Consider the following 65,031-nt stretch of genomic DNA (forward strand, 5'->3'; position numbering starts at 1 on the left):
CACGTTCTTTGTTGCTTTTGGAGGTCACGCTTATTTGTTTTAACTATTAGGTTCTTTTAGGGTTCATTCATGTTCATTTGTTTTAGTCTCTTATGTTATTTGAATTTAGCTTCTATGTTGTTCGGGGTAGTACACAGTGATGACCACTGTGCACCCAAGAGCACAAACCTTCAATACGTAGTATATGCCTCTAAATGAATATTAGTTATGTTTTTTTTTTTTTTTTCAAAGTGAGAACAATATTTTTTTGGATGCACTGTGAATATGTGCGAAACATGGGTGAACCTTTTTTAACTTTGACATTGTTGCCACATTATTCACAAGTAATATTGCATAAATGTCCAATTTTTTGATACATAATTTCTGAAAATTATATTTGCACACAAACTACTTAGCATGTACACTCTCCACCTCATGATCTTTTCAAACTCAAATTATAACTTTCCCATTTTGATCGATTTATTCGAGTATGATGATAGTAATAATGATGTGAATACTGCTCAAAATAAAGTTTGGTTACACCCCAAGTAGAGATTAGTAACTAAGCATGCATGTTGAATTCTGTCAAACGATTTGTTGTTATACGTATGACAAGCCTTCTAGATTCCCTTCATAATAGAATTTAGTTCTCATTGTTCATCAATAAATTAACCATGTGATGATGAACAATGCCAAAAATAGCAATTATCTAATCATAGTCAACTTTCTGTATATGTTGCTCACACATGACTTCATTATTATTCCAATAATAGGAAGTTTGATGAGATAATGAGATGCGTGGCACACATTCGATCAGATAGAAATAAAAACAATATTTGGCAAATTAATTCTCATTCTAACACCAAATGAAACAGTATGAGGTGGGAGGTTCAATCCCAAAAAGACATTCGGGGATTTCCTTACCTATTCCCCATTCTCTGAAATTGTCTAGCCCGATAATCCTAAACGGATTAATTCTTACCCACTAATGTTACTTAAATTGCATATTACGAGTATAAGAAATTGTGTTCTCGGTGGCATTGTAGCAAGTAAATAGTCCACTTTGCAATCTTTGAAAGTGATTAAAAACAAAAGTGTAATATATGATCTAGAGATAGTCCAGCCACTTAATACAATTCATCTTAACTATAAACAATTTTTTTGAAATAGTAAGTTAATACAAATTCATATATATGGCTGGCCACACGGTGTGGTCAGTCATATACTCCATTAATGTTATAGGGGTAATTCGATCAGTGTTATAAGAGTTAATTTATTCTTTTACAACCGCCTACATAGTAATATAGTATGACCAACCTCATATATACAAGGCGGGTTGGTGAGTTAAGCATGACCTAATGGTACGGTACAAACTATCACTTTTAACTTTTAAGTTGTTTGTTTCTATATATTCTCCCTTGCTTTCTCCGTATCTAGAAGCAACATACGTATACGGTACAACCATTCCCAATCCGATAAGTATAAGCGAACTCATCACAAAATCCATACAACATCACAAACATGACCTTAACGTTTTTAGATCACATTCCAAAATACATGAAACATGCATAGAGATGAGCATTTTATTAGCTTAGCTAACTACTACGTACGAGTAATTAATAGTATCTATCGCAAAATTTAGTGCCAAAATTTGGAAATTTACGGCCACGTAATTTGAGGGAAGCGGTTGATCAATGACATAGTAATTGAAAGAGGATTTTGGAGTCAAGCATATAACCATCACAATTTCTTACAACTGTTTGTTTATACTATACTATATACACTTATATTTCCAATAATATGATGTGCAAAGTTTAATATTTATTCACGGAGGAAAGAGGTCGGTGTAACGCTTACATATATTGTTATAATTCTCATAATAATACGAAGTATTATAAGTTATATTTAGTGTTTGTTCTGATTTACTGAATTGAACTGAACTGATTGGAGTTGTATGTACTGAATTGAGCTGAACTGATTAGAGCTGAAATGAATTGTCTATAAGATAAGAAAATTCAGATATGAGATGAACTGAACTGAACTAAACTAAACTAAATTAAACTAAACTAAACTAAACTAAACTAAACTAAAATGAACTGAAATTAAGCTGAAGAAAACAAACTCTTAATTCATTTTAATTTAGATGTTTCACTTTTAAAAGCACATACTTCAATATAGTTTTAGAAGATGATAGAGATAATTTAAAAAAAAAAAAAAAAAAAAAAAGGAAAAAAGAGAATCCATGTGATTTGAGATACTTAGAGAAAATTAATTAGTTAAATGAAAAATTATGCATCTAATTTATAACTTTAAAATTAATGTATCTAAAACGACACGAGGAAGTATTAAGATTGTATCTAAAATATGGATGCACCACGTTTCATGTTGTAGCTCTCGACAAACCACAAAAAATGGAGTTTACAGTTTTCCACCGTTTTTATTTTGACCGGTCAATCCTTGTTGTCCATTTACATCTCTCAACCGCCTTCATACTTCTTGTCCAATTAAAATAAAAATACATTATAATATATAGTTTTTGATGTACTATATCTATATTACACTACTATATACTAAAGTTTTGATTTATACTCAGAAGTCACTTGGACTCATTTTGAAAGGTTGAACTTGATCATATGCATGTCAATAATAGGGAAATTAAATGATTAAGCACTTCATTATTAGTTGATAAGCATATTGTGTAATAAGCTAGTTTGATATAATTAGGTTGTCCATAACCACATTTGTATCATTACCCTACTTTCCTAAAATGAATTGATTTTTATCCTAATACTTTATAATTGAGCTAAGTTAAGTACAAGTGCTTGTTTGATTAATTAGGCTGCGCTGTTTTATGATGGAATCTTGTTAATCAAAATGTTTAGATGATATATGACCAAAAAAAAAATCATAAAGTAAAATTGCTAAATTTGTCTCAGTGTATAATTTTCAAATTATTAATTTCAATAGTGCATCACTTAACGCTTTACCGTCTAATTTGATATATGCGAATCAATTGTCTACTTGATTGTAACAAATACATATATTAAGTTTTTGAAATAAGGTCATTTGAGGAGAATAATAAAAGTTTTACTCTTATTGACTTAATAATTAACTTACATGCGAGCACATAAGACTTTTACTATTATTAGTTTTTATCCATTTATTATTTGCGTATTAGCTAATAAATTGATTTGAAATTCTATTATTTGATAGACTTTTCCCTAGTCAAAGATTTTCATCAACTTGTTTATTAATTGAGTTATTATGTTAAAGTCTAAAGGGTAGTGTATTATCAACCTTCTTATTATTATATAAATAGTTGGCTTGAATCGATTTCGATTAGATCTAATATATTTTCCATATATATAAATTATGATATGATTAAAAAAAGATAAAGGACAAACTAGAATATTCAATAACTAATTTAATCTCTTGAAACTACACTATATATGAACCATACAAAGAATAATAGTATATGATTGTAGAATATATAATTTAAATAATTAAAATTGAGCTAAGATCAATCATATTTATGTGATAGTACCAAGTTAAGCTATACTTTAGTTGTAAAAGTTGTCACTTAATTGACCATTTAATTTGAGGTTTCAAGTTCAACTTGTCACTAATACATCATGTGAGGGATGACCCCTTTCCCTTAACCCTTTCCTTCTCCTCACATGTTATTATTGAACCCAAACAAACCTATTTGGCACATTGATAGGCTAATAAGAAGGGGGACCCACCAAATAATTACCTCTTTTAATAAAATTATTGTACTATTAGGATTCTTTCAAAGACAAAAACTAGAATAATAGTCATCATGCATGTAATAATATTTTGGATCATCAATTGAAACATGTGGTGGGTTTGTTGAGGTCTTTGAGGAGTTAAAGTTGATGTTCTTTTTACCAAACAATCATAGAATAATGGGTCTAAAAGTACATAATTTATTAGATCATACTTGTATATATATATAAAATATTTATCTAAACATAACAATTCCTAGCTAGGCTAGTTTTACAATTCGGAATTTAACTACGTACAACACCTACTTAAATTACATAATTAATTATAAATTACAAAATCTTGATTTGAAATTGATTGAAAAAACTAGGCAAATCTTATACTTCCTCAGTTTCTTTATAGTTGCAACACTTTTTCAACACTTCCCTAAAATGAAAATGTCATAATAGATGCAACACATCATAAAAGGAGGGTTTTTAATTTATGGAGAAATTTGTATTATTATTGGCCTACTTGATTATTCTCTTAATAATCTTTTAACTCCAGTTTAAGTGTATAATATTATGTGAGGTCTCACTAATCTTAAACAGCGTGATAAAGTGTGTGTTGCAACTATAAAAAAATGAAGGAAGTACAAAACCCAGTTCATTTAACAACCGATCCCCATGAAGTAACAAATGAGTCAAATCAAAATCCAATCTCACAAATATAAATTTTCCCTATATGATGCACATAGTTCATTAAACTACGATTGATATTTTTGTATTTGAAGTGTACTACAGTCTACAGATTGCACTTAAAAATTATGATAATATATTTTTCAGACTAGGAAGTGAATCATATATGGTTGTCTAACAGCCAAGCTTACTATAAATGGTTTAGTTATAATTAACTTCCATTTATAGGTTAATTCAAAAAAAAAAAAAAAAAAAAAAAAAAAAACTTCCATTTATAGGTAGCTAAAATGTAACACAATTTGCAACGTAACGTGTGAAGGGAATCTCAGGTACTTTTCACAGATACTAATCATAATTATTAAAGCAAAGTGAATTATAATTCGTACGAAGATGATTAATATAAAGAAAGATGCATTATTTTCTAATCAATAGTTATGCTATTAATCGGAGTACCATAATACCATGTACGTGATCAACCAATCGAGGGAACGTTGTGTTTTCTTTTTCCTTACATGCATGATGCGAGGCAAGTATATATAGCGTAGTGCTTGATATAGCGATAAGTGTTAGAGGACCAATATATAAAATTTAACCGAAAGTTTAAGCTGATGGGTAAATCTTAGATTGCTTTATATACTTTATCCCATCCCTTGGGCTTTATATGTAAATGCAACCTGGGTCTTTCTAGAATGGTAAATGCGATTGAATCTGTGACTTTCTGTCACACTAGCTAGTCAGATTGACCGGTTAGAGATTGTGGTTCAATAAGGCATCTTTTCCTTACCTACCAAAAAAAATCTTAAAATTTTTTAAAGCGTTTATATTTTTTGTTTATTTTTAACATTATTCTAGTGAGATTTATATAAATAATACAAGTAGAAATTGATACGTCAACTTGAAATTATTAATGCCACATTGAAAAGAATAGATACAATAGATATCAATTCAAAAAAGAAACTTGTATATTTGACATCACTATGACATACTACCTTTTATTGTTTCGTTGTCTTTCTCCTTTTGTAAATGCAATCTTCGTTCCATTTTAATATATTTGTTTTGAAAAGGGATATAATATTGTCATAATCACTATGTGATTGAGAGTTTGAGACACATCTGGAATTTTTATACAATTGCTTTATAAATGCAAATTTCGTTCCATTTTTATAAAATTGAAAGTGGTTGTAGATAAAAAAGAACAATTAACATTGATGCATTGATATGCAACCTTTTTTTTTTGAACGAATTGATATGCAACCTGAACAATGAAAAAGTGATGAAGCTTTGGAGTGCTAAACTGCTAATCGTGTATTTGTTTATAAAAGATGATCACAAAAAATAATAATGACATTAAAGTGATTTAGTTTCAATTCAAAAGACTTGACTAATTTTAATCTTAGCTAGCACACTCTAGCTAACAGCCTAGCATGGTATTGAGTGAGAAGTAGGGACTAAGCTAACAAACACACTTCAGATAATGAAAATCTGTCTCCCTACCCCCTCCCCACAAAAAGGATCAACTTTTTTTAATTAAACAATTTCCTACGTTACAGTTACGTCATATAACTATACAACACTCTCACAACCTCGACAAAAGTAAAAAAAATCGAAAACCTTTATAAATAAAAAATAACATTATATATTATTGACTAGTCAATTACTAGAGTACCACTCAATATGTACTCAGTATGATATACAACAATTGCATAAGATATTTTGTGTAAAACTAACGCGTAATATAATAAATCTCTCCTCTCCATAGAAGGAAGAAAGCTAGCCCCCAAGTTTGGGAATTGGGAACACAGCGAGAAGGGTTGCCATGCCAGTTTGGCGTATCTTTGATACTCTCTCTCCACGATCAGTCTAACCCTAATAACCCTATTTAAATACCCCAAACTCCCACCCACTTATTTCTCCCATGCAATTGTCTTCTTCACACTCACTTCAATTCTCCCCACTACTTAGTTTTTTTTTTCCCTACTTATATATATAATACCTTACCTTACTATAATCTTCTTTAAACTCTTCTCTTCATATTTTTCCACCATCACTTATCTCTTCATCCCTCCCATACCTTGTCTCCTAGGAATTGTCCCTCGACTCGTGTTTTCCTCGCTTTATATAATAGAGATATATATACATATATATATATACACACACTTCGTATTCGCCTTGTTCTATTTAGTAACACACCACATTATATTTCTGACATATCAGTATAGTTCAAGCTTGGAATCCAAGTGATCATCATATCATAGTGAATATATTCTATAAATAGAAATTTATATTTATATTTATAATAACATTATGTCTAGCAGAAGGTCACGGTCTAGGCAAACTGGAGGTTCCAGAATAACTGATGATCAAATTCAAGATCTTGTCTCTAAGTTGCAGCAACTTCTCCCTGAGCTCCATAACACTCGACGCCCCGATAAGGTATGTAAATCTGATACTGCATGTATCATTACATTACATTTTTTCGAGTATGTCAACTAACTTAGTTGATTAAAGTATATAAGCCTTGAAAAGAGATTGAATTCTATTTACATTATTCGTCATTCGGTTCTTTCTCCCTAGGCCTCACAAATAAAATATGATAAAAAAATGATTTCATCTTCATTGTAGATCTACCCATGAGGCCTTGAGAAATTATTGATGTAATTATTTTTTATATATATATTTTATGATCACTTATATATTTAATTAAAGTGAATTTACCTTTATAATAAATAAATAATACTGATACAATATTACTCCGTACTTGTTACAAAAATTACGACCACCATTTTATATTTGGACTGATTATTCTCTTTCTGCCTTTTATTTTTAAATTAAAGTCTTGATTACGAGAAATTCCAAATTTTGAAAATTCACAAAGCATCTAGTAAATTGACTTTTTGACTTTTTTTTTCCTACTAGTCCGGAATAATTCATGTAAGAAAATGACTTGATACCTTGAGTTGATAGTTGGTGTCGGCATTATCAACGATTTACACTCTATGAATGTGAACAAGTTCAATTTTTGCTTAGTCGTCATGACAAATTTTAAAAAGGTTTTAAAGTCATATTCGTTATCCCGTCTGCATGTATTCATAAAAGTAAAATAAAAGTTTTTCCGCTTATATACAGAGAGATTTACAAATGGTAGTGATCGATAAATATAGTATTTTATTCTAAACCTCGGGTTTCATTTCCAAGATTGAATTCTCATTTAAGGTAATCGACACCCATCAAAAAGATATTCCGAGTAATAATAATTAATTTGTTGGTTAATAATTTTGCAGGTATCGGCATCAAGAGTATTGCAAGAGACTTGCAATTACATCAAAACATTGCATAGAGAAGTAGATGGATTGAGTGAGAGATTGTCTCAACTATTAGAAACAACAGATACTACTCAAGCAGCACTAATTAGAAGTTTATTAATGCAATAGTTGATTAATTAAGGTTGTTACTACTTAGTGATTTGTGTGTATTTCTCTCTACTTTTTTGTTTTTTTTTTTTGTTTAATTTTTGGGTAGTCAAGTCATGCACTTTAATTTAATTTCAAATAATTATAATAAATTTTGTTTTTATTGAGTTTAATTTTTGCCCCCCTAGGGTTGTGTCACTAGCTAGATGCTGGATTAAGCTGTAGTAGGGCAGTTGATTAGATTTTCTTTCTTTTTTATTTCAAGCTCCTTTAAGCAAAAAATCATACGAGTACTATAATAAAATGGACCTCCTTCATTGTGTGTAATACAAAATATAATTGTTGTTTTCGATCATTCTTATAATGTTATTGTACTCTATGAATTTGATCTAGCAAGCTAATTGATGGGCTGCATACCCTAAATTAGTTGCTAATTTAATTAAGTCTATCAAAATTTATTTTAGATTATCCGTAAAAAAAAACAATTAATAAATATATAAATAAATTTGGTTACCAATGTTAATTAACTATAGATGTGAGCAATAAGTTTTGGGAGGTTCTAGTTAGCCACTATTCTTGTTTGGAATTCATCAACATGTCTCTTTGTCGCCGAGTAAAACTAGATTTGTTGATTAAAACTACGAGTAATTTGTTGTGATCAAAACATACATTTATTCTTGAAACTTGTATATGATCTAAAATGATTTTTACAATATTGCATGTAAAATGATGATAGTTAAAGATCAAAAATGAAATTTTACCGATTTATCAAATTTGATTAGATTGATTCACCTTTTTCATCATTTGTAATTACTAACTTTAAAATCCAAAATATTACGAGTAACATTAAAACTGATCAAACCTGACTCTTAAGTTACAGAAAACAAGGGCTCAATTTCACAACTCTTATAAATCTTTTTTTTTTTTTCATTTTATTTGAAGGAACAAATAAATCATTTTTAAATGAATATGCATGGTATGACTTCGATTGATTAATTAATTAATCATTTTTTCAATTATTTCTTGTATATATATATTTAGTACAATTACATGCTAGCTAAATCAAGTTCAAGGTGTTATACTAATAAGCAATAAAACAGAAATAACTTATCTCTTGATGCGTGAACCAAACTGACAATAGCCGCGTCGTGGAGAACCACTGACCTAAAAGACGATTCCGCGCTACCTCCCGGTGCAGTAGACAATTGCGGTCGCCCTCCAGGATAAGCACGGCGCCGGAGTTTATGTGCACTCACAAACCCGACTGGAACTCAGAATACTTGCCCAGAAAACAGAACAGAAAGAACATGTATTTAGATAAGTTTAGAGAAAAGAGAAGACTGATTGTGTTGTGTATTTTGGCTAAGAAAACCACCGAATATTTATAGGGTGAAGAGGAAAAACGGAAAGCATGAAAGGTGGGAAGAATCTGGCCAAGAAAACGACCAGATTAATCTGGTCAGTCAACAACTGAGGCAAGAAACAAGGAATTAATCAGTCAGCTACAATCAAGGAATTAATGGCTGATTAATTCTCACAACAGTCAGAAAAGAATAAACCCAACAGACAAAAAAGGAATATTCTGTTTGACAAAGAAAAGGGAAATAAAATTTCTCCAAAAAGATAACAAGGACCCACGCCCGCGCATCGCATTCCCCAAGACCCCAAGTCCCGAGGCCCGAGCCCGACCCGACCCGGCTCGGCTCGGCGCGCGCGCGCGCGTGTGTGTGTGTGGAGTAACACACACCTCCAACTCACTCAACTAAGTAGTGCTAAAGCAATACATTATAAAAACAAGGAAAAACCTTCCTCCCCAATCAATGTGGGACTTTTCCCCTTCCATTTATTTCTCTCTCTCTTTCTCTCTTATTTTTCCCAACACTCTTGTTTTATATCAAGAACTTCCAACAATCCCCCACAGGTTCGAAGATATGAAAAAGAAAGAAAGGAAAAATGAATTCTGGGCAAAACAAAACAATTGCATAAGTGTCAATGTCTCGCGACTTGAATTAACACATAGTGGACATCAAGCTATGATCCCTCACCTAACAAGTGACCTTCGTCTTGAACTCAATAGGGAGTTAGGGACCCGTCACTTTGAGCCACACAATTGAACATGTATAATATTCTGAAATTCCGCGAATAAAGATGACGCATTATACTGGCCATACGTCCAGCCTGGATGCTCATAGGTGCTCTAGAGTATAAGCCCACGAAATACTCATAGGAAGCGGCCACACTTCCACACCTAAGTAGGTGAACTCCATCAAGTGTGAGCTACAACACACCTCCAAAAATATGGATATGGGTTCATTAAGAGCCGTATGCTCAACCTCCTTCTCATATGTAGCTAAGCACAAAACAAACATCTAGAGATGGACAAATAAAATGAAAATGTGCTTCCGAATTATTACATAACGTTCCCCTTTGAACTCATAGTGAGTAGGAGTTCATTATTTCACAATTCATACAACGGGCTTTAGCCCCATCTCTTCCGATGTTTCCAAAACTAGTTTTTTACATAGGCCTTTAGTTAACGGATCCGCAATGTTCTTTTCGGACTTAACATAGTCCAGTGATATCACCCCTTCAGACAACAAATTTCTGACGGCTTTATGCCTCAGACGGATGTGTCTTTTCTTCCCATTATAGGCATGGTTGTGTGCAACAGCAATAGCAGCTTGCGAATCACAATGAAGTGCAACTGAAGGAGCTGGCTTCCCCCACAGTGGAATATCTGCAAGCATGTTCCTCAACCATTCTGCCTCATGACCTGCTAATTCAAGAGCAATAAACTCAGATTCCATAGTAGACATAGCAGTACAAGATTGCTTACAAGATTTCCAGGATACGGCTCCACCCCCAAGGGTGAAGACATAGCCACTAGTGGAGTTAACTTCATCATTATCGGATACCCAGTTGGCATCACAAAAACCCTCCAAAACTCCAGGAAATTTGGAGTAGTGCAAACCCCAATCCATAGTACCCTTAAGGTACCTAAGCAACCTCCTTAGAGCAATCCAATGATCACTGCTTGGATTATGAGTGTACCTGCTCAACCTACTAACAGAATAAGCAATGTCAGGTCTAGTGTAGTTCATAAGAAACATAACACTACCAATAATTCTAGCATATTCAGACTGATTAACTGGATTACCATTATTTTTCCTTAAGTGGAAACTTGGGTCATAGGGAGTCTTAACTGGATCGACATTAAATGAGTCAAACTTTTTAAGAAGTTTTTCAACATAGTGTGACTGATTAAGACAGATGCCATTTGGAGTCCTCTTGATTTTTACTCCCAAAATCACATCTGCCTCACCCATGTCTTTCATTTCAAAATTCGAACTCAAAAACTGTTTTGTCTCATTTACACGATCCAAGTTAGTCCCAAAAATCAACATATCATCCACATAAAGACAAATAATTACACACCCATGACTATCATGCTTAAAATAAACACAAGAGTCACCTTCATTAACATGAAAACCATTACCAGTCATAGTCTTATCGAATTTGTCATGCCATTGCTTTGGAGCTTGTTTAAGCCCATACAATGACTTGACTAACTTACAAACCTTCTCCTCTTGTCCTGGAACAACGAACCCTTCAGGTTGGACCATGTAAATCTCCTCATCCAAGTCACCATTCAAAAATGCAGTTTTGACATCCATTTGATGAACAACAAGACCAAAAATGCAAGCAAGAGCAATTAAAGTCCTAATGGTTGCAATTTTAGTAACAGGGGAGTAAGTATCAAAATAATCAATGCCAAACTTTTGAGTAAAACCCCTTACCACTATCCTTGCCTTATACTTGTCTATGGATCCATCGGCCTTTAATTTTTTCCGAAAGATCCATTTACAAGTAATGGGCTTACAACCTCTAGGAAGTTCAACCAATTCCCAAGTGTTATTATTGAGAATTGATTGTAATTCACTATCAATTGCTTCTTTCCAAAATACAGCATCAACTGACCTCATTGCCTCATCATAGGTTCTTGGATCATCTTCCAAAACAAAAATATGCACAAAATCATCATCAATTAAGGAAGATTCAGATAAATAAGAAGTAATAAAATCAGGACCAAAACTATTTTCCTTTCTTGCCCTTTTGCTTCTCCTTGGCTCCAAAACAGAATCATCGTTAGTAATAGGAGCATTAGCAATAGGTAAACTAACAGAACTACTAGCATGCAATTCACTATCATTAGAAGGAGACATTTTCAAAGGAAAAATGTTCTCAAAGAACTCAGCATCTCTTGCTTCAATGATATGACCACCTGCATAAGAATTGTTAGCACCTTTAACAAAGAAACGATAAGCTGCACTTTGATAAGCATAGCCAATAAAAATAGCATCAACAGTTTTGGGACCAATCTTATCCCTCTTGAAGCTAGGTATGCCTACTTTTGCTAGGCACCCCCACACTTTCAAGTATTTCAGGTTTGGCGCTCGACCTTTCCATATTTCGTATGGAGTCTTGTCAAGCTTCTTGTGAGGAACCCTGTTCAAAACATGACAAGCAGAAAGAATAGCCTCCCCCCACATGTTATTAGGAAGCCCAGAACTAATAAGCATAGAATTCATCATATTCTTTAAAGTTCTATTTTTCCTTTCAGCTATACCGTTTTGTTCGGGTGAATAGGGAGCCGTCGTCTCATGAACAATGCCAAGTTGCTCACAAAATGCCTTAAGAGTGTCAGGGCTGTACTCCCCACCCCTGTCACTCCTAACCCTCTTGATCTTTTTGTCCAACTGGTTTTCTACCTCAGCTTTATATTTGAGGAACATTTCCTCAGCTTCGTCCTTAGACCTGAGAAGATAAACCATACAAAAACGTGAACAATCATCAACAAAAGTAATATAATACTTTTTACCCCCTCTACTTTCGTGATTATTAAAATCACCTAAGTCACTATGAACAAGTTCTAGTACTTCAGTCTGTCTATCTACTGATTTAAATGGCTTCTTAGTAAATTTGGCTTCAACACAAACTTGACATTTCGAAAAATCAGTTTTAGAAAAACTTGGAATCAAATTTAAGTGTTTAAGCCTTTTAACAGAATCAAAATTAACGTGACCTAATCTAGCATGCCATAAATCAATAGACTCAGCAATATAAGCAGAAGAAGTACTAGCATTCTTATTCATAGTGTCAATTTTAACATCAAGAGTAAAAAGCCCCCCATTACAAAAGCCCTTCCCCACAAATTCCCCATTGCGAGTAAGAACTAATCTATCAGAATCAAAGGAGAGCTTCAGTCCAGCTTTCATGAGCAAACTGCCAGAAATTAAATTCCTGCGCATTTCTGGAACATGCAAAACATTAGTGAGAGTAAGCAATTTTCCAGAAGTGAGAGCGAGAACGATCTTCCCTTTGCCTTGGATAGAAGCAGAAGCTGAGTTGCCCATGAAGACATTTTCACCTTCAACCTTGTCATAGGTAGTGAACATGTCCTTGTTGGCGCAGATGTGCCTGGTAGCTCCAGTGTCAACAATCCACTCAGCAGCATTACCTGTAAAGTTAGCTTCTAAAACAACAGCAACAATAACGTCAGAATCCTCAATAAGATTTGCTTGACTTTGCCCATTCTTCTTCTTGACCCTGCAATCTCTAGCCCTGTGACCAGTCAAACCACACTCATAACAGATTCCCTTAAACTTGTACTTCTGAATTTTCCCATTAGGCTTAAGGTTACTGTTTTTGGCTTTGGACTGGTTGTTTGATTTGGGTTCAACAAGGTTGGCTTTGGCAGAAGAAGAGGAAGGGAAAACAGAAGGGGTTTTGTCTTTGATACGGTTTTCCTCCTCAATTTTGAGGTGGGCAGCAAGTTCCTCTAAGGTTAGGTCTTTCTTTTTGTGCATGAGTTGGTTACGAAAATCCTTCCAAGAGGGAGGGAGTTTCTCAATAAGAACAATAGCAAGGGTAGTATCACAAATAGACAGACCTTCAGCAGCCATATTAATACAAATACTCTCATAAGCATGAATCTGATCAATAATAGGCTTATCATCAACAACTTGAAAACTTAACCACTTACTAACACAATAACGTTTAGTACCAGCATCATCAGTTCCATATTTTTTCTCTAAAGCATCCCAAATATCCTTAGCATGATAGAAACCCATATAAATATCCAACAGACTATTCGACATATAATGCAACAACATGCCCTTACAAGTTCTATCATCCTTAGAAAACTTAATCTCAGATTCAGACAAATCATCTTTATCAACAGGTTCAACAATATCATCAAGAACATATGCAACATCAATCTGCTCCAAATAAAAATGCATCCTAACAGCCCAACGTTTATAATTCTTTCCATCAAGAGGTTCTAGTTTAGACATATCAGGAACAAGGAATTTGGAAGCCATAATCGTCTTTTAGATTGTTATACTAATAAGCAATAAAACAGAAATAACTTATCTCTTGATGCGTGAACCAAACTGACAATAGCCGCGTCGTGGAGAACCACTGACCTAAAAGACGATTCCGCGCTACCTCCCGGTGCAGTAGACAATTGCGGTCGCCCTCCAGGATAAGCACGGCGCCGGAGTTTATGTGCACTCACAAACCCGACTGGAACTCAGAATACTTGCCCAGAAAACAGAACAGAAAGAACATGTATTTAGATAAGTTTAGAGAAAAGAGAAGACTGATTGTGTTGTGTATTTTGGCTAAGAAAACCACCGAATATTTATAGGGTGAAGAGGAAAAACGGAAAGCATGAAAGGTGGGAAGAATCTGGCCAAGAAAACGACCAGATTAATCTGGTCAGTCAACAACTGAGGCAAGAAACAAGGAATTAATCAGTCAGCTACAATCAAGGAATTAATGGCTGATTAATTCTCACAACAGTCAGAAAAGAATAAACCCAACAGACAAAAAAGGAATATTCTGTTTGACAAAGAAAAGGGAAATAAAATTTCTCCAAAAAGATAACAAGGACCCACGCCCGCGCATCGCATTCCCCAAGACCCCAAGTCCCGAGGCCCGAGCCCGACCCGACCCGGCTCGGCTCGGCGCGCGCGCGCGCGTGTGTGTGTGTGGAGTAACACACACCTCCAACTCACTCAACTAAGTAGTGCTAAAGCAATACATTATAAAAACAAGGAAAAACCTTCCTCCCCAATCAATGTGGGACTTTTCCCCTTCCATTTATTTCTCTCTCTCTTTCTCTCTTATTTTTCCCAACACTCTTGTTTTATATCAAGAACTTCCAACACAAGGGCTCACAAGTCGCAACCGTGATTTTGTGCACCTTGGAACGAATAAATTAGCTTATTATCGCAACAATCATAGGGGTACGGTTCTTCCATAAATTTTTGTTCCTTGGTACGTATGCATAGCACATCTAAATATCTAATAAGAGCTATAAGCCATATGCACAGACTTCCAATATTATTAGTTATTATTTTTTTTTTGTAAAAAAAAACCATCTAAGTCTCCACTATTACTTCTCAAGCTTATTAACCAAATAATAATTAGCTCATCAACAAAAACACTTATAATATAAGGGGGGATTAAAAAAAAAACCAGTTTTAGATATCAGTTAACTTTTGAACGAGACGCGTTACTACCACTCATCGAATGATGATTTAAAGTTTGAAAGTCGCTATAGGGAAGGACATGCAACACAAATGACCAATTCAAATCACAAGTAAACACCTAACTTTAGAAGGCGATACTAGTCTTTTAAGGGTATGGTCCACGAGCATTCTCCACTATAATACAAGAGACGGTCTTATATATATTGCTCTTACATAAGGCAGACTTGGTTGGTAATGCCGTTATAGAGGCAGTTCAACATTTTTTCAACACAGGTTTCTTGTTGAAGGAACTTGTTAGATTATGTAAATAATCTAGTTTGTAATTAGTTTGTAAATTACTAGTTTAGCCTTAACCCTAACCTAGCTTACGATTGTATTATATATTGACTCTTAATCAATGAGAAAGGTACGGCAAATATTCACATATTCTCTCATGGTATCACGAGCTTAGGTTTTTCGATCCGAAACCCTAACTCTCTTCCGCTCTTCTTCTCCGATCGTCTTATTTCTTTCCTCTTTCAGTTTTCTTTTTCCTCCAATGGCTGATCAGAAAGTTCATCCTGCAACCCTCGTTCCTAATATCAAGGCCTGCATTCCTATTGTCCTTGATTATGATGGCAAACACTTCAATGTTTGGTCGACTTTGTTTCAACTTCATTGCCGCACACACCTAGTCATTGACCATATCATTCCTGTTGTTGATGAGAACGGCAAGGCTCCTGAAATTTCTGATAAAGCGCAATGGCAGCGCCTTGATGGAATAGTTCGTCAATGGATCTACAATACTATTTCCACTGACCTTCTTAATTCCATTATCGAACCCGACGACAAGGCTATCGATACTTGGAATCGATTGAAGAAATTTTTCCTCAATAACAAGTCTGCCCGGGCTCTCCACCTTGATGCGCAATTTACCAACACCAAACTCGATCAATTCGACGGTGTGAAATCCTATTGTACCCATCTCAAAGCTCTTGCTGACAATTTGAGAAATGTCGGGGACCATGTTTCTGATAATAGGATGGCGCTTCAACTCTTGAAAGGGTTAACGGAGGATTACAAACCCTTTCGAACCTCTGTTCGACACCTTGATCCACTTCCGTCCTTTGACACTCTTCGGTCAATGCTTGAACTTGAGGAACAAGGCAACGCAGATTCTATTCCTGATTCGACTGAAGAGGCTCATATTACCTCCTCTACTCAATCGGTGGATCAGCCCGCAAGCAATCGCGGTGGGCAGCAATCGCGTGGCCGTAAGAACAGCAAAGGGAAGTCAGGGAAACACCGTGGTGGTGGCCACGGTGGTCAGAACAGTCAGCAGCAAGGTCAGCAGCGCTCCGGCCAGCAGCAGCAGGGCCAACAGCGTGCAAATCAGCAGCCACAGTCAGCCCCGGGTTATGCTCAGCAGCCCTGGATGTTTCCTCCTTGGGCATATTACCAAGGTCCGTGGACTGCTCCTCCTCCTTGTCCTTACCCCTCGCAAGGTCCAGCACAAAATCAGTGGGGTTTTCGGCCTCCAGGTTATTCATCTTCATCTGGCATTCTAGGTTCTCGGCCTCAACAAGCGTACTTCACTAATGCTCCGTCCTCTACTACGGGTTATGAGCCGACGAATGTTGAGCAAGCAATGCACACTCTCACCTTGAATGATCCAAATTACTATATGGATACCGGTGCCACTTCTCACATGACTCACTCTAGAGGTAATTTAGCATCTTATTTTCCTTTGCATAAAAATAAAGACAATGCAATTGTTGTTGGTAATGGTAGCAAAATTCCGATACATGGTTATGGTCACTCTTCCTTGAACCAAAACTCTCTACATCTCAAAAATGTTCTCCATGCCCCAAATCTTATCAAAAATCTTATCTCTGTTAGAAAGTTTACAACTGATAACAATGTCTCTATTGAGTTTGATCCTTTTGGGTTTTCTGTGAAGGATTTGCAGACGGGGAGCACAATAGTGAGATGTAATAGCCATGGTGACCTCTATCCATTCTCCACAAATTTTCAAGCCGCTTCTTCCACTCCTTCGGCATTTACTGCTTTATCTTCTAGTGTGTGGCATTCCCGTCTAGGACATCCGGGAAATGCAATTTTAAGTTCTTTGCGTAGTAGCAATCTCATAAATTGTAATAAGGCTATTAAACATGTTTGTCATTCTTGTCCTTTGGGAAAATTAATAAAATTGCCTTTTTATAATTCTTTGACTCATACTACTATGCCGTTTGATATTGTTCATAGTGACTTATGGACATCACCCGTTCTAAGTTCTCTTGGTCATAAGTATTATGTTCTATTTCTTGATGATTACACGAATTTTTTATGGACTTTCCCTATCTCGTCTAAGTCTCAAGTTTATACCCTGTTCAATCGTGTTAGAGCATATATCAAAACCCAATTTGAGAGAAATAAAAGCGTTCCAATGTGATAATGGTCGTGAGTTTGACAATGACTCTTTTACCAAGTTTTGTCACCAAAATGGAATGACTTTCCGTCTTTCGTGTCCATATACTTCTCCTCAAAATGGCAAGGCCGAAAGAAAAATCAAAACTATAAACAATATCATTCGTACTATCCTTTGTCATGCTTCTTTGCCACCATCTTTTTGGCATCATGCGTTGGAAATGGCTACTTACCTTCATAATATCTTGCCCACAAAGCTTCTTGGCTACAAATCTCCGACTCAAATTCTTTTTCAAAAGAATCCCGACTACTCTCATCTTCGCATTTTTGGATGTTTATGTTTTCCTCTTCTTCCGTCCTCTAAAATTCATAAACTTCAAGCTCGGTCCTCTCCTTGTGTTTTCTTAGGATTTCCTTCTAACCATCGAGGATATAAGTGTTATGATATGTCGAGTCGGAAAATTATAATAGCAAGACATGTGTGGTTCGATGAGTCAGTTTTTCCATTTTCCAACATACATTCACCCAAGGAGCATACATATGATTTCTTAGGTGATGATGATCAAATTAGTCCTCTCCTTCGTCACCACCTTGTTTCTCAAGGGCTGCCATTTGCTAGCCAACCACACCAACAGCCCACACCTACGGCACACCCAGCAGGCGCTGGCGTGGGCAGTGGTGTGCGTGCTGAAGCTTCTGCCCAGCACGATGGTTTCCCATTGCCTGCTGGCGTAGCTGGTGCTGGCAGGAACAGCAGGGAGCAGGCAGGCTGCGGTGAGCACTCCCAGCCCGCAACTAACCTGCGAACCCCTCTGTTTTCACAGCAGTTTCCCACTCCCTTCTCTTCTTCCTCGAGTCAGCAGCCTATCTCTTCTCCCTCAACTCAGCCGCCGCTCTTCTCTGGCAACAACCCCTCTGTTGGGCAGAATAGCTCCTCTGTGGACCGTGGGACTGTTCAATCAGCCACGGCCCACTCGGGAGCTACCCACACAAGAGGCCGTGGTGCCCCTCCTCCCTCTCATCTCTCTTCCCCTCCTCCCCAACCCTCACATCCCATGAATACTCGAAGTAAACATGGAATCGTGAAGCCAAATCCGAAATACCAAGACCAAACACATCATACCACTACCTCCATATCACCTATTCCAAAGAACCCGGTTCATGCTATTCGTGACCATAATTGGAAAATTGCTATGCAGGAAGAATATGATGCTCTCATTGAAAATGGAACTTGGAAATTGGTTCCGCGACCACCGAATGTGAACATAATTCGGTCTTTGTGGATTTTTCGGCATAAGACTAAGTCGGATGGGTCTTTTGAGAGACATAAGGCTCGTCTTGTTGGTGATGGAAAAACTCAACGGGAAGGAATTGATTGTGATGAGACTTTTAGTCCGGTTGTTAAACCGGCTACTATTCGGGTGGTTCTTAGCATTGCTTTGGCTAAGTCTTGGCACATTCATCAGTTGGACGTGAAAAATGCTTTCTTACATGGTCATTTGAATGAAACGGTGTACATGTATCAACCTTTAGGATTTAAAGATCCCGATAAACCTGATCATGTTTGTTTATTAGAGAAGTCACTATATGGTCTGAAACAGGCACCACGTGCATGGTACAAACGTTTTGCAGATTTTGTGGCTACTATTGGTTTTGCTAATAGCAAATCTGATACCTCTTTGTTCATCTATCGCCATGGTAATGATACTGCTTATCTACTTCTATATGTTGATGATATTGTGCTAACTACTTCATCGGACTCTCTCCGACGACATATCATTTCTCGACTCAGTTCTGAATTTGCTATGAAGGATTTGGGTCCTCTGAGTTATTTTTTGGGTATTGCTGTTACTAGAGGTAAAAATGGTTTATTTTTATCTCAAAAGAAGTATGCACAGGAAATTTTGGAAAAAGCAGGAATGGCGAATTGCAAGCCTTCGGCCACTCCTGTTGACACCAAAGGCAAATTGAGCACTCAGGAGGGTGCTTTGTATGACGATCCTACTTCTTATCGGCGCCTTTGTGGTGCTTTGCAGTACTTGACATTCACTCGGCCAGATATCTCTTATGCAGTTCAGCAGGTTTGCTTATTTATGCACTCACCCCGTGTTGAGCACATGGATGCGTTGAAACGCATTCTTCGTTATATTCGAGGTACGACAGATTTTGGTTTGCAGTTGCATAAATCTCCTGTTTCTTCTCTTGTGTCATACACCGATGCAGATTGGGGCGGGTGTCCGGATACTCGTCGTTCTACATCAGGGTATTGTGTATACCTTGGTGATAATCTGATTTCTTGGTCTTCGAAACGTCAACCCACTTTGTCTAAGTCTAGTTGTGAAGCAGAGTACAGAGGGGTTGCCAATGTGGTTTCGGAATCCTGCTGGATTCGCAATTTGTTGCTCGAGCTCTATCTTCCTATTTCGAAGGCGACATTAGTTTATTGTGACAATGTTAGTGCGATTTATCTCTCTAGTAATCCGGTTCAACATCAACGCACTAAACATATTGAGATGGACATTCACTTTGTTCGTGAGAAAGTTCAAAAGGGCGAAGTACGTGTCCTACATGTGCCTTCCCGATACCAGATTGCAGACATCTTCACCAAAGGTCTGCCTAAGGTTTTATTTGATGATTTTCGGGACAGTCTAAGCGTTCATGGTCCTCCCGCTTTGACTGCGGGGGAGTGTTAGATTATGTAAATAATCTAGTTTGTAATTAGTTTGTAAATTACTAGTTTAGCCTTAACCCTAACCTAGCTTACGATTGTATTATATATTGACTCTTAATCAATGAGAAAGGTACGGCAAATATTCACATATTCTCTCAGAACTCAATGCTTCTCTCTTAGTCATGTTGCCAAAAGTAGAGAATCCAGAGGTTGCTGCTCATTTACGTCCCATTAGCTTGTGCAACACAATCTATAAATGCATTATGAAATGCATGGTTAACAGAATGAAAAGGTCTCTACCCTCGATGATTACGGAGTTTCAACATGCCTTCGTCCCGGGTCGATACATGGAGGACAACATTTTGCTCAGCCAAGAACTGACCCATGTCATTTCTGGCACAAAGGTAAAAAGCTCCAATGGCTGCTCTGAAAATTGATATGTCTAAGGCCTATGATCGGGTAAATTGGATCTTCATTCTCAAAATTTTGAAGGCTTATGGATATCCAGATCAGTGGATCCAATGGGTGGAGCAATGCATTACTACTGTCTCGTACAAGACCCTGATAAACAGAAGGGTAACGGAGTCTTTTAAGCCAGAGTGTGGACTCCGTCAGGGGGATCCTCTCTCTCCTTACCTTTTCCTTTTCTGCATGGATATTCTGTCACGGATGCTTATGCTTGCAGAGGACATTGATTTGATTAAAGGAATCAAAGTCACGATACGTTCCCCCTCCATATCTCACTTGTTTTTTGCAGATGATGCGATGATCTTCTTTAAGGCTACGCCTTCTTCCTGTGGTCACTTAGCTGATCTGCTAAGGCGTTTTGAAAGGGTCTCGGGTCAACAACTCAATCTTCAGAAATCTTTTATTCGTTTCAGCCCTTCGACTACAGAAATGGAGCGTCAATGTTTTAAAGACATTCTGAGAATGGAACAGAAGGATAATTTGGGGACTCATTTGGGGGCACCTATCGATTTCACTAGGAGAAAGGTGGATAATTTTCGTTTTCTGGTAGATAAGGTTGCTACTAGGATCATGTAGTGGAGCTCTGTTAGACTTTCACAATCGGCCAAGCTTGTTCTGATTAATTCTGTCCTCATTAGTATTTCTTCCCATGTGATGAAATGCTTCAAATTACCTGTCTCCACGTCAAATGCAATTGATTCCATAATCGCAAGGTTCTTCTGGGCTTCTAATGGAGATAAGGGCATGCACTGGGTTAAGAAGGATATCCTTCATCTCCCTAAAGGGATGGGGGGTTTGGGGATCAGATCGATGACCACATTAAATGATGCAATGTTATTCAAACAAGTTCAGAGAATGCACTGCAATCCTCAACTGTTGGCCTCAAGGGTGTTATATCAAAAAGAGGTGAGCCCCCTCACTACAGGTCGGAAGGGGTTTATTTTAGGCCAGTCCCCATCTTGGGGGAGGAGAGGTCTGCTTTCTGTTACTAATAGCTTGGTCGAGGGCTTTGCTTGGAAGGTTGGCTCGGGGGATAGGATCAGATATGCGAACATGAAATGGGTCAATGGTAAGGTTCCGGTCATGGCTTCCAACCAACCTTTGAGTGGTGTAGGATCGGGGCGTGTTAGTGAGCTTCTGCTTATTGGCCCTATAAGGTGGGATATTCCCCTTGTAAGATCGAGGTTTGAATGGGAAAGTGCACAGGAAATCTTGAGCTTGGAACTGTCAGATAACCAGAGTGAAGACCTCTTGTATTGGCCTCTTCATAAGTCAGGGAGGTACACTACTAAGACAGGGTACGCATATCTGCAGGGTCTGAAGGGGACAGAGTCTTGTCATACACAGTACAAGGAGGTTTGGAAGATCCTCTGGAGGCTCAATATTCCACCTAAGTGGAGCCTGTTCCTTTGGAAATTGTTTTTGAATGGCCTTGCGGTAAAAGCCAATCTCCACCATAGGGGTATCCCAGTACAGGTAGGATGTGATCTCTGCGGGGCAGGCGAGGAGGATTTCCAACATCTATTTAGAGATTGTGAGGTAGCACAGTTTGCGTGGAGCAACTGCTCCATTTTTCTCAACTTGAGTCTGGCTGAATCTACTCCTATGCGACAATGGATTCAGAAATATATCCTGCTTTTTTATAGCGAGGATGGTATTGATAGTGAGAGAATCACTAAGGTGATTATGACGTTGTGGTGCATCTGGAAAACTAGGAATGGATGGGTTTTCAGAGGAGAGGATGGAGACGGTGAGGCATGGCTTCATCATATGAGCAAGGCATCGGAGGACCTTGATATCTTCCGTACGAAGCAGAGTAGTTACCCAAATGATACTAACATCGGGGTTAATCATCCACCGGGTTTTACTTATGCTTCCTTAGGGAAAGAGGTCTATACTACAATTCATTTGCCAATCACGTCGCAAGGAGTCACTATTCTTATTGATGGATCGTGGAAGAAAGACAATGGCAATGCAGGGTTAGGTTGGGCATTCTCCTTAGATGGAAACACTTTCCAGGAAGGGGGAGGGCATTTTTGTAAAGCAGTTTCCGCTTTACATGCGGAGGCCCTTGCTTGCTTGTTTGCGGTTAGATGGGCTACTTCTAAAGGCTTTCCTCGTATCTTTTTGTTTTCTGATTCCCTAAACCTCGTTCAGAACTTGGGAAATCGACAGTCAGTGGACGTGACTATTTTGTGGACTATCAAGGACATCCAGAGTTTAGCTTCTGCGTTCGAGACATGTGTTGTTTGGAAGGTAGGGAGGGACCAAGTCGGATTGGCCCATGATGTAGCTAATACTTGTAGAATTAGTTTTTATAGTATTGCCACTTAGTTGTTTGTGTTTTGCTGTTGTCAAAAAAAAAAAAAAAAAAAAAAAAAAAAAAAATACATAAGGCAGACTCATCACGATAACATTTTATATGACTCCCTAAATCTCGATCTTTACTTAGTTTCGAAGTTATTATGTAATGGTAATATGATATACCGTAATGCATTACATATCACAACAAATTAGTGTAAGTCCGTTTAATTTAAGTTTGTACGATGGCTTCATATTAGGAAAGGAAAAAAAAAATTACAATCTTCTAAGACAAGACCTATACCATTTGTGGGATCATAGTCTTATGGGCAGTTGTAATGCACTAAAAAAAAAAATGTAGGAAAGCTGCAAGAGATAGCCAACATTGACTTATATGCCTCCACTTCTTTCTTTATAATGCATCAATCATATGAGAAGTATTATGCAGAAATTTTTTTGTGTGTATAAAGCAACTTTAATCACTTTCTGAAATTTTGATGAAATTTGACTAGCTCATTATAAAGTTTTTAATATATTTGGCCACCAAACTGTTGGCCCTTATGAAGCATGTATCCCTATCTATACAATTTTATCATTCACTAACTGTTTTACTATACGTACACAATAAAGCTGCATGAAATAAAGGCTGTCTTGAGGTCATCTCTTTATTATTGAATATGAATATTTTGTCCCAATTTGAAGAAAATATATATAGTTTTGTGATTTACGTGTTTGATAAATAGCGTGTCATTTCCTTTATTGCGTAAATGTGTAATGTAACATCACGTTCAATAAGAGGCTAGCATGTAATGTTAGATATATGTGTGTCAGTGTGTGAGTACTTTCAGAAGAGTCTCTTTCGGGATATTCAATTCAGGTTTGCTGAAAAGAAAAAAAATGTTTCTTATATAATGATTGCATTGATTGAGTTAATGGTCTGAAACCCCTTTCATCACTAAATTTATTAATATTATCTATAATTTGGTTGAAAGGTAATTAATCACGGCACGTAGAATATATAAAGAGTGGCACCAAGGGCATGCAGCTTGCAACTCGTACAAGTCTTACGAGGGGCGGTATATTGAATAGTGGTAACTTTAATGTTTGGGACAGGTACCAAGTACCAACCAACTAGGCCTTACCCAATTGGTTATTATCTATGGGGCCATTTTAAACTACATGGCCCAAGCCATAGGAGGTGGTTTAAGTCACGCATGGCCATGCCCCACCTCACCACCCCATAGATATAATACGGAGTATAAAACCCAAGATTAATATAGGTAGTAAATGAATACATATAGAACCGACAAAACTAATTCAAATAATCCGATACATAATCAAATAATATCTGTATTCGATCCGCATGAACTTAATATGGGATAAAATACTACGTAATTGACAATAGCCCTAAAATTAACTCGATTTGAACTAATTCGTATCTAAATCAATTAAATTTATTCATATGAAATTCAAACGTGAAATAAATGATCAAATTGCCACCTTCACCTACATGTGGGTTGTGGCAAACATAGTAGTTGAGATTGAAGGGATGGGTGACTTATGTCGATGGACAATATTTGGGCGATAATCTATAGTATGGGCGAACTTGTTGGGTGGCTGCGTTTATAATATAACAATGTGATGCTTTTAAGCATTGGTTAAGAAGGGTAGGGCATGGAATCATGGATTGAGCTTGGTTGTCATGGGACGTATTGAGCCCACTATTCATCCAATATGATACATCGGTGGGCTTTGTATCGATATTATTTTCAAATATTGGCACGAGCATGAGATTGGTCCACAGAGGAAACCAACAAGCACAGCTTAGATTAGCCATTAGAACGTAAGCAGTGAGCCTAGTCGTACATGTACCCTTGGCTTGCCGCAACGCGCAAGGCCTAGCCCAAACTCATCTTCATTAGCAATTTAGCAGGCATCACTTTGTTGCATCAAGTGTTTTGCAGTGTAGCATAGTAGCTTGTGCAGCTTTTGCTCACTATTCTACAAGTACAAATGTATCGTACACAAATAAATCTAGCTAGCCAACTTTCAAGCAGAAGTGAACCAATTAATTAATACGAAATAGATTAGTTAACAATCTATCTTTTAGATTGGTTAACCTATAAACATACTTCCTACAAGGTACTTTATATTTAATGATATGGATATAGACACCGCTCCACTAAGTATATCTTATGCTTATTGTCAAACCCTTGATCAAACTCCCAACAAAAATTTCATCCTAAAGTTAAATTACCAAGCTTAAGCAGCCCTGGCAACCTTGATGAAGACATCTTCCAAGGTGGTGTCTGCCAAGCCCCACGCATGAACCGGGAACCTACCCTTTGCAATCTCTACAGCCTGGAATATATCAGCAATCCTGACCTCATTTTTTGGGAGCTCAAACTTTTGGGTTCCTGCAAGGTGGTATATCTTGTGGGCATTAGGGCATATCAACTTCACCATATTTTCCACCTCCACATTGTAGTCTACTGTGGTCGTCATGGTGAACACCAACAATCCCCCATATTGAGCCTTCAACTGTCAATAGTAAGGGTACAGAATAGAGATGATTGAGAGTTCATGAAGAATAAGAGTTCTCAATAAAATAACATCAAACATACAAATGAAACATGGCATAACCATAAGCTCATCTACTTAATTGATCATATAATCTTCATACATATTTGTGTTTAACATTGTCAGTAAATTAGACATGTTGATTCCTGACGAAACAAAATAACCTAAGATATTTCATGCATGACTTCAGACAATGACCAGATCTTAGGAGGTGCAAATGGAAAAAAAAGTTTTGACGAGACTAACCTCTTTTGCATCTGCTATGCACTGCATCTCACCATTGACAAAAATACCTAACCGGTCACAAAGAGCTTCAGCTTCTTCCATAGAATGTGCTGTAAAATAGTTTGTGCCGTATATTGTCAGTGGCAATGCAAGAGACTAAGAGCTATGTGCCTATGAATATGCAAAAATAGAAAAAGGACAGGTAAGAAAAGATTACTAGTAAGAACAATGGCTCGATCTTGCTTTGCACGCTTTACAACATTCCACAGATTGTTTCTGGAAGCCGGATCCAGTCCAGTGCTAGGCTCATCCATGAATACAACCTTTGAAAAAAGAATCATAATATATCACTATGATACTGATTATACTTACATGACTAAACTTAAATTCAGCCTTGCTGCTTAAATGGTTAGGAAAAATATACATCTGGCTAATGAAAAATACTTTAACGGACAAAAGGGTTATATGATGGTAAGAACAAACCTTGGGATCTCCAATCAGGGAAATAGCAACACTTAGTCTCCTCTTCATACTGCCGCTGTACTTCCCAGTTTGTTTGTCAGCAAAACCACCATAATATAAATTGATATTTTTGAGAGATTCCTCCACTGCCTAATTCATGAAAGAAGTGAATACTAAAATTAGGAATTAAACTATCAGCCTGTTTCTGCCAAAATTTATTGATCCAGACCCACCAATATACATCCTTAAAATCTTCATTAACTATGAAGTATCTTGCGTGGTACAAAACTATGATGACATGAAGAGATTAATCAACATATCCATCTAGCAATAATGTTGATACGAAGAGATTATTCAACACACAATTCGTTAAGAGAGATATACAAGCACCTCTTTTAAGGCAGCATCTCTAAGGCCCTTTAGTCTACCATAAAACATTAGATGCTCCCGTCCTGTTAGAGTTTCCCAGAGAAGGCTGCAGTTATCAAGAGAAAAAGAAATGGTGAACTATGGCTTCAAAAGATCCTCAAGTAGGGGACGTAGGACAGAGTGAATTAAAACTTACTTGTCCTGAGGACAAACACCGATCATAGAGTATACCTCATCCATGTTTGTTCTTATGTCCAAACCATTTATGAATGCTGTTCCAGAGGTTGGCTTTGTAAGACCAATCATCTATATGAGCATAAAGAGAAGAAAAAAAAAAAAAAAAAAAAAAATCTATGTTTAGTAGTAAAATTTAAATTTCATTGTATATCTTACTTCTGCACCCTTGTTACCAGGATGATGAAATGATGAAAGAAGCTCGGATACAACGACTTATTATTATTCTAGCATTCATAGACTAGTAGAGATCTACAGAATTTCTCAGATGATAAGTGAGCAACTTTGGACTAACCATGCTAATAAATGAGGTTTTTCCTGCACCATTCGGACCAAGCATCCCAAAGCAACCTGATTGAGGCAAAGCAAGATACATTCCTTTGACAGCAATTTTTGGAGGGTTTCCATCTCTTGCTGGATACACCTTCCTGATGTTGTTACAGAGAATGAGATGACTTTCAGCTGACTCGAGTATCGATTGCTTCACTGTTTCCCTCTATCAAAGGAGGGGGTAAATGGGGAGTAAGTAATTTGCAAGAAAAGTTTTACATATAATTGAGCTATGAACAATGAAGCTAATTGACTTTGACCATCTATATGTACCTTCAGCTATAAAGTAAAAAATCATCGGCAAGAAGAAAAGGAACCGATTTAGTTTAATTCTTTTAGGGATGGGAATGAGATTCTGCATGCACACATGGAGCAAAAGAATTACCTCTTGGACTACATCAATTTTCTCTGCATCTAAGGAATCTTGAGATTCATTACTAAGGAAATTAGAATACTTTGCAGGTGATGAAAGCTTCTTCCACCCATTTCCAGACGATGACAATTGGTCGAAAAAATATGCTAAGATTACAGTTACCATCCACTCCACTAACATGATGATGATGACCTCTCTCATTCCATTTTCAGGGTTATTCAAGTCTCGCCACTCCATGCCACCATCACCCACCATACTTCCATCAAATGCATATTGTTGTAGCTCATATAACCCGCGAAATAATGAAAATCCAGGATACAACTCAAGAATAATCACCCAGATTCCTGAAATACAAAGATATAATTAAAATAGGACATACACACAGATCTATTAATCTTGTTAGTTGCATATTTTATCAAGAGCATCCTTTGATAATGAAACTTACTTGGAAACCGATTTACAAGCAAGTTCTTGAATAGGAAGTTCCCCAGTAGACCAGTCAAAAACACAAGTGAATACCCCACAACTACATAAAATCATCTTAATGAGTATCATGAGCAAGAAATTTATAGTTTACTGCAGCAATCTAGTATTATCAATTATGGATGATACAATGTATATTAAAATAAAACATCCACACCTGAAGCCGTCTTGACATTGGAGAATAACCCTGTGGCTAGGAAGGCCACAGAAACTTGCAAGTTTATATAAACAAAATAGAACACAAATTGGATGCTGTAGTCATTCAGTTTAAAGAAACTTAGTCCTGCAACCAATAAATTTAAGCATGAATGAACTAGAATAAGTTTGTGACTTTGTGAGTGAAGAAGGTGATGCATGCATTATTACCTAAAAGCGAACCAACAATTACAAAACATAGCATATAGATTAAAGAGATAATGACAAAATATCCATATGAAATTGTCCAATATGCTCTATCACCAAGCCCATTCATTTTCATCATCATCCTGAGTTCATGTTGCTTTTCATAAACCAGAGCTTGCAAAATCACCTGAGAAGCATAAATCAAACTTCATGTAATTGGAGTATTTACAAGATAAGTCACTCTCAGTGTTTGGTTACATCAAGTAAACTATTTAACAAGTACTTAGTATTATTTAAGCTGTTTTCGTTAGACTTTTCGATCATTTACTTGCCTTGCTAGGATTGGGAAATTTTCTGTAGTGATTCAAGATAAAAGTTACTTGTACAATATGAATTTAGTGGCAATAACCTTGAATGCATAGCTAGAGCATTGCATACTTTGCCAAATAAAGAATAAATTCCTGATAATATCAAGGGACTTACAGGGAATAACCAGACAATAATCCATATGAACAATAGTGTACTCAAGAGTGTCACAAATTTTGGCGAGTTCTCATAGTTATGCGTGGGCATACCTTTCATAAACTCTAATGGTATTCCTGCACTTTTCCCTTGTAAAAATTGAAGATATGCATTGGATACCTACAGATTGCAAATTTTCATTAAGCTCATTGTTATAATGCTAGAGACAATATTAGTGCCCGAGATTGGATACAAACAACTCTACAGAGTCTCGAAAATGAGTGTCAAAAATTCAAAAGCCTTATTACAACAATATACGGACATGATACAAAATAGGTTATAGGCCTAGGACAAATAGTCTTAGTAGTATATTAAGTAATTTTCAACACCAAGATAACAGGAGCTATTAGCTTATTACCATATTCAGCAATCGCATAACCTCCTCAGGGGTTTTGTACCATACTACAACATTGAATTAGCTACCTTCGGAGTTCTGGAGATCAAAAGCTGTCAAGTAAGGAAAAAAAAAAACAAAAGGAAATTACTCTTATCCGAGCATGTGGAGATAGTAAAAGAGTAGATATAAGTCATATAACTATGTCTACTAGGGTAACTATAAATAGATAGCTTATCAAAATTATGTCAACTATCACATAGAGTAATCATATGGCCTTAAATCAACCAACCTCCAGCAAATTCTTCCTCTTCCTTGGTATTGACACGAAACTCACCCTTATATATTTCATCATTGATGTCAGAGTAGCTATTCCTCCACAATGTCAGCCCTTCCATGCATTTTAACTCTGGATAAAGGATTACTCATTGTATTAAAAACAAAAATTCAAGTACAAAAAAGTAACAGTGAAATCAAGGATGCACGAGTCTCGTTTTGAACATGGTTTAATCAATGAGACTAGTACTTGAAACATGCTTTGCTAGAGGAGTAAGGAAACAAAATGGTTACATATGCCAAAACCATACCAATGTTTTTTCCTTTCAAGGGCAAAGACATCGATGAACTCTTATTGCATTTGTGTTGTAGGTAATAAAGTTTTGAGTACTTATAAGAGAGATCATCCTCATCGTCATCCTCATCAGAAAAGTTATCAGTTCCCTGTACCAATTCAACCAAACAACAATTGCAACATTAAAACTAAAAACAAAAATAAACGACCTTGCCAATAACTCAAAAACATTTCTTCAATTAAGATAGGCTCACCAAGACTAGGGGCTTGAGGAGGTCAGACGAATTCACAGAGGTGGCAGTTGGAAACATGTCATCAACCACACCTAACAAGCATAATACAAGATATCTCAATGAACACAACATCATTTTAACATTACAATTTCTAAGTATAACATCATATCAAAATCCTGCCTATCAATTGTTGTCATTAATCAAGCCAGACGTAATACCCTGTACATTAAACATTGAACATACTATTTGTCGAAAAAATAGCCCCTTGTGCATAATCTAAAAGTTAGTAGTTGAATGTGCACGATATTAAATGTGAACAAATTACATGAAATTTGCCTAAGAACATGAGTATAACGCGATATTTCCCTTTAAACAAAAAATGAATAAGTTATGTAACCGGGGATGTAGTACCCTTGGCAAAAGACTGATTGGAAGCAGTGTAAAGAAAAGTAGCAGGACAGGAAGAGTCATTCCTGCAGGAAGGGTCCGGTAAGTCTTGGAACGGAAGCAATTTGGACCTCACAGCCATAGAATACTGCGACGGAATATGTAACACCGGTAACCCCTCCGGTGGATTAGGAACCGGTGGCTTCGGTTTTTCCGTTGATGATTGTTTCTCAATTTCGTGTTGTACCACCACAAGTAATACTAATATCAGCACTGGGAAAACAAACAGACAGGAATTCTGACATTTGTTCCTTTTCTGCAATCACATTTTCATTCAAAACTTAGAATTGTATTCTACTGTAATTCTACAATGTAATCCAAATAAATTAATCACCATTTACATTAAAAAAAAATAAAGATTTTTATTCAATAATTCCCCATATAATACAAAATTATTCATGGGCAACCTATATCTATACAATTACAGGACAATTATACACCAAATAAAAACCCAATTATCCATTTTATGCAATGTTGTCAAATTCTGCTCATTAACCCAAGTTCATTTTAATCAAGAATTCATTTTACATTGAAAAAAACATGGGAATTGAATCCCAAAAACCACATTTTCCTTTTCACATATATATATATGTATGTATGTATATATCAATCACATAGTTCATACACTTATAATCAAATTGATTATAATATAATCAATCAAATTTTTTTAAAAAAATAAAAATAAAAAATCAAAACACTATTTTGTAATGTAGAAGAAGGGTGGACCTGATAAGTCAAGTTCTTCCTTAGAAGGGCATTAGACTGAGCCCAATAACTCGCTTTTGAAGGGGATGCATTTGCCATTTTTATCTTCAAAACAATAATTCAAAAAATTCAGAAGTAGAAAAATAAAAAAGACAGAAAGAAGGAGAATTTTAGCAGAAGAAGCAGGGGAATTTCAGGGGTTTGATTAAGGTTTTCAGTAGTCGCTTTCTAGTCTAGTGATAAAAATCTCAACATCGTCTTACGTACGATTTTGTAGCCCCTTCCCCTTGTAACGCATGCCCTTTTTGTCCGTATGAGATCAGACCTTTTTTCTCTAAACTTCCACACTGGAGTACTTGATGACTTTCTCTCTTCTCTTTCAAGTCCCTCGTAGTCGCTAGCTTAACAAAAGTGTAGGGCATGTTCTCATTGACTGGACTGAACTGAACTGAACTGAACTTAGTATAGTTGAGCTGAACTGAAATGAATATTTTATAAGAGAAGGAAATTAGGAGCTGAGCTGAGCTGAACTGAACTTATTAGAGCTAAACTGAACTGAACTAAACTGAACTGAAAATAATCGTATGAGAACAGACCCTAAGTGTAGCTTCCTTTACATTTTATGAAGAAAAATCATCACTATTTTCAAATTTAAAAATTATTAAATTAATATAAGATGAATGTGGTATGCATCACTCCTAATTCTTTTAAAATCTAAGCAATTTCTTAAAATATTTGTGACATGCAAAAAGAAAATCTTAGTGCAATATTGAGTTGTAATTTATAAATTTTATAAGAATTTTTATGGTGGTTAAGGGTATGATGTGATTTATTGAACTAAAGTTAACTGAACTGAATTGAACTGATTGGAACTGAACTTAACTGAGTTGAAATAAATTGTTTATGATAGAAGAAAATTGGAAACTGAACTGAATTGCTTGGAGCTTAACTGAACTGAACTGAAATTAAGCTGAAGAAAACAAGCAAATTGTTATGAAATGTTTAAACCTTGAGGCATGACAGTGATGACACATAACATACATGCTTATGTTTGATATGTACCTCAATACCTATTACTCACTCCGTCCCCTTTTGATAGTCCCTTATGGGCATTTTTCACGGGAATTAATAAACACAAATAAGAATAGTTAAAGTACATTGAAAAAGTAAATTGACAGTGGATATGTAAAAAAGTAGAGAGAGAAAGTAATAAAAGTACATGGGAAAACAAAATTTACATAGAAAGTTAAATTTGCACAACTATTGTTGCAAATTAGAGGGAATTTATTAAAAAATTTAATATTAATGGTTGTTGGAAAAAGCAAATGGGGGCGAACATTTTGGGACTAATATTTGTCTATAAGGGACTATCAAAAGGCGACATAGGGAGTAATAGAATCAAATGTCTTGTAACAAAGCTAGTACACAGACTACACACACATTCCATGTGCATGCAGCCATGACAGTTGTTAATTGATGTACATTGTACCATTACCAAGCCCAAATTTGATACTTTGTTGACTATTCACATGTAAAGTACTTATAGAGTTATAGCTCCAATCAGTTACAATATACGAAGTACAAATGTACAAGTATATGCCCCCAATCCCCCATATGAAAAATAAATAAAAATTCAAATATTATAAAACTAATACTTTTTTAGAGTTTGTTCACATTTACTGAATTGAGCTAAACTGAATTGAGGAGCTGAACTGAACTAAATTGATTGGAGCTGAACTGAACTGAACTAAATTGATTGGAGTTGAACTGAACTGAACTGAATTGAGCTAAAATGAATATTTTATGTAAGAGGAAAATTAAGAGCTGAATTGAGCTGAAATGAATATTTTATGTGAGATGAAAATTAAGAGCTGAACTGAACTAAATTGATTGCAGTTGAACTGAACTGAACTGAACTAAACTGAAATTAAGTAAATGTTAACAAGCCCTTAGTGTAATAGTGTTCCAAATTTTCCTAGTGTACTTCTTATCTTAAGAGTTAAGATTATCAACAAAGATCTGATATCAATACTTTCTAAGTTGTATTTTAGGGCGTTCATATTTATTAATTAAACTGAGCTGAACTGAACTGAATAAAGCTGAAATGAATAATTTATGAGAGAAGGAAACTAGGAACTGAACTGAACTGATTGGAGCTGAATAGAAGTGAACTGAACTGATTGAAACTGAATTGAACTGAAATTAAGCTGAAGTGAACAAGCCCTTTGAGGAGGATAGTACGTAGCGGTGTGGCTTACCACGCTTTAGTCCCTCCGTAGGTAGTTAAAAAAAAAAAAAAAAAAAAAAAGAGTTTCTTAGTGTAATAGTGTTCCAAATTTCCCTAAAAAAGTGGCAAAATGATGAGTACTTAATACCTTAAATTGTGGTAAATTTAACTACAATTTGAGCTGTAAATTGGAGAAATTCAACTTTAAAAAATTACAAATCAATTTTAATCAAATAGAAGTAACTCCTAGTAAATCGATAAAAATGAGTAAAGCTAAAATCAGTTATATGGAGCAATCAATTGCTGGCAATACAATAATACATAGTCAATACCCTTAGAAAGGAACAGGTTCAATTTTTTTAAAATTCCCAAATCAAGAATTCTTTCCAAACTCACCTATTCAAATTTCATACATACCCTCACATGTTTTGTTTGTGATTTTAGTTCATTGTATTGGTAACCCATCATTTACTCATACATTTCCTTATTTATGATGCACACATTAAATCATTAATTCTTCATCTTATTAAATACGGAGTATTTATTTTGACACGCTCAAATTTCCAGTCAAAATTTTCAAACAAGAAGATTATGTGTGGACGGAAGGAACAAATACTTATAACTCTTTTTTTTTTTTTTTTTTGAAATACAAGTACTCATAAGTCATAACTTAACAACCCAAGTTACCCAACATAAACTCCCTTTTCACACACCAAAAAAAAAAAAACACACACACACACAAAAAATGGGGACACTAAAAAGAGGGTTCCCATTGATGATCCAACAAGTTGATGCACTTGTAAAGAAGAACTTATGGTTAGCAATGAGGAGCAAGCGGTCCTCATTTCTACAAGTTGTTGCACCATTCATCTTCCTTTTGTTCCTTTTCGCCGTCGACAAGGTTAGCCGTTACTCGCCTTCTGAGCCGGAGGTTAGGGACCCAAAGGCCGTGGTCTCGCCGTCTATTCCGCCGTGTGAAACCAAGTTCCACATTCGACGGCCGTGTTATGACTTCGTGTGGAGTGGCGATTCTAGTGACAAGGCACAACTTATTGTGTCTCGTATCATGGCTAATAATCCAGGACGTCCTATTCCCTCCCACAGGGTCAATTTACTACCCCACACTTTTTTATTTTATTTTATTTTTTTTTTTATTATTATTTTTTTTTTCACATGTATGATGTAGTGTAACCTATTCTTTTTTTTTTTTTTTTTTTTTTTGAGGGAAATATTTAGTGTAACTTTTTGATTAAACACTTTAATTTTTATATTATATCATACTTTTAATTTATGTATGTTTGGTGATTTATACCGTATACCTAAGTAAAAAAAAGAAAAAAGGAAAAGAAATACACATGTGGAATTTTATTCCATTTGTTTATAAATGTATTTCGTAAGTTTTAATTTATTATTTTATTTTATGTTTTTTTTTTGGTAATGAGATGGCCAGTATGGTTAAAGTTATGTATTCGCAAGTGTGAAATTGATCGGTTTCATTTGTAAAAAAAAAAAGGAAAAAAAAAAAAAGAAATACTCCGTATCATATAGTTTTGATTTTTGAAAGGGTGTTTTAATAAGTTTTTGGGGAATTTGAGTTGAAATTATTGTTTGGTTTTTTGTACCTTAATTCTTGAAATTAGGAGGTTGCTTTGATTTTAAAAGTTTTGTATAGGAAAAGAAAGGAATGGATTAATGGAATGAAAGTTAAATAAAGGAGCTGCTTTGATTAATGTTTTTTTTTTTTTTTGTAACACTCATGTAGTCAATAGCTTATACAAGTAGTTCAGTACATATGTTTGTCACATCTCACATGGTGCTCTTTTTTAAATCAGTTAAAATAATTTCAATTCGAATAAAAATAGCTGTCTAAAATAGATACTTGTATTATTTTTGTATCACAGCAAAGATGAGAACTTATAAAGAGAGGACATATGTAACTGAATGTTGAAGGTGACTATGAAATTACATTAGACCTTATCTTAAACTGGTGCATTGTGTGTATGAACATGCAGGTTTTATCATTTAGAACACCAGATGATGTTGATGCCTGGCTTTTTCGCGACCCCTCACGTTGCCCTGCAGCCCTGCATTTTGTTGAGAAAAGTGCTAGTGTTATGGGCTATGGAATCCAAACTAACTATACAACTACAGAAAAAAGTGGCAACATTGAAACTCCTGTAATGAAGTTTCAAATACCACTTCAAATTGCTGTTGAACGTGAACTCGCTAGATCAGTTTTGGCAGGTGATCATCTGCAGTTCTGTATCATTGACAAGTCTGACATTCCTGATCTCTGAAATATGTCTGACATTCTGAACATCTTTGCCTTAGATCAAAGTTTTAGCTGGACTGTCGGATTGAAGGAATTTCCACATCCTGCAGAAACTCTTGTAGATAGATCCTTTACTGCCTATGGACTTATTGCACCATTGTTCTTGTTCACGGTTTCCATGTTTCCTTTTGTGTTTCAAATAAGCTCTATTGTCCTGGAGAAGGAACTGAAACTACGGCAGGTAACACTCTAAAACTCGTACAGGAAGGAAAGAACTCGATTGTAAAAGTCTGAAACTCGAGATTTTTAACTTCTGATAATCTGATAATGCATTGATTCTTCTCCTACTATCTGGTTTCTCAGGCCATGAATATAATGGGGCTCTACGATTCTGCTTATTGGCTCTCGTGGCTTGTTTGGGAGACCTTTGTTATACTAATTTCGTCGCTCTGTATTATCCTCTCTGGGATGATACTACAGTTTCAATTCTTCTTGCATAACAGTTTTGCAGTATTGTTTTTTCTTTTCTTCCTTTTTCAGTTGAATATGGTAATCTCTTATACATCAAGTGACTTTCAATTCATCCTTTGTTATGTTTTTTCTCTGAATTTTCACTCATTTGCTTCGGATATGTCTTTATACTAGACCGGTTTTGCCTTCCTGCTATCTGCTTTTCTTGGCAAGACTTCTTCTGCATATAGAGCTGGATTCTGGATTTTTCTGATTGGAATCATTTCACAGGTACATCAGTGTTCTAAGTTCCGGAGCTGAAAATTGTAGTACTTCTAATCACCCTATCTGTTTTTAATGCACAAAATTGATGTCGCAGTTTGCAGCTCTGGCAGCTGAGCCCTCTAATAAATCTCGCAAATTATATTTTCTACCACCAGCTCTGTTATCTCATGCCCTCGAAATGCTCAACGATGCAGTTGAATCACATGATATTCCTGTGATTAGCTGGAGTAAACGAGTGAAGTGTCCCGCTGGTAATTCTGATTGTTACTTTACAATGGTATGTTTTATTTGCCAGAAAGTATAATTTCTAACTTTCAATATAATTATATGTTTTAACTACATGACTAGATTGGTGTTTGTGCTATACACTGATAATTGAGTACACATGATGCGTAACCTCATACATTCATAATCTCGTATACTTTGAAACGTTCTAGTTTTCTCTTAACAAAACTCTGTATCGGTTAAAACTTTACTGTCCTAAGTATGTTAAAAGCAATAAGCAATATTGTTCCAACGATTATAATGACATGTACTTGGTAAGAAATAAGGCCGGATCTTTGTGCTTTTGTTCAGCTTTATGCAGGTACAGACTAAATGTTCTCTGAATTTTTTCCTTTTATCATTTGCATCCTTATGCAGAATGATATCTACCTACGGCTTTTATACACTTTTGTGTTCTGGTTCCTTTTGGCGTTGTACTTGGATAATGTAATGCCTAGCCCCAATGGTACGAGGAAATCATTACTCTACTTTCTGAACCCGAGATATTGGGTAGGGAAAGGGGAAAATAAGCCTCAAGGTACAAAAACTTGAGCTTCCTTTTGATATGTATGTATTTCATTATAGTTGGTAGAGAAAACTTCTGACCTCTTTCCCATGATTATGTGTCTTTGATTAGGTGGTTTATGTGGCTGCTGCAATTCAGATTCTGCATATGTCGATATTACTCCAGATGACACGGATGTGCTTGAGGAGGAAATAGTCGTGAAGCAGCAAATGAAATCAAATGAAATTGATTCTAGCATTGCTGTTCAGATCCGTGGTCTAGTGAAGATATATCCTGGAAAATTTAGCTTTGGTTGCTGCTGTAAGTGTCAAAAGACTGATCCTTTCCATGCGATCAAGGTATCATATTCGTCTCCTAGACATTCTACTTCAAGAAACTATTAGCCGATTTCCAATTTTCCACCCTTAGTTGTATGATGACAATTAAATGAACAGAATTTAATCCTCGAGTTTTTGCACACAGAAAAGGATTGAAGAGGAAACTTTAATTTGCAGAATGTATTTCTACTGTCACTTAATTTTTCTGATTACTCTCAGCTTTTTTTTTATCAGGGTTTATACGTAAATTTGCCTACAGATCAACTCTTTTGTCTCTTGGGACCAAATGGAGCTGGAAAGACAACTACAATCAATTGTTTGACTGGCATAACCTCAGTGACAGCAGGAGATGGTATAAGCTGTCTGATTATTTTTTTACTTGTTTAAACTTTCTCGTTTAAGAAGGATTATTTATCGACTATCCCTACTATAACTTATCGAATTCACAGCTTTGATATACGGAAATTCCATCAGAAACTCAGCTGGAATGTCAAATATTCGAAAAATTATAGGTCTCTGTCCTCAGGTAATACTTTCTGCACTATCACAATGCTCTTTTCCCCTTTTCCTCTTTTCTTTTCCCCACAATGCTGTAAAGTATAAAAATTGATTCGACTCTCATACATTTTCTGCTGTTTCTCTTAGTTTGACGTTCTTTGGAATGAACTGACTGGTGAAGAGCATCTGCAGCTATTTGCTAGAATAAAAGGCCTACTGCCTGCATCAATTAAAGAGGTTTTTCGTAGACTTTAATGCAGAACTTTCTTACATACCTGGTATGTTACTTTGTGTGAAGAGCTTACGTATTTTTGCATGTAATTTAAGGCTGTAAAGAAATCTCTGGAGGAAGTGAGACTAACAAATTCAGCCAAAGTGAGAGCTGGTAGTTACAGTGGAGGAATGAGGCGCCGCCTTAGTGTTGCATCTGCTCTCCTTGGCGACCCAAAATTAGTAATTCTGGATGAACCGGTAAAATACAGTATTACAGTACAGTGACATATAATAGTATTTAGTCAGCTAATTTCATTATTGCTGACTCTCAAGAAAGTTTTGAAGCATTTATGAAACATATTTTGTTCGAAATGCAGACTACAGGTATGGATCCAATAAGCAGGAGGCATGTATGGGACATAATAGAAAATGCAAAGAGGGGAAGGGTTGTCATTCTAACAACACATTCAATGGAAGAAGCTGATATACTAGGAGATCGCATAGGTATCATGGCCAAGGGGAGGCTCCGCTGTATTGGAACTTCAATCAGATTGAAGTCGCGATTTGGATCTGGTTTTGTTGCTAACTTGAGCTTTGTAAATGGAAACACAGCAACAAATTCAGCTCACAAGGAGACAGTGAAGAGATTCTTTAGCCATGTAAATTATCACTACTACTTTTTCTGGTAAAAAAAAAGGCTTGTTTTTATCTCTTTGCAGAAGAAACTTGATTCATCCATGGTTTTACAGCATTTGGGAGTCTTCCCGAAGGAGGAGAGCAATGCATTTCTTACATTTGTAATCCCCCGTGAAAAAGAGCCCCTTTTGGTGGTAAGCACCCTTGATTCAATGTGTAAAGATACATCTTTACAAAAAGACCTTATAACACATGCTTTCAAGTGATGTGACAACAATTTAAAAAGGAAATATCAAATCTGTCCGCCTTAAATTTCATCCGTAGAAGGTTGCCGCATCACATGAATCATGAAGCATATTTGTTGTATCCGTGTACTATAACTAAATGAGGATACTCCAGTGGCATAATTTGCCCTCAAATGGCATGCAATTTTCAAGGGTGGTTTTTTCTTTTTTTTTTTTTTTTTTTTTTTTTCAGGCTACTCTTGGAGAGCTCCAAGATAGACAGAAAGAATTTGGTGTAGCAGACATTCAACTTGGTTTGACAACTTTGGAAGAAGTTTTTCTAAATATTGCAAGGCAGGCAGAGTTGGAAACTGCTACGGCTGAGGGACGAATGGACACTCTTACTCTGTCATCTGGGGCACTTGTTCAGGCAAGTAAAACTACAATCAGTACTATTCTTCCAAATCTGAAAACTTTTGCTGTCTGTCGTTATATCATCAATGATCCAATTGAAGATTATTGTTCATTTTAGAAATTATATCTTTTTAGGCACTAATTAATTTTCTAGATATGCAGATACCTGTGGGAGCTAAGTACGTGGCGATTCCAGGATCAGAGACTGCAGATAATCCTCGAGGCATTATGGTCGAAGTACATTGGGAACAGAATGATTCAGGCGCACTCTGCATTTCAGGACATTCAGCTGAGAGGCCAGTTCCTTCAAATGTACAGCCGAGCCTCCCAGTGGCTCATCCAAGGTCCTTAGGGCAGCCAAAGGGAGTTGTGGGAAGGGTGATTGATCCAAGTCAATTGTCCGAAAATTGCTTTGATTCATAGGCAAATTATGATCCTTAGTAAACGTGTAAATTGGTAGATTTTCTGTAAGGCTATTGTCAATTGATCATCACAAGGACCTATCATTCTTGGAGCAATTTCATAGATTGACGATGGCTATTTTGCAGCAAGACTGGTAGGAAAGTAAAATGAGAACATTTTGTCCCGGACTAGTCAATAACGCCTACACTGTCATTCACAGTTGGTTAAAATCGCTTCATTAGATCAATACATAAAAACCTTGGTTTTATGTTACTATAAATGTGGAGCAGCTCAAAACTGTCTTCACATCCAATGAACTGTTTTTACTACAACTTAGGCTATATACAATGCCTTCACTTTATGGAAAAGGGTGAGATTCTAAACAACACAATTACAAATAATTAAAAATACTACACCTAACAGGGAAATATTGTTGAGCGTGTTACACTACCTAATACTTCTCTATTTGGAGATGTAAAGAAAGAAGTCTAGTTAGAGCTTATAATGTTGATGGTAAGAAGAATTACTCATCAGACGAAACAGCTTGAGCCTGACGAGTGACCTTGATGAAGACATCCTCAAGGGTGGTGTCAGCCAGAGCCCAAGCCTGAACAGAAAACCTACTTTTGGCATCCTCAACAAGCTGGAAAATATCAGCTAGGCGGACTTCATGCTTGGGCAGCTCAAATTTTTGAGTACCGCCCAAATGGTAGGTTTTATTAGCATTGTTGCAAAGTTTTAGTACCATATCCTCCACCTCTGTATCATTCCCTTGCACTGTAGTCATAGTAAAGATGAAGTAACCTCCATATCTAGCCTTCAGCTGTCATACACCATCAATGGAACCAACGTTTTTCAGATACACACCAAAGAAACCAACGATTTAATAATGACAGGATTAGAACAAGAATAGTTAGGGAAAAAAAAATGATAGAGAAAAGAAAAAAATTGAATTAAATTCAACTTGCAAAACTTAACAAAATTGAACTGTACTGAAGTGAAATCCAACTCAACTAAAACATATTGAAATGATAAAATGAAGTTGCAATGAAAACACTCTATGATATTATGAAACTTGCCTCTTTTGGATTTCCTACACAACGCAGAGCACCATCAACAAAGACTCCTAGTCTATCACAAAGAGCCTCAGCCTCTTCCATTGAATGAGCTGACAAATATTACAAAAACTGTCAGAATTAGCCACATCCTAAATTGACTAGTTTACTTTGAGATATCCTTTTCCAAGAAGAAAGGGCAGTATTGATTTAGTTTTTTGATTCTTCATTTATTAAATTAACGGTCGAGCTCAAAAAGAAATTGATCGCTTTTGTTATCATATCACATACTAATTACAGTGGCCTTAAGAGAGTTCAACAGATGCAGCCAAGAAAAAAATTGCATAATGTCAACAATGTGACGTACATAGCTTCTATTATCACTTTCCATTTCCTAATAGTTTTGAGTAACTCAGTACAAAGATGATGTGCCCTGGTCTACTATTATGCTATATTATTTCTTGAAGCTTCTAACTGCTTCTGAGACTAGTGATTATCTTTAGGGTAGATAGAAATAATAAGACTAAGTCCTAAGAAATTAATGGTTGTAAAGTAGAACTAGATTACTCACTTGTGAGAAGAATTGTTCGATTTTTCTTTGCATGCTTCACAACATTCCATAGACTATTTCTGGAAGCTGGGTCTAATCCAGTACTTGGTTCATCCAGGTAAACAATCTTCCAAAGATCCAAGATAGTGGTATTAGGATAAAACCTTTGGACCAATATACAAGCATATTACAGTGGATAGGATCGGTGACATAAAAAATTGTAAGGACATAAAAACATAATTGGGAGGAAAATTTATCTTAGACAATGTAAATCATGATAAAATTGAACAATCGGCAATATAAAGAAAAGAGGCCAGGGATGCAGAATTCTTAAAAAAAAAAACCTTAGGATCGCCGATTAGTGAAATTGCAACACTGAGCCTTCTCTTCATGCCTCCACTATATTTGCCAGAACGTTTGTCAGCAATACCACCATGGAATAAGTTAACATCTTTGAGAGCCTCTTCAACTGCCTAAACAATAGAATGGAGTGGGAAAATGTTATTTGCTAGCTGTAAAGAAGGCAACATGAAACATTATTAACTACTTACGGTATGCATTCAATGACATGCGATATATTTTTTTTCCAAGAGAACAAACGAAGTACCCGTGTCAATAGAGAACCTTTAAGATTCTTAAGTCTACCGTAAAAATATAGATGCTCCCTTCCAGTAAGTGTCTCCCACAGCAGGCTGCAGGTGCAAAATATATTGAAATTTCAAGAATTTAACTACAGAACGTGAGAGACAAAAGGTAGTGTAATGCCATTATCAAAGAAAAATGACAGCTGACCAAACTTTTAAAGCAAAAAGGCAATATTCACACTTACTCAAACTGAGGGCAAACTCCCATGCAAGTGTATACATCATCCATGGAAGTTGTTATGTCTAAACCTTCAATGTATGCAGTGCCTGAAGTTGGATCCGTGAGACCAATCATCTGTTGAGATGTATAAGAAGTTAAGCCCCATAAAAAAAATCATGGCTCGAGAATATAATCTGACACACATTAATTTTATCATTACATCCATTTGAAAAGATAATACTACACGCACAACATAGATAAACAGTATTACAGTAGATTTGTACTGACCATACTGATGAATGAAGTTTTTCCTGCACCATTAGGACCAAGCATGCCAAAGCATTCTGACTTTGCTAAAGCAAGAGACAGCCCTCTAACTGCAGCCTTTGCTGGATTTCCATCTCTTCCTGGGTAAATCTTTTTGATATTGTCACAGATAGCTGTGTGGCTTGTGCTTCCTTCTTGCATCAATTGCTCTACCTTTTGTCTCTGCCAGAAGACAGCAATGCAATTGTTAAACAAGGCAATTTTTTGTTCTAAAACAAAGGTGCATGAACCCGGATCATTGACAGCTGATGGCATGGATAAAGAAGCTTATCAATATGAATTAAAATTAATACCTCTTGGGCCACATCACTATGATCATTTGAAGAGGATAGTTGAGAAGTATATCTCTGCATATTTTGCTGCTGGAATTTAGGTTTCCTTCTCAAGCATTGTAAGAAGAATAATGGACTTTTAGTCCTGCCACTCCCAGTGGATACAACCTGGTCAAGATAATAAGCTAACAAAAGCATAACCTTCCACTCAACCATCATGATGGCCATAGCTGTTTTCAACCCATTTCCTGGGTCATTTAAGTTCTTCCACTGCATTCCAACACCAGCACCACTCCTAGCAAATGAAGCATATTTTTGGAATTCGTACACTCCTCGGTACAGCGCAAACCCAGGAAACATCTCAACTAAGACTATGGATTTACCTGGAGAATCAGAATTATACAAAAACTTGGTACAACATTAAAATGCTTCAAAATTGAGTTTTATATTAGCAGCTGCAACTAACATGGTAGAGTAAAAGGCACAATTTGAGTAAACAAATTTGAAACCAATACAAATCATCATTGTTCTTGTTGCATATAAATTTACTGGTGAATAAAACGCCACTATTACAAAGGTGATTTGGGTTAAATCACTCAAATCTTAGGACAATAGCTAAAGACGAAACCAGAAATGACAAATGTCATCTCTTGGTTAAAAAATTTCCGGCCTTTTTTATCTTACCTCTTTTTTTTTCCACTTCTTTATGACATCCAATTTATAACCTATATAATATTGTTTTTACATTTTCGCAATATTGACAATAAAATTTATTTCAATTTTTAAAATATCAATTTGGTAACATATAAATGTATCTATTGCAATTTTTTATTCTTAAAAGTCATATGACTCATATCAATAATAGCATGTGGAAAATTTTTGTGAAAAAAATTACGATAATAAAGTATGTAATCTTAACTAATCAATAAAAAAAAAATAGATAATTTTTAAAGAATATGATTTTCCTTCCCAACTTCAATATAATATATGTTTGCAATAACCTATACAAAATTAAACGAATGTTATTATGTGTTTGTTGCCAGTTAAAGTGTGTTAAGTATATAGCATGGGTACTAACCTAAAACTTTTATTTGTATATAAAATCTCGTAATCCTTAAATTTCTTTCATTTTCTTTATAAAATCCAATATATCAATAACCTTGATGTCTTTGGTATGACATGATTTGTTAAAAATTTAATAATCGTGCATGGTATGGGATTTAAGCTAGTGACAATTATTTGTAGGCATATTATTTGAAACACTTTGACAAAAGTAAGGAAATTCCATTCTTACCTGATTTTTATGAATTTCGTTTCACTCCTAGAGGCAGGAATGGGATGAACATGCATTATACTTGTACTAACATTAAAAGGAGCACATATATACCTGAGAGAAATGGAGGTCCAGTAGAGTTTACTTACTTGAAAAATCAGAAGATTCAAAAAATTTTGTGACGACATAAAATGCAATGATACAACATAGCATCATGAACGTCGAGCAAACCACTGAAAAGTGATAACAGAAGCATGATCATAAATAACTTATAGAGTAGAAGAAATTAATAATTCAAACAAATTGGTACATGGAATTCTGATAATCGATCAAACCTTGAGCAGTCTTCACTGTAGGCACAAGAGCAGCAATGACAAATGCAAATGAAATCTGCCAGTTTACATGGACTAAATAGAACATAGATTGTACGATGTAGTCATTCTTGGTGAAGAAATATAAACCTGCAACATTTTAAGCGCATTTACTGCTGTGACTAATAAGACATAGAATGGGGTGAGATGTTGAAACTAAAAGTGATAATATGCTTACCTGATAACTTGCCAGCAATGAGAAAGAATTGTACAAAAAGAAGGGAAACAAAAAGGCAGTATATATAAGTAATCGCCCAATATGCTGTGTCACGAAGCCCATGCATTTTCATCATGATTCGCAAATTTTTTTCCTTTTCATACACAATCAAGCTTACTAAGACCTGATTACAAAGACATGCTTTGAGTTAGCATGTAGAAATCTGATAAAGCAGTATAGTCAGTTTGTTTAGACCACATACACAAAATACAGTATTTCAGGAGGGCTGATGCACTTGCAAAGAAGTAAATGTTCATGATATAATTGTACTTGATCACATCTTTAAACTGTAATACAGTGTAATTACTGAAATCATGCAAATTTTCTTTCTTCTGTTTGTGTGTGGTGTACCAGCCCTCTTTTCTTATTACAATATACTACTTCCGGAAACAACTCTTCATAGTAGCATTGTCTACCAAATGTATATGGAGCTAACAAGCATAACCACTTGGTAATTCTTTAAATACTAGCATACTTACAGTTACTGGAAATATTAGTAGTCCAAAAGTTGTCATACGCAATAATAAATCCACAACTGCTGCTAACGAAGCACTTATACTAAGTGCGGTTGGTACTTCTTTCATGAACTCAAACAGTATCTGGGTACCAGATCCTTGCAAAGCCTGCAGATACACATTGGATGCCTGCACATGCATAATATCTTACCAATTAGATTTAGCGTTTGAGAAGAAATTAGGGATGTTTGGAGTATTCAGACTGCACCAAACCACAAAACAAACTTTTTTTTTTTTTTTTGGAGGGGGGGGGGGGGGGGGGGGGGTTGCGGTTTGTAGTTTAGGCGCAGTTTCCTAATTTATGAAACCAAACCACAGCTCAATGTGGTTTGTAGTTCGAATCGTAAAATTATTACTTGTATTAACTATCATGAAAACCCTACGCTAGTGATAGTTTATAGTCCTAGAAGCGCCAATAAATCACAATACTTAGATCTTTCATGGTTTGTTAGCATGAAAAGCTTGATAACCCAATCAATCTTGATGTTAAACAAAAAGGGTAAATTTTTGGAAACATAATGTGTGGAACCTTACCATATTCACTAACCTTGGCAAACGAGAAAAATTAAAAGAAGACGCGGATTTAGCTCTACTTGGTTCGCTCCAAAGAGTCACATTGAAGTTGGCTTTGTTGGTGTTCGAGAAATCAAGTGCTGTCATAAAGTAAACCAGCAAAAAGAGATTCTTATCATTAAAGTATTAGCCACATTCTGCTACTTAGACTTTTCATCTAAAAAAAAAAGAAAAAAAATCTTGGGTATAGTTGTTTGCTTGTTTATCTTATATGACTTCTATCCTCATACAAGAATTGATGATCTTACTTTTTCTTTATGCAAGCATACATTTAATGAACAAAATTAAACTGATTCATAATTTTAAAACCTAAGGAGTCTTAACTTATATTAAAAAATATTGAGTTAGAGTAAGTTAGGTCTATTGTAGCAGCAAATGTGTTAAATCAATTTGTTATACTACCTCCACCAAAATTGTTATCAATCTTGTTTTGTTTGTTTGCTCCGTTGCCTTTGTATACTTCCTTGTTTATTTCAGATGAGCTGTTCCGCCACAATTTTAATCCTTCCACGCATTTTACTTCTGAAAACATAACAAATTGAAATATGAGCAATAATTAAGGAGTATACAAGATCTAAACATACTATTACTAGGAGAAATTGAAGGGTCAGAAGAAAAAAAGTTTGTGATACCTTTCCCAGTTGGATAAGGGAATGAAGAATTGGGCTTGCACTTGGTTTGCAGATAATAGAGGGGTGAAGGCGAATCAGGTTGGAAGGCAGCATCAACCAGATAGTTTGATTGAAATAAGGGAGCTGGAGTTGCCTGGTACACGTTTTATCAAAGCTATTATAAAATGCTCTTTGTATCCAACTTAATTAGCACAAAATCAAGTTATCAAGTATGCATATTTACCAAGACTAAATGATCCATGTCAGAAGGATTTTCAATAGACACTGGTGGAAACATTTTTTCTGCCATACCTGTCATTAACATTTTATGAGCTATTGTCATGCATGATATAGTATATTAGTATTAAATGAGAAAATACAAGTTCATCTCTGAGATACATAACTACTGTATTATTTATCACATGGCATTCTCATAAATCAATAACTTTTTCTTAAAAATGGGCCTCATAGTGATGATGACCAGATAAAATTGTTGATTTATTTAAACCAACAATATGGTATGATATGCTCTCTACGTCCATAAATATGTTTTTGTATCTACTTCCTACCAAATTAGATAGAGAAAAAGAGTGTACTCATGACAAAGGATTGATTGGTGCCGGTGAGAAGAAAAGTGACAGGGCAATTGCCGGAGACTCGACAAGAAAGAGGCGGCAAGTCAGAAAAAGGCATATATTTGGATCGGACAGCACGTTTGTCGTCGGGTGGAATTTTCAGAGCTGGTGGCCAAGGGACAGGGTTCCTTACCTCCATCGACTTTAGACTCTCGCTAGACTCAGTTAATGTCCTCATATAATGCTCCACAGTTGCAAAGAATCCTACTATTACCAGCGGAGTTATTAAAAGGCAGAGGTTTTGTGTCCTATTTCGTTTCTGCATTACAAAATCACATGCCCAAAACCAAAAAATACATCAATACGGAGGGGAAAAATATTTGCTTTCAACCTTCATCATTTAGAATAACATTTATACTATCCTTAATTAACTTATTATTATCTCTACGTTATCTTTACATCTGAGATATTATATACAAATTGGAAGATATCTTATTATCATGATGTAACATTTTTCTCCCATTTGAATTCAAGACATATAACTTTTATACTCTTCCTAATAATCGTTCCAAAAGTGTACACTAATATGTTTTTTTTTATTTTTTTTTATTTAAAAAAAAAGGCACGCTTGTTTTGTAGAATAACGTGAGAATATATATAATAATAAATAAAAATGGCGTGCATATTATCTTAAAACTAGTCACATGCATCCATTATCAATTTATCATGGAAGTTCTAATGATGTTGCTGATAATGCAGACGCTCCTATGGATGGAATAAGGGAGAACACATACCTGATAAGTAAGACTCTTTCTAAACAAAGCATTAGCCTGTGTAGGAAAGCCGGCACGTCCGTGCGTTGAAACCTCCATGACCTCTAGATCTTAAACCAGCCCAGCAAAACTCTGATCGTTTAAATTGTTGCTGCCTCTATATTTCCTCCTCTCCTAGATACAATCAACTTCCTAAAATAAATAAACTTAAAAGATCAACAGTTTATATATGGTTAACAAATTGCTTGTTTAAGATTTGTTGTACTTCTTTTACGGACAAGAAATTATTCAATTTTTAAAATAAAAATAAATAGAAAATCAGTGGCTAAAAAATTACCTTTAATTTTAACCATTTAGATAAACTATAATGTAGCTAGTCCTCTGCGCATATGTATATATATTTCATATGTTTGATTAATAAGCTTTTTTAATCTCTTCTTTTTTTTTTTTTTTTTTTTTTGTTTAGATTATAGTTTTAAATTAAAAAAAATGAAGTTACAAAGCGGGATCCCTTTGCTACTGCAGCAAATCAAGGCCCTATTAAAGAAAAATATGTGGTTGGCAAGGAGGAAAAATAACACCTTGTTCCAACTATTCTTCATGACTTTCTTCTATATCTTCCTAATGGGTCTCATAAACATGATGAATCACGCCATGAGCAGGGCAAACCCAGAGAATCGTGACATGCCTGACCCAGCGTACCGCAACCTCATGCAGCCAATTCCACCTTGTGAGGAGTTTAGTGTAAGGAAGCCCTGCTATGACTTTGTTTGGAGTGGTGAGTCATCGGACTCCAAACGTAGGATTCAACGCATTATTGACGCTATCATGGCTAATAATCCAGGTCGACCCATTCCACCCTCCAAGGTATGTTTCACGCATGAAGAAGCCCGTGATTTTATCTGTATTATACACCCACATGTGAATGTCTATTGTGCTTGAAATGTGGATGATGAGCAAAACCAAGCTTTAGGAGCAAATGGAACCCAGGTTTACCCAAGTTACCTATATATGTATACCCAATATACATGAGTCCCAAATTCAAATAGTTACATTGAAGAAAAATTGTGTTTATTGTAATATAACTTTGGGATAGTTTTGCACTTTACTTACTAAAATTCGTAACCTCCCTCCCAATGCACTTGACACATGCCCATTTACAAACTTATCACAAAATGCTCAATCCTCCTTGGCTCCTTAAATTATTGAATTCGATTATACTTAAATTATGAGTTAATGAGAAAGACTTCACACATAAATATTCAGAAAGACAAGGAAAAAATGAGGCGATAACAGAAGTATGATAATATAGATGGATTACGCAAGAGGGAATAGCGCATGTACTCAAATGATATCAGCATTTAGAGCAATTAATCCAAGTAACTTTCATACTGATCCATAAAGGCTCAAACAATCATGTATAGATACTGCGACACCCAAAAAAAAATTTGTATAGATACACCTCTTGCAAGCCTTGCAGCGCGTTTTAAAAGGGAGTACCTAACTATAACCTACACAAACAATTGATTCATGTATCTATACAGTAGCATCACTTTGGGTTTGAGATTTAGTCCTCTGAAAAACATATTTTCTAGGAGTTTCAGTTAACGCTAGAAATCAGGTGTAGCAGAACTAAAGCATGTGTGGGTTTTGGTTATTGATCTGTTGATATTTCTGACTGATGATGCTCATGAATACTGGGAATGCAGGTTTTATCGTTCAAAAATCAAAATGAAACAGATGCATGGTTCCTTGATAACCCCGCAGTTAGCCCAGGAGCTCTGCATCTGGTTGACAGAAACACTACAGTCATCAGCTATGGAATTCAGCCCAACTCCTCAGTGGTATATATAATTCCATCTCAAGAAACCTTTCTTAAATTCCAAATTCCCCTACAGATTGCAGCAGAACGAGAAATCGCTCGAACCCTTGTTGGAGGTAAATCAATTCCACACTTTTCTTTCCTCAGCCTCATGATTTTACTTCTGTTACAATTATACATTTCCTTTCACACATTAGATATGAATATCAATGCCCTAACTAGATTTTCTTTTCTATCTTATTCCCTCTTTCTTCTCTCCCTCTTTGTGCCTTTGGAAATAATAATCTGGTTTAGATCAGAATTTCAACTGGAATGTTGGCATGAAGCCATTTGCTCACCCTGCCTCCAAGGATTCGCAGAGTGAGATATTTTTGTATCTTGGAAAATCATGTTTGCTGCTGATCAGCATGCAGGTTTTCCAAAATCAGTTGAGCAACTTGATCATAGAGAAAGAGCAAAAACTACGTCAAGTAAGTTTTCAAAGTACTCCCTTAGTTACTTAATAGCTTTCCAAAAAGAATTGTCACCTATCCTAAAATGATAAGAAAAAAGACATTACAAGAGTTGCCCTATGACCGTAGTTTAAGACTGAGAGGCAAAAACACATTTTTGACATAATAACACTGTTCTTACTTGACAGGCAATGAACATCATGGGGCTTTATGATACTGCCTACTGGCTTTCCTGGCTCGCATGGGAGATTATAATGACGTTTCTTGTTTCATTATTCACAATGTTCATAGGCTTGCGTTGTCGATTTAAATTCTTCATGCAGAATAACTTTTTAGTTCTCTTCCTTGCAATGTACCTTAACCTACTTAGTATGGTAAGTTCATTTATTCTAGGAATCATATATTCATGTATATTTTTCAAAAAACGCTGTGAATGGGAATTTACAAATTTTATTTGGAAAGAAAAAATAAATAAATAAAAAAGAAAGAAATAAAAAGAGTTCAGTCAGGCTTTTGCTACGGAGTATTATACTTGTGGAACAACTCCTCCACATAATACTATAATAGTATGCCCTTTTCTTTTGTTACACAGTTTTAGGTAAAAACCCCTCCACATAATAGTATGCCCTTTTCTTTTGTTACACAGTTTTAGTTAATATAAGTTGTAGCATGATAATCATCAATAACTAATAAAAGTGTGGAAGGAGAGTGGAAATTATAATTGAAAGAGAGAGGATGTAACACCCTAACTTTTAGTTGTGGAAGGAGAGTGGTAATACAATAGTGGATCAATGTCTTTTATAGAAAGGAGCAAACTAATTTCAAACCAACTAAACAGGAAAGTGAGCTCATTATTATAGGATCGACAGAGGTAGTAAGGGCCAGTTTAAATTTACTTAATTTCAGTTTAGTTCTGTTCAGTTCAGCTCCAATCATTTCAGTTTAGTTCTGTTCAGTTCAGCTCCAATCAGTTCAGTTCAGCTCCAATTCAGTTCAGTTCAGTTCAGTTCAGCTCTTAATTTCCCTCTCACATAAAATATTTATTTCAGCTCAATTCAATTCAGTTCAGTTCAGCTCCAATCAGTTCAGTTCAGCTCCAATCAGTTCAGTTCAGTAAATGTGAACAGGCCCTAATTTATTGTGAATTGACATAGCTTGGGATTTTGGGAACAATTTAAATGTTTAAGTGAAATGTGAAAATTAAAGGAAGAAGATGAATTTTGACTGATATAACCTAGAATTTAGCGATAACACTACTGGATAGGTATTAAAATATTATTCTTTTACTATTCATATAACAATAACAATAATAATAATGAAAGTCATCACTATTTGTCCAAATACCATAGCTATTAAGCCAAAAGCATAATTAATACTACTACATCTACGTATTCAAAACTCTAACTATACCTACTAACTCAAAAATTTTAACTAATGACTTGAAAGCTATAACTAATAACCAAACTATACCCAATTACCATATATAATAAGCATAGAACTCCATAATAATAACCCTAATAAGTAAACATTAATATTTCCTTAAATTATGTGATTAATTTTTCTATTGATTTCCGTATGTATATACTTCGCCTCATAATTCCACATTAATTTGGTTTCCAAACACACATTAGTAGTATGCTTCCATTGCATTTTAGGTCCATTATTACTTATCTGTTTGTCTCTTTGGCTGTTAGGGGGTTTTTCATTAGTTCTTTCCATATCCTCTGCTAATTTCACCCCTTGTTATACACCTATACTAGACGAGCATTGCCTTTTTGGTGTCTACTACTATCAGCCAGTCACGCTCAGCAAACCAGGCAACGGTGTTTATCTTTTTTGGTGGTTTCACCCTACAGGCAAGTCACTTCCCATTTCTGTTTTAGTTGGCGACAACTAGGAAAGGTATAAATCATTGTCATTACGTCAGTCAGTCACAAAATTTTGATAACTTACATGTTTGCCAATATTCTTCCAGTTCTTGTCAAAATACATGCAAGATGAGAAGATATTCAAAATCATCAAGCATATATTGCCATTTATTCCCTTTGGCAGAGCAGTTGATATGCTCACGACAGCTTCAAGCAGTGATACAGGGATGAGCTGGAAGGGACGGAACAATTGTCCTCAAGATCCAGATGAAGGACAACAAGAATGTGACTTCACAATGGTACGTGTCCATATGCCAGAGTTAAATGAGTAGTTTAGTTGGTCTGGAAAAATAAAATACCAAAAAAGAGAGGAACTACAGGAAGGTTTTCAATTTCACTAATCTTAATGGTCCAAACAGGATGGCATATACATTAGGCTCATAGGAGCCTTCTTTTTGTGGCTTCTCGTGGCATTATATCTTGACAACATACTTCCAAGTGAGAATGGTATACCCAAGTCACCATTTTACTTTCTGAACCCAGGATATTGGACAGGAAGAGGAGGGTTTGGGGCACTCGGTAAAATTTCCCTCCCATTCAAAACCTATGTAGGAATTCTTAAGAGTAATTGTTACTTATAATACTTCATCCATCAACTTAATTTTTAATGTTTCAGAAAGTGGCATTTTTGGCTGTACAAGTTGGCTTTCAAAACCTGAGATGATCACGCCAGATGATGAAGATGTCCTTAAAGAAGAAAACAAGATAAAAAAATTTATGGATGATGGTAAGGTGGATCCAGATGTAGCAGTACAGATACGCGGTCTTGTCAAGACTTACCCAGGAAAACTGGATAAGAAGTTAAAAATATCTCCTCCATTCCATTCTGTTAAGGTACTTTCATGGAAGTATACTGTTGTAAAGTTTTGAGTGAAGTCTTGAGTTAAGACTGAGTTTTGAGGGAAGTTCTAGAGCTACAACTATTAAACGGATTAGTTGTTGGGAGCATGAGTTTGTTGAGGAACTCATTAGAGGCTCAATTTCCTTATAGGTTGTAACAAAGTCGTTGGCCTAATTGAGTGGGAAGTTTGAGTCTAAATTCCTTGGGGTCAAGGTTTTTACATCCTGTTACGTCTAAAGGAAGGTTTTGTCGTAAAATCTCTCTTGCATTGTTTCTTTACTTGTGTTAAGTTCCTTTTAATTCTACGAAAAGTGACTAGCAAGTTTCATACTAAAATTCAACCCCCCCCCCCCCCTCCTCTTCTTGTAGCATTTCATCAAAATAACATATATCATCAATCATGGATAATAAATTAAATAACAGAAAGACCACATGAGAGATGGATCCTTCAGTTTCCACATCCCAGTCTCTTCTTCCCTCGTTTTCACATCTAAACATGAGAGATGGATCCTTGGACGGGGGGGACTGCCTAATAACATTCTATTATTTTTCAAAAACAAAATATTAAATCCTGTGGATATGTAAAAGTAGCTACCATTTTAACTTTTTTTAATTTGCTTCATGTCTCATTATCTGTAGGGCTTATGGGTCAACTTCCCTAAAGATCAGCTCTTTTGCCTCCTGGGGCATAATGGGGCTGGAAAGACCACAACTATCAGCTGCTTGACTGGTATAACACCAGTGAGTGGAGGGGACGGTAATACAGCTTCTAACTTTATTACTTCCATAACCTAACTTCTTCCAATTTCTTATTCATAAACACCTATAATCACTAGACTAAAATCATTTGGCTGACAGCATTAATCTATGATCATTCCGTTCGAAGTTCTGTTGGAATGTCCAATATCCGAAAAATTATAGGAGTATGTCCTCAGGTATTTTTCTAAATCTGCTTCTCCTTTGTATATTATATTTATCAATTCGACAATTCTAGTAAATGTTTAAACTCTTTCACTTTCTAGTTTCTACTGCTACAGTCTTGAGGATAAATAAACTGACATTTTTACATCCAATAAAATCCTGCAGTTTGATATCCTCTGGAGTGTATTAAGTGGTGAAGAGCACCTTGAACTTTTTTGCAACATAAAAGGCCTAAATCCTGATTCCATCCCAACAGTAAGTACCCAATATGGCAATATAGATCAAAGTTCTTGTGACATATCTCATCTTTGTGTACAAAAAAGATCATAAGCATTCATATGCAAACTGATATCAATTAGCCGAAGATTTAAAAGCTTTAAGTAAAAAAGATATATTAACATCCACAGCAGTATCCAAGTTCATGTAAATGCTTCAATAAATCAGGCCTAATATGTAAAATCTCTCACAGATTTCCCTATTGAATGTTGACTATGTTATATGAAATTATTAATCACATTATTGTTGCCATCATTTCTCTAATATACCTTTAGTTTTTTTGCTTAGTATTTTGTTATTATAAGCTATGTTTATATGTATCACGAAATTGATTGAACCTCCATGTACTGAAATTAAATTTACTAGACATCTCACCCAACTCACCTTCCCCCCCCCCCCCCCCCTGTTCTCATTTTTTATCAAGAACCTATGTCTAAAGCTTTGATCACAACCAGATTGTTCACAAATTACTGGAAGATGTGCAGCTGGCTAAATCAGCTAAAGTCCGGTCTGGTAGTTATAGTGGAGGGATGAGAAGGCGTCTCAGTGTTGCAGCTGCTCTTATTGGTGACCCAAAGTTGGTGATTCTTGATGAACCGGTACAGGAGTTTTTTTTTATTATTTATTTCTGGCCTAGCATCTATTCTTGCTTGTTCAAATTCCACAAAAACAGGTAACTACAGTCAGTATAGTGGGCTAATATTTGAGTTTTTAGACTACTGGTATGGATCCACTTACTAGAAGACATGTCTGGGACATCATAGAAAGTTCAAAAGGAGGGCGAGCCATTGTTCTAACAACTCACTCAATGGAAGAAGCAGATGTCCTAAGTGATTGTATAGGGATCATGGCAAAAGGAAGACTACGTTGTATAGGAACACCAATTCGATTAAAAATGCGATTTGGGACAGGCTTTGTTGCTAATATGAACTTCGACAAAAATGTAGGTGAAACAGGTGAAAGAAGCCGAGAGGAGTTGAGGCAATTGTTTAAAAGGGTAAGTCACTATGTTGGACTAGAGTAGCTTTTCAGATCCAAAATGTTCTTCACTCCACCCATAGTTTTGCACTTTGCACTCTTAACATTTTATTTGATGTTACCATGGCAGCAATTGGATGTTGAGCCCATGGAGGAGAATAAGTTATATATTACCTACGTAATTCCCCATGAAAGAGAGCCACTATTAAAGGTAAACACTCAGCAAGCCAGACTAGTCAATCATCGAACATAGAATGCTGATATCTACCCTACATACATGTTTAGCAAGAAGAATTCTAAAGTACGAATAATGAATTCATATCCCTATTCTAATTCTAATCCATGATTTTGATTAATCCAGAAAGCTTTTGGTGAGGTCCAAGATAGACAAAGTGAATTTGGTATAACAGATATCCAGCTTGGCCTTGCAACTCTAGAAGAAGTTTTTCTTAATATTGCTAAACAGGAAGAGATGGAAAGTGCTGCATCAGAGGAAAGATTTGTAACTCTGAGTCTGGCATCTGGTGCCTCGATACAGGTAAGCACATTCTGCTAAGACTAACCTTTAGAATACTATACTTTCAAGGAGCAACACCAGGCAGGCTTTACTAGTGAACTGTTCCCTATTTCAACTGACAATGTACATGCAGATACCCATGGGAGCAAGGTTTGTTGGGATCCCAGGAACAGAGTCTGCTGAGAATCCGCAGGGAACTATGGTGGAAGTGTACTGGGGAGAAGATGATTCAGGTGCTCCTGAAATATTGGGCCACTCACCCGAGAAACCTATACCTTCTGGCCTAAATTTAAATATCCCCAAGTCAACAGCTACAGAACTTCAAGGAATTGTCATTCATCCTAGCCAAGTTTCTGATGTATCTTTTACCTAGTTATTAAAGTCAGATTTTCCTATTTTAGCTTTGAAAATTAACTCAATTTTATCAAACAAGAACATTTGTATTCAATTTTGTTTCATATGTTTGAAAACAGAAAATAGATAAGCAGGTTAGAAGATAGTTTGCTTTTTCCCCTTGTAAATACTTGAATTTTAATGGAAGGACTTTGATTTTCACCTTTATTCTGTAACTCCTCCCTAACCCACCATATTCGCAGAAAAGATAAAACCCCATTCTTCAAAAAAGGAACTATTATAGGTAATTTGTTACAGGATGGTCTTCACATAATGATACAACATTTAGTTGATTCCATTTTAAGAACCTTAGATCAGGAAAATATATTTATATACCTATAGCCACCAATCTATGACAAATTAAGGAATATTCTTCGCCATAGAATTATTTAAATTATCCTCCCTAAAATTTTGAACTTCTAGATAAGAGATTTGTTTATCACTCACCTCGACAGTTCAATCATGTTTCAGGTTAATATGCAATGGGTAACTAAACCAACAACATATATGATGACATAAGATCTCTACTTAAGTTGGGTGAAAAGTACAATAAACCAAAAAACTCAAAACAGATCACGACACCTTTCATTCAAGTAAACTTGTAAATTAACATGCAGCAGAAGAGCAAGTTATCAAGCTGAATGAAACTGACCTCATCAGAGTAAAGAGTAGACCATAATCTCTTATATCATCTCCAAAATTTTGCTTAGACAGCTTCCTTCAGGAACTAATTCAATATGTCAAAACCTGTAGCAAGGAAGTCACATAAAAATGCCACAATCAAGTTTAAATGAATGGAAGCTGACAGAAAACCTCATCCCATATCCCCTGTCTAAATTATTTGGTATCATCTTTTTCCAGATATTTGAATTCTACTTTTTCCTAACAAGAGACTTTGGGCTCAAAAAAATTGGATCTACTATATATAACTTCAAAAGCAACCATATTTTTTTGCAAAGTAACTTCAAAAGCAACCTGGGTAGAAGGAGATTAATAGAAAATAAATTAATGCAAAACATCTGATTGCTAATTCACTTATCTGATGTTTTACCGCTTCATAAAAAGAGAAATGGAAAGAGAAAGAATTATAAGTGCCATGATACATTACTAAATAGAAAGGGGTAGAGACCAAAAAAGCAAGTTAATGTTCAAGGTATCTGTGCACAATATCATCTGTGCACAATATCTCATACATTGCAAGTCAATACTTGACCGTTGTTCTCCTTGACTATGTCAGAGTGAAAATCGTGCAAATTATGTGGAACAAACAAAGATATCTTGAAGTCTATCGCTGATTCTTTGTCCATCCTATTAAATTACTTGCAAATTGTACACAATTGCACTCATGCTTCTCGGAACCCAGAAGGAGATTAATAAATATACAGCTACAAAACTTTATACATATATTTGATTGGAGCAGTGGTAGTATACCAATGCCGTATTGGCATATAGGTACTGTTGAACTTTAGAAAATTTTATACATATATTTGATTGGAGCAGTGGTAATATACCAATGCCGTATAGGCATATACGTATTGTTAAACTTTAGAAAACTTAAGCCAAGGTTCCACCAACTGAACTAATTAATCAAAGTGGAGAAACACCTAGGAGCCTATCATGTCCCACCCTCACCACCACAGAAAAAAATAAAAACCATAAGAAACAACAATACTTCAGAAAATAAAAGGCTACAAGTACTTTATTTCATTATAAAGGCTGCTTAACAAAAGTGTAATCAAAACTTACAATATCAAAGCTGTACAATCTCCAATCAAGCTTTGCTGATGGGTGCTCCAATCTTCAAACTTGATATAAGCTAATAGTGAAAATAATTCTCCGTCTCATCCGATGAAACCATAGCCAAGCCAACAACCACATCATAGATCTCGCTACATCTAGGGTGCAATGAGTCAGCAACTAGAAATCTATGCATCCCATCCTCTAGTTCGATCCAACTATATGCTGCAATTTTCTGTACTTTTTTCTCTCTCAGCAAGTTTCTTATTCTAAGATTGTCTTGCCATCTTCCTTTATAGGCATATATGTTTGACAGAAGGATATAATTGCCTGAATTCTCAGGTTCCAACTCTACCAACTTTGTCAATGCTACCTCCGCAAGCTCAGCATAAGAATGAGTTCTGCAAGCACTAAGTAACGTGCCCCAAATTACAACATTTGGCTTCTTCATCTGACATATGAATTCATAAGCCTCGTTAAGTCTTCCACATCTACAAAATAGGTCAACAATACATGCATAATGCTCCATTTCAGGGACTATATCATACTCTGAATGCATGCTGTGGAAGAGTTTAAGACCCAGGTCAACTAGGCCAGCATGGGTGCATGCTGTTAGTAGTGAACCAAATGTAGCACCATCTGGTCTAACATTGGTTTTTATCATTTTTTCGAAAAGAATAATAGCATCCATAGCATAACCATTAAAAGCAAGCCCGGTAATCATAGAGTTCCAGGATACAACATCTTTCTCATGCATCTGATTGAAGACTTGCCAAGCCTTCTTAATACTTCCACACCTCGAATACATACACAACAATGACGAAGCAACATACATGTTCGAGTCCAACCCTTCAGTTTCTATATACTTTTTAATCTGTTCGCCAGTTTCTACAGAACCTAGTTGAGCACAAGCGGATAAGACACTTACTAGAGTTACATCATTTGGCTTAATTTTCTCATTTGTCATACATTTGAACAGTTCCAAAGCCTCAACAGCTCTCCCATTTTGGGCATAACCAGCAATCATAGAACCCCAAGTAATAATATCCCTCTCATTCATGCGATCAAACACTTGCCGAGCTTCAGGAACAGCCCCACATTTTACAAACATCTCCATCAAGGCAGTCGACACTATCATGTTAGAAAACATATTATTATCATTAACATACTTCTTGAGTCTCAAACCCAATTCTAAATCTCCCAGGCTACCACAAATAGAGAGCACAGTCGCCACAGTAAATTCATTAGCTTGAGAATTCTTCTCTTGCATCATTTCAAATACGCTCAAAGCTTCCTGATGATCACCACTATGAGCATAGCAGGAAATCATCGTATTCCACGAAACAATACTTTTCTCGGGCATTTCATCAAACAACCTACGAGCTGCTAAAACATCACCAGATTTCGAGTACCCAGACATTAAACAATTATAAGTAATAGGATCCCTATCTAAAATACCATCAAAAACCATTTTAGCGGATACCAAATCACCAGACCTTGCATACAAATCCATCAAAGCAGTTTGAACAAAACAATTCGACTCGAGCCCGAAACTAATAATCAAAGAATGAACTTGTTTCCCCAACCCCACCATCAAGAAAGCCGAACACGACTTCAAAACAGGCGGAACACTATAACTAGTGATATTCGTATCAGTACGGCGCATCAAACAAAACATACCCACAGCTTCTTTGTAAGAACCAATCCTAGAATACGCGGAAATGAACATATTATACAAACGTTCATCTGGGTTAGGCATTTCATCGAACACCTTGCGGGCATACTTCAAGTGGGTCAAATTAAGCAATTTATGAGCAAAATTAGGAGAGAGAAAAGGGTACCCGGTGATAATCAAAGCATGAATTTGCTTAAGCTGGTTTAAATGATGAGAAGAGCGCAGATTAGCCAAAAGACTGCGCTCCATTTTCAGGGTACTTTTGCAGTTTTGCTTATACAAGGTTGAAATGGAGCTTTTTGAAATTTGGCAATGGCGGAAAATAGCCGTTAGAAAATTTCTAGAATATGACGGCTGAACTGCGTCAGAATGAGGCGGTGGTTATGCCATGCCGCCGCCGCACGCCACCGTCATTTGTAATTTTACAGTGGACAGTTGCGCGCGTAAATGAGGAAATACTTTTTTGAGTAGGATAAATATATACTTCGTAGTTCGTATACTCTACTTTTTTTGAAGTACTTAAAATATTAGAAAATCTTCAACCCTCGCATGTTTTTTGGTCCAATATACTCGTACACGAGTCAAGTAGTTGAGACTAGGCTGTTCATTGGTCCAAGACCGGACCGAACCAAAGACCAAAAATTGAATTTTAAGAACTGAAGATTGGAGCGATTAAGCTAGGACCGAACCCGGAGCGGATCAAATAATTCGGTCCAAAACCCGGATCGGACTGGTTTGAACCGATTTTGAAACTTTTTTTAAAAAAAAAAATTAAAATTTTAAAGAATTTTTGAAAACTCGAAAAAAAAAATAAAGGAAAAACAATATATTAACGTCCGTTTTTGTATGTTTAGTACAAAAAATCTCATACGACTAATTTTTTCAAGCTTATTAAGGATAATCTTAATCATTATTAAAAGTCTTATGTATAATTTTAAGCAAAAAACCGGTCCGTCCCAAGGCCGGTTTTTATAGGGTTTTGGATCGGACCAGATCGAAAATCGAGAATATAAATTTCTTGACCTGAAGACTGGACCGATTAGTTTGGTCCGGTCCGGGAGTAAGCGAATGTGAATCTTTACATCAAATACCCTTATTTGGAAATATTTTACAGTCCAAAACTTAAGGATTTGAGGTAAGAACCATACAAAATGAATCAAGTCGTACTTGGTTATTCTCAGCATAAAGCTTGAATCATGACCCTAACAACTGGTCATTTGTTAGATGATATTACCCTAATACGTACCAAAACACTTCTTCATTAGTTATTACAAACACGAGTGTCTACTAAAGCTCACCTCATTGACCATTAGATATCTGTAGTTAGTGCTTGTGATTTGTGAAAAACAATATGGTAACACAAATATATATAAATAACAAGAATTGAAATATGATATCGTATTGATAGTGATTTGTTATAATGGTAAGAAGTAAAAGGAAATTGAAAGAAATCTTTCCATTTAAGGGAAATTCCTAAAATTCCATTAAATTGACTAGTTTAGCAATGTATAGTTGCATACCCAATATATTCATAAAAAAATGGTTGAAAAAAAAAATTAAAAAAATAAGAAGTAGGGTACATGAAAGAGAGTAACTTATTTATCGAATAATATGCCAAACACATTTTTGTGCTTTGTGTTTATAGTGGGACAAGTAATAACGCTCAATAGTTCTTGACATTTCAATAATTGAAAGTTTTAGGTAATATACTAAGAGTGAAGTAATTAATTATCCCAATCTTAAAATTTACACGATATATATATATATATATATATATATATATATATATATATATATATATATATACAAATATTTTTGTTCAAACTATTCTACATGTACATAACTCATATTAAGCTCACAAATTTTATTTCTACATTTGAAAATGATATCATACTCAATACAAAATGGCTTTTATTAAAAAAAATTCCTTAAATACAAAAGATAGTTTCTTATAATTTTGTGTCCACACAAAATCTGCTTGTCAATTTTTCCTAGATTCTGGTGGTAAAAAGTTAATTATGCCAATTCTATATACTTGGAAGCTCAAAATAAGAATGGAGAATCCTACAAATCGTTCATGTCCTCATGCTAGGTTAGAAAACTCTATTTATAGGCTTTACCTTATTACAAACCTCAAATCAACATATATTTAAGGAGCATTCCTCCTAAATCCATTAAAATTAAGATTATATATATATAATAACCTCTACATTAATAATATAGTTAATAAAACCTCAAAGAATTGTAGAAAAAACCTACTCCCTTTTTCATCAAAATGGGGGCTAGGAAGGAAGACGGAGGCTCACCCTCTGGCTTTATGTTTGTGCTTGTGTGTATCGGCTCGCTTATTTCGGTCATCTTAGCCATCATCTTCATCCTATTTTTAGTAGTAATTATTATGTTTAGAATGTCGGACAAGCCTCAAATACGCATCAAGGAGATCCAAGTCCCAAATTTTCAAATATTAGCAACTCAAAACCCTCCAAATTTAACCGCGAACATGGATGTTATGTTCGAATCAGACAACGAAAACAAGTTCGTAGGGTTAGAGTTTTGGAATGTGGCTATGCAAACCGAATGGTTCGAGGGAGGTGTCGACGTGAACGGAACTAAACAAATACAACATTACAAACAAGGAGGAAGAAGTGTGCATCATTTGCCTAAGATGAATGTTGAATTTAAGGATGTACAAATAACAAGGTCTAACCTAAAAAAGGAGGATATTAAGCTTGATATTTTCCTAAGAGGGAAGCTTAGTAATTACCTTAGCTTTATATGGTCCGTTAAACACCGTTTCGAGATTACGTGTGAAAAAGTTGCTATCGGTTCTCATTATGTTCCCTGCAAGTTTCGATATCTTAATGTCCGGTAAGTTTTTCTTTCTTTTTTTTTTTTTTTTTTTTTGAGATTTTTAAAGTAATGAATTAATTATAACACTAGTTGCATGTAACATGCATGAGGTTTCAATTTTTGGAGGATTTTTAAACTTTTGCAACTATAATTCTTAATCTTACAATAGTTAATTAAAATTATAAATATTAAGAATTAGCACCAATCTTAAACACGGTGTTTTATACAATTCCTTCTATTAGTTATTTACAATATTTTCTTTAATTATTTATATTCGAGAGCCTACCAATAAAAAAATGGGTAGCTCAATTCTAAAAGTATCTATCTCTGAATATTCCAATTAACTGAATTTTTTTTATTGGATATACAGGCAATGGAAGCCAAGACGTAAAATTGGTAAATACTCCCATTAATTGGTCATTTTGAAGCATAACATTATTGTAGATGGAAGGCTAATTACATATGCAAGAGGTTAATTCATTAATGGTAGATATCACTTTAAGGATGCTTTTGAATATTATTAAGAATAATTAAACTTCCGTCAAAAAAAAAAAAAAAGAATAATTAAACTTTAATTTGTAGCTTTGGTGAGTAATCCATTTTTTTTTTTTTTAGAAAATAAAAGTTGTATTTTTTTTTTTTTTGGTTTACGAGGATAGAATAAAATTTGTAATGTACTTTGCACTTATTATTTTATGGATATTTAATTTCAGAATTTTATTACTTCGTAGATATTTTTCAGTAAACGGGTTTTTGATTTTTATATTAGTACATTCAGGACTTCAAAATGCTTTGAACAAGAGACTCAACTATATATCGACTCTTTTCGTTCCTTGGTTCCATATTCTCTTTGACATGTACTCGTAGTAGTGCAATTAATTCCACATTCTTAAGAAAAAGTCAAAACATTACATATTGGGTATTAGTCGTATTACATTGTGTAATAATGCAAGAAGTCAAAATATTTTACTTGAAAATAAAGAGAGGAATAGTTTTTTCGGAATTAACAATGGCTCAATATTTCAGCTCATACGTATACGTACTCATCATAACAAACATTACATATTGTACTGTGAATAATATTAACAAATTGAATTACAACATTATTAGTAGATTTTTGTTGTTTTAGCCCCTGTTTTGTTCACTTTTTTATACAAAAACTATTATATAAAATTAGTTTCATTTCAATAAAAATAATTTTGGTTCAATATATAAAATAAGTCATTACTACATAAATGAGCAAATGCATTGGTCTTAAGCAACGGTTAAAGACTAGTCCAACGATAGAGTGCAACTGCCTAACTAAGCTGATAAAATACACTAGTTATTGATACTGTTAAAGATCATGCAAGTATGCAACTGTTTTTGCAATTATCATAGCTAGCGCATTGGTTTATTGCTACAATTAAAAAATTAACCATAGAACTAGGTCTTTAGTCATTGCATTATTAAGTTAAGAAAAATGAGTTAAGTTCCGTAAAAATAAACTTTAATCACTAAAAAATATGAAATTTATTTAAAAAACTATTATAACACAAAATCAGTTAAAAAAAAATTAATTTCACTTCAATTATTGCTATAATTTAATTCTTGTGTCTTTCAATTTGCTACAATACAATATAATTATTGCTTTTTGTTTTTTTAAAAAAGGAAATTCTTGAATCACTGGGCCATGTTCTATTCACCTTAATAGATTAAAATAATATATTCTGTAAAAAAAATTAGGATACTTTAAGGGAAAGGAGTGAGGCAACTAAGTTTAAGGATACTTAGGTTTGTTGAACTTAATTTAGAAGTTTAGTAAAATAATTTCAATTCAGTAAGAATAAGATTTAACCAACAAAATTAATAACTTTATAGAACAAATATAATAACAATAATTAGTAATAACAGTTTAAGTACACAATAAAAATAATTTTAGTTTAGTAAAAATAAGTTGAAAAGAACAAGTAGAGCTTAACTATTTTTGTTGAAACTTATGGGCTAGCACTTTAATAGGTTGGGCTAAAAAATAAACACTATCTTTAGAATGTTGTTAGACATTCATTGCTTATAAGGGTTTCATAAAAGACATTTTGAGGTCATGTTATCTTTAAGTATAAAGTTGGGTCCAACATTTTCATTTTTTCACCTTTTGAGACCTCCCACTTTTTTTTCACCGTTTGGGACCTCATGGGTAGAATCTGGCCAAAAAGTTAGTCCCTTAGGTTAAATCAGTTAGTCCCTTGGGTTAAATAAGTTAGTCCCCTAAAAACGGTCAGAAAGAAGATAAATCCCCTCTAAAATGTTAGTCCCTTCATAAATGCTTATGCAAGTTAATTTCGCATCAGAATTTAATATTACAACTTCAAAAAGATTAATAAAATTTGTGAAAGCATACTATTAAATCCGACAATCGCAATTTTACGAACTTAAATCCCAATTTTTAAACAAGTTGCAGTCACTGGGTTTTGCTTTCACAAATTAAACAATCTTAATTCCAAATTAAAATTTCAAATAACAATCAAAATAATAAAAAGAAATGGGGGCAAGACACAAAAACTACCAAACAAATCGCTAAGTGCAACCAATAAAT

At 35.3% G+C, this 65,031-nt stretch overlaps 5 protein-coding genes and 2 pseudogenes across 7 annotated transcripts; 4 read left to right on the plus strand and 3 right to left on the minus strand.

Moving 5' to 3' along the window:
* Positions 1-6,704: 6,704 nt before the first annotated feature.
* Positions 6,705-7,831, plus strand: LOC145597116 (transcription factor PRE4-like). The gene is made up of 2 exons (XM_081653283.1): positions 6,705-6,833; positions 7,682-7,831. Exons 1-2 carry the CDS (start codon positions 6,705-6,707, stop codon positions 7,829-7,831), a joined length of 279 nt encoding a protein of 92 aa, XP_081509409.1.
* A 7,871-nt stretch (positions 7,832-15,702) lies between these two features.
* Positions 15,703-17,501, plus strand: LOC145599390 (uncharacterized). The gene is made up of 2 exons (XM_081655782.1): positions 15,703-17,069; positions 17,306-17,501. The coding sequence occupies exons 1-2, from the start codon at positions 15,905-15,907 to the stop codon at positions 17,338-17,340; spliced, it is 1,200 nt and encodes a 399-aa protein (XP_081511908.1). The 5' UTR covers positions 15,703-15,904; the 3' UTR covers positions 17,341-17,501.
* Positions 17,502-25,474: 7,973 nt separating this feature from the next.
* Positions 25,475-31,521, minus strand: LOC145599501 (ABC transporter A family member 10-like; annotated as a pseudogene).
* Positions 31,522-34,394: 2,873 nt separating this feature from the next.
* On the plus strand, positions 34,395-40,293 carry LOC145597117 (ABC transporter A family member 2-like). The gene is made up of 17 exons (XM_081653284.1): positions 34,395-34,754; positions 35,662-35,893; positions 35,981-36,162; positions 36,285-36,470; positions 36,567-36,662; positions 36,751-36,933; positions 37,094-37,195; positions 37,299-37,458; positions 37,558-37,784; positions 37,998-38,115; positions 38,213-38,289; positions 38,409-38,498; positions 38,589-38,732; positions 38,852-39,133; positions 39,224-39,304; positions 39,588-39,764; positions 39,911-40,293. Exons 1-17 carry the CDS (start codon positions 34,395-34,397, stop codon positions 40,169-40,171), a joined length of 2,958 nt encoding a protein of 985 aa, XP_081509410.1. The 3' UTR covers positions 40,172-40,293.
* Positions 40,294-40,407: 114 nt separating this feature from the next.
* Positions 40,408-48,456, minus strand: LOC145598935 (ABC transporter A family member 10-like). The gene is made up of 18 exons (XM_081655337.1): positions 48,088-48,456; positions 47,315-47,612; positions 46,963-47,030; positions 46,740-46,872; positions 46,510-46,629; positions 46,069-46,187; positions 45,499-45,663; positions 44,981-45,143; positions 44,767-44,892; positions 44,581-44,664; positions 43,180-43,541; positions 42,848-43,048; positions 42,585-42,694; positions 42,363-42,447; positions 42,100-42,228; positions 41,777-41,882; positions 41,230-41,318; positions 40,408-40,973 (listed from the first exon to the last, which is right to left on the minus strand). The coding sequence occupies exons 1-18, from the start codon at positions 48,163-48,165 to the stop codon at positions 40,674-40,676; spliced, it is 2,736 nt and encodes a 911-aa protein (XP_081511463.1). The 5' UTR covers positions 48,166-48,456; the 3' UTR covers positions 40,408-40,673.
* Positions 48,233-60,033, minus strand: LOC145598936 (pentatricopeptide repeat-containing protein At1g08070, chloroplastic pseudogene; annotated as a pseudogene). 2 transcript variants are annotated; one of them, XR_014103661.1, is made up of 3 exons: positions 57,941-60,033; positions 56,847-56,941; positions 48,233-48,258 (listed from the first exon to the last, which is right to left on the minus strand). The product of XR_014103661.1 is annotated as a pentatricopeptide repeat-containing protein At1g08070, chloroplastic pseudogene, transcript variant X2 (transcript). The 2 variants fall into 2 exon arrangements; XR_014103660.1 differs by lacking the exon at positions 48,233-48,258 and having other exon boundaries at positions 56,780-56,941.
* Positions 48,556-56,174, plus strand: LOC145597118 (ABC transporter A family member 2-like). Its single transcript, XM_081653285.1, has 16 exons — positions 48,556-48,933; positions 49,776-50,004; positions 50,183-50,358; positions 50,529-50,714; positions 52,101-52,196; positions 52,316-52,507; positions 52,628-52,787; positions 52,885-53,102; positions 53,749-53,866; positions 53,968-54,044; positions 54,196-54,285; positions 54,762-54,905; positions 55,022-55,303; positions 55,415-55,495; positions 55,646-55,822; positions 55,935-56,174. The coding sequence occupies exons 1-16, from the start codon at positions 48,556-48,558 to the stop codon at positions 56,172-56,174; spliced, it is 2,844 nt and encodes a 947-aa protein (XP_081509411.1).
* Positions 60,034-65,031: the final 4,998 nt, after the last annotated feature.

This window comes from Chenopodium album, chromosome 20, assembly GCF_948465745.1.
Source record: "Chenopodium album chromosome 20, dcCheAlbu1.1, whole genome shotgun sequence".
Lineage (NCBI taxonomy): Eukaryota > Viridiplantae > Streptophyta > Magnoliopsida > Caryophyllales > Amaranthaceae > Chenopodium > Chenopodium album.

What these genes read in the sequence shown, in the direction of transcription:
- LOC145598935 (XM_081655337.1), bottom strand. Translation starts at nt 48,165, where the DNA reads ATGGAGGTTTCAACGCACGGACGTGCCGGCTTTCCTACACAGGCTAAT. An exon ending in TGCCAAGGTTAGTGAATATG is followed by an intron (nt 45,664 to 46,068) that starts GTAAGGTTCCAC and finishes ATGCATGTGCAG; the next exon opens with GCATCCAATGTGTATCTGCA. An exon ending in TACTAATATTTCCAGTAACT is followed by an intron (nt 45,144 to 45,498) that starts GTAAGTATGCTA and finishes CTTTGTAATCAG; the next exon opens with GTCTTAGTAAGCTTGATTGT.
- LOC145597118 (XM_081653285.1), top strand. Translation starts at nt 48,556, where the DNA reads ATGAAGTTACAAAGCGGGATCCCTTTGCTACTGCAGCAAATCAAGGCC. An exon ending in CGCTCGAACCCTTGTTGGAG is followed by an intron (nt 50,005 to 50,182) that starts GTAAATCAATTC and finishes AATCTGGTTTAG; the next exon opens with ATCAGAATTTCAACTGGAAT. An exon ending in AGGAGGGTTTGGGGCACTCG is followed by an intron (nt 52,788 to 52,884) that starts GTAAAATTTCCC and finishes TTAATGTTTCAG; the next exon opens with AAAGTGGCATTTTTGGCTGT.
- LOC145597117 (XM_081653284.1), top strand. Translation starts at nt 34,395, where the DNA reads ATGGGGACACTAAAAAGAGGGTTCCCATTGATGATCCAACAAGTTGAT. An exon ending in CGCTAGATCAGTTTTGGCAG is followed by an intron (nt 35,894 to 35,980) that starts GTGATCATCTGC and finishes TCTTTGCCTTAG; the next exon opens with ATCAAAGTTTTAGCTGGACT. An exon ending in AGGAACTGAAACTACGGCAG is followed by an intron (nt 36,163 to 36,284) that starts GTAACACTCTAA and finishes CTGGTTTCTCAG; the next exon opens with GCCATGAATATAATGGGGCT.
- LOC145599390 (XM_081655782.1), top strand. Translation starts at nt 15,905, where the DNA reads ATGGCTGATCAGAAAGTTCATCCTGCAACCCTCGTTCCTAATATCAAG. An exon ending in TCACATGACTCACTCTAGAG is followed by an intron (nt 17,070 to 17,305) that starts GTAATTTAGCAT and finishes TTTTCTGTGAAG; the next exon opens with GATTTGCAGACGGGGAGCAC.
- LOC145597116 (XM_081653283.1), top strand. Translation starts at nt 6,705, where the DNA reads ATGTCTAGCAGAAGGTCACGGTCTAGGCAAACTGGAGGTTCCAGAATA. An exon ending in ACACTCGACGCCCCGATAAG is followed by an intron (nt 6,834 to 7,681) that starts GTATGTAAATCT and finishes ATAATTTTGCAG; the next exon opens with GTATCGGCATCAAGAGTATT.